The sequence below is a fragment of the Microtus oregoni genome, unplaced genomic scaffold, assembly GCF_018167655.1.
Source record: "Microtus oregoni isolate MIOR12 unplaced genomic scaffold, Mior012 000025F_ref0000491, whole genome shotgun sequence".
NCBI lineage: Eukaryota > Metazoa > Chordata > Mammalia > Rodentia > Cricetidae > Microtus > Microtus oregoni.
The window spans coordinates 27,059,782-27,131,870 of NW_024543084.1; the positions used below are offsets into that span (position 1 = coordinate 27,059,782).

At 39.1% G+C, this 72,089-nt stretch overlaps 1 protein-coding gene across 1 annotated transcript; it reads left to right on the top strand.

Moving 5' to 3' along the window:
* Positions 1–33,717: 33,717 nt before the first annotated feature.
* LOC121462800 (zinc finger protein OZF-like) lies at positions 33,718–54,881 on the top strand. Its single transcript, XM_041674728.1, has 3 exons — positions 33,718–33,775; positions 51,407–51,487; positions 51,695–54,881. The coding sequence occupies exons 2-3, from the start codon at positions 51,454–51,456 to the stop codon at positions 53,146–53,148; spliced, it is 1,488 nt and encodes a 495-aa protein (XP_041530662.1). The 5' UTR covers positions 33,718–33,775; positions 51,407–51,453; the 3' UTR covers positions 53,149–54,881.
* The last annotated feature ends 17,208 nt before the right edge of the window (positions 54,882–72,089 follow it).

Below are 72,089 nucleotides of genomic sequence, written 5' to 3' on the forward strand. Positions count from 1 at the left end.
GTTGCTTTTACCTCTGAACAGGTAGGCTCAGAAGAAGGCTCAATTTAGGATGAGAAGGAGTTCATTTTACCTATCCCTGACTGTTGTTTGTCTCAGTATTGTGACATCACTCTAGACAATTCCATTCTTTCTTTGTTCTAACAAGTTTTTAAAAGTTTTTTTAGGTACAGCACACCTGTAAACTCTAAAGCAAAATGAAGCAGGAAATAATCAAATTGAGGGTTCAAATCAATAAAAAATTCAATGAAACAAAGAGTTGGTTCTTGGAGAAAATCAAGCAAATAGACTAAGCAAATCCTTATTCAAACCAATCAAAAGACAGAGAGAACATCCAAATTAGCAAAATCAGAAATGAAAAGGGAGACATAACAACAGACACCAAGGAAATCAAGAAAATTATGAGGTCTTACTACAAAAAGCTATACTCCACAAAATTGAAAAATGTAAAAGAAATGGACAATTTTCTGGATAGGTACCACATACCAAGTTAAACCAAGACCAGGTGAACAATTTAAATAAATCTATAATCTACAAAGAAATGGAAGCGATCATCAAAAGACACCCAACCAAAACAAAACAAAACAAAAACCCCAGGGCCAGATAGCTTCAGTGCAGAACTCTACCAGAACTTCGTTAAAGAGTTAATACCTATACTCCTCAAATTGTTCTACATAATAGAAGCAGAAGACCTTTGTCAAACACTTTTCATCAGTTATCAAGCTACAGTTACCCTGATACAGTTGCAGTATCAAAACCACACAAAGTCTCAACAAAGAAAGAGAATTACAGACCAATCTCCCTCATGAAGATTGATACAAAAATACTCAATAAATTACTGCAAACCCAATCCAAGAATACATCCAGAAAGGCATTCACCATGATCAAGTAAACATTATCCTAGAGATGCAGGGATGGTTCAACATATGAAAATCTATCCATGTAATTCACCATATAAATAACTTGAAAGAAAAAATGATAATCTCATTAGATGCTGAAAAAGTATTCAACAAAATCCAACACCCCTTCATAAAAAAGGTCTTGGAGAGATCAGGGGTACAAGGGACATATCTAAACATAATAAAAGCAATGAACAGCGAGTCAACAGCCAAATCAAATAAATGGAGAGAAACTCAAAGTGATTCTACTAAAATCAGGAACAAGGCAAGGCTGTCCCACTCTCCATATCTCTTCCACACGTTCTTGAAGTTCTAGCTAGAGCAATAAGACAACAAAAGGCAGTCAAGGGATAAAATTTGAAAAGGAGGAAGTTAAACTTTCACTATTTGTTGATGTTATGATAGTATATGTCAGGAGCCATTTCCCCCAAAAAGTATTGCAGGGACCATTGTCCTGGGGATGTTTGCAGAGAGCCCCACACACCAACTGTATTGAGAACTATTTGTTGGTGGAGCCAACCCCACACCCAACTATCTTGAGAGCTGTCTGTTAGTGGAACCTGCCCCACATTCCAACTATCTAGAGAATTGTTTGTGGTTGGAATCACAAAAGGAACGATTCTGCTTGCATAGAGAACACTAGGTGTGTCGACTCGTGACCACTGCTGCCCTGGCAAGATCCCAAGCCCCTGCCCCCTGCCCCCTGCCCCCATCCCAAGCCAAATTCCTCATCCAAGGGCTATATAAGCCACAACCATTATGCTAATAAAAGGGGGCTTTGATAACATCTTGCTTGGCCTCCTTCCTCTCTCTTGCCCATGTCTTTTTCAGATAGCGCCTCTTCGGGACCCTGGAATAACTGACCTGCCAGGCGGGTTATAACCCCTAGACTAACTGACCCGCTGGGTGGCTACAGGTATATGTAAATAATCCAAAAACTCTACCAGGGAACTCCTACAACTGATAAATACCTTCAGTATGTGGCAGGATACAGGATCAACTCCAAAAATTCAGTAGCCCTCCTATACACAAATGATAAAAAAGCTAAAAGGAAAATCAGAGAAACATCACCATTCACAATAACATAAAGTATCCTGGGTAACACTAACCAATGAAATGAAAGACTTGCTTGACAAAAAAATTAATTCTCTGAAGAAAGAAATTGAAGAATATATCAGAAAATGGAAAGAACTCCCATGCTCTTGGATTGGTAGGATCAACATAATAAAAATGGCAATCCTACCAAAAGCAATCTATAGATTCCATGCAGCCCCCATCAAAATCCCAACATAATCCTTCACAGACCTTGAAAAAACAATACTCAACTTCATATGGGAAAACAAAAACCCCAGGATAACCAAAATAGTCCTGTACAATAAAGGAACTTCTGGAGGAATCCCTGACATCAAGCTCTATTACAGAGCTACAGTAATAAAAACAGCTTGGTATTGGCATAAAAACAGACAGGTTGACCAATGGAATCAAATCAAAGACCTGGATATTAAGTCACACACCTATGAACACCTGCTTTTTGACAATGAAGCTAAAATTATACAATGGAAAAAAGAAAGCATCTTCAACAAATGGTGCTGGCATAATTGAGTGTCAACATGTAGAAGAATGAAAATAGATTCATATCTATTGTCATGCACAAAACTCAAGTCCAAATAGATTAAAGACCTCAATATAAATCCAACCACGCTGAACTTGATAGAAGAGAAAATGGGAAACATCTTTTAATGCATGGGCACAGGAGACCGCTTCCTAAACATAACCCAAGGAGCACAGACACTGAGAGCAACAATAAATAAATGGAACCTCCTGAAACTGAAAAGCTTCTGTAAAACCAAGGACACAGTCAATAAGACAAAAAATGGCAGTCTACTGAATGAGAAAAGATCGTCCCCAACCTCATCTCAAATAGGGAATGATCTCCAAAATATATAAAGAAATCAGATATCAAAATTCTAAATAATCCGATTTAAAAATGGGGTACCGAAGTAAACAGAGAATTTTCAAAAGAATACTGTAGTGGCATTTCAATTGTATTTTAATAAATAAAGATTTCTGAAGATCTGAGAGTAAAATACACCTACTGGTCAGCCTTATAGACCAGATTATGGTAACACACACCTTTAATCCCAATAGCCACAATGATATATACACCTTTAATCCCAGTAGCCATGCTAGTTGCTATAGAAATCAGGTGGCACATACCTTTAACCCCAGTGGTGCACAACTTTGATCTCAGCCCTAGGGGGGACTATAAGACAGGGCAAGACAGCTCTGACACACAGTCTCATTCTGAGATTCCTGGAGGCAGGATAGCCATTTTTGGACTGAGGTCAAGGTAAAAGCCAGTGACTGCCTGTTTTGCTTTTTGGATCTTCAGGTTGAACCATAATTTCTGATCCTGAGCTTTTATTAATTGTGCTTCATTTGGCACCCAATGTCTTGAGGTGTGAATTTACATGGATTCTGACTCCATTCCTACAGGGAGTGGCTCAAAAAGTCCATGGTCAAAGGTCTTTCAATGCTGCCAACCTGGCATGACTTCACCTACAAAGTGGTTTTTTGCCAAAATCCTGCCATAGTGGAGCTACCCCTTTGGTGGCCTACCACATAGCAACTTGACAATTTAACCAGTTCGCACACACTTTACTGCCTAGTCATTTTCTTTGCCCCATGGCAACTAGTGCAGTTCCCGGTTTGTGTTCCTAGATAAAAGTTTACTGAAATTTCCTAACAGAGCTAAGTTCGTTTGATTAATAAATAAATCAATAAATGGGAAAGTTATATAATGTCAGACCATATCACCATCAAGAAATTTAATAAACTTTTATTTATATTATGGATGATATTCTGAAAGGTTTATATGGTTTTTCTGATGCATCCATTTATTTGATATTGTGACTTAACTTTGTTTTCCATATTATACCATTCAAAAATGGTTTGATAATAGATCCAAGGATGAGGCACTTTTAGAAATGATACAGTCTTTACAGACAAATAATGAACAGCTAGCTGGCAAGATTTATACATCAAAAATCAAAAGTTAGCTGAAAAATATTAATACCATTGAAAAGGAGTAACATTAATTTGGCAGAAAAATTCAATCCACGTCAAAGAGTGCTGAAAATTTATCAGAAAGAATTCATACTGTTGAATTTGACAACCAAAATCTGTTTAAAAGTTATGATAAATTAGCAGATAAAATATCTTTTCAGAAAGGCACTCTACGTGGAATCCAAATAATGTCCAAGGATGAGAAGTTAAAATTATGGAAAAATTCATATCTTGGAATCATATGTGAAAAATGAGGTCCAGAGACTTTGTAAATTGATGAAATCACTAGAAATATTCACAGGTCAATAGATTCAAGCTTTTCAAAAAAAGACAGTGTTAAAAAACTTGAAATGATTGAGGAAATTATTGGAACTGATGAGCAGGAGGTGGAGGTACAAGGACAGGATTTAGCCTCGCCAGTATGTGACAAAGTCAGAGATGACTTATCAAGGGTTCTAGTTACCTATTCTGTAATCTCCTCTGACAAACCATTCAGTCCGTACTAAATACCCAAAAGGATTCAAAGAATGTAATGGAAACCTCTAGGTATGAATGGTCTCAGGAAATTAACCAAGCAGTGGTATCATATGGCTTTCATCACCACTTGTTAGGGAGATGATGAAAACATGGACTTCAAGCAATAAGGCTACCCCAGAAAACTGACTTCGATTAGTTTCAGCAGTCCTGGAAGACAGGCCACAACTACTGTGGAAATGCTGCTAGTGAGAAGAGGCAAAAATTTTAGAACAACAGGGAAGAAAAAAATTGAGACTTCGCAAGATCAAATTCTTGGTGAGGGCACTTATGCTGATCCAAATGATCAAGCTCTTTATGATGACCACCACATCTTGTCTTTATGCCACACAGCAGCCTTAAATGCTTAGGACAGGATTCAAGAACTAAGAAAAATAATTGGATTATATACTAGGGTTAAACAAGGCCAAGAGAACCTTTTGGTGACTTTTTACAAAGATTAACTAAGGCTGTACATATAGGAGTAACAGACCCAGAAGCTAGATGAGTACTTATTGAATCTCTGGCTTTTGAAAATGCCAACTTAGAATGTAAAAGGATTCTTGGAACTTTAAAGGTTAGATTAGCACCAATGGATGAATGGATTCTGCATACAATGAACATTGAGATATTTGATTATAATACTGAGGCATGGGTAGGAGAAGCAATTTCCAAAGGTATGAGGAGACATTAAAATACCAAATGTTTTAATTGTGGTAGAATAGGACATCTGAGAAGGGATTGTAGACAAGGCACTCCTAGGAATGATGTGCTCCCCTATCCACCTTTCTTTTATCCCAATTCTCCCGTTTCCCAGGTCCCCCCTCCTTCCCTTCTACCTTTTCTCTCCCCATCTCCCCTTACCCCCATCCCACCGCCCCCCAAGATCCCATTTTCTCCCCGGAAATTTGGTCTACTTCCCTTAGCGAAGAGGACAACTATATGTTTTTCCTTCGGTTCACCTTCTTCCTTAGCTTCTTTAGGTTCACCTATTGTAGACTCCGTGGTCCTTATTTATGGCTAGAAACCAATTATGAGTGAGTACATCCCATATTCATCTTTTTGGGTCTGGGACACCTCACTCAGGATAGTGTTTTCTATTTCCATCCATTTGCATGCAAAATTCGAGAAGTCATTGTTTTTTACCGCAGCGTAGTACTCTAGCGTGTATATATTCCATACTTTCTTCATCCATTCTTCCATTGAAGGGCATCTAGGTTGTTTCCAGGTTCTGGCTATTACAAATAATACTGCTATGAACATAGTTGAACAAATGCTTTTGTCATTTGATAGAGCATCTCTTGGGTATATTCCCAAGAGTGGTATTGCTGGGTCCAGGGGTAAGTTGATCCCGAATTTCCTGAGAAACCGAAACACTGACTTCCACAGTGGTTGCACAAGATTGCATTCCCACCAGCAATGGATGAGGGTACCCGTTCTTCCACAGCCTCTCCAGCAAACAAAACATCACTGAACAAAGAAAGATTGTTTCTTCTCTTGTTAGCTTCTTATGAGAACCACAAGACCTCGGCACAGCAAAGTTTAATGTATTCCTTCCATGACTTTCTAATCAGATATTCTGATAATATAAGTAAAGTTTCCCTGGGTACAGGTCTCAAAATAGCAAAAGAGATAGTCAGTGGTTAAGTTATAAAACTGAGGTTAATACTAAATTTCCAAGAGTTCATGATAACAAAACACAGACTCAACTCCCAAAGCAGTACTCTTTTGCATTATAAACAGTTATAAAATGTAGCAGAGAAAAAGTGGCCACTTAAGATAAAAGTACTGGGAAGATATCAAAGAAGTAGTCTCTTTTTCAGAGGGTCTCAACTTGAGGGTCAAAGGAAGAGTTTGAAGGAGGGTAGTTGCAAGGTTCTAAAGGGAGGGAGTGTTGAATGGTGTTCAAATTTCAAAGTATTTTGGAAATTAATATTATAAATAATATCAGAAATTTTACAAAACAAGCCAGATGTCAAAGCATGATTTAAAAAGAAAGCAGCAAAAACATGGTAAGACATTCCACTGGAGATTAAAAGAAACATCCCCAAATTTGAGGGCTTTACAAGAAAGAAGATATGAATGTCAAACATTAAGTGAAGGTGATGAATCTTGAAAATTGGTCATCAGAATAATACCACAGATGTTCTTGGTAACACTAATTGGATTAACATGTGTGCCTTGATGGGATAAGTACTGTAAAATGACTGTAAATTGCAGAGTAGTCCCTAAAATTGGTCAGTTTCTAAATCCTTTAATCCTTCAAAATTCATGCAATAATGAGAACATTTATATAGAAATGGCACTGTGTTCCTGAGATCATAACAGATGTAATAATCACTTGAGACTTCAAAAATTTGTTTTGGGCTGGAGAGATGGCTCAGAGGTTAAGAGAACTGACTGCTGTTCTGGAGGTCCTGAGTTCAATTCCCAGCAAACACATGACTCACACCCATCTATAATGAGATCTGATGCCCAGAACACTATATACATAATAAATATTTTTTAAAAAAAAATGTGTTTCAGCGAAATAGAGTCATAAAATTCATGCATGGGGAAGTCAGACAGCTTTAAAGACAAGGTAGTAGATAAACATGCTTAGAAGTGAACTCTAGCGTCACAACGGATCATGACTGAAACAACCTGAGAGGCACTGTATTCATAGAAAGAGCATATAAAACCAGAATGCCTATGTCTTTAAAATGACAAAATTTTGTTGACAGTAATAGAGTGTGCTTTCAGCAAACTGTGCCTTACATATGTGTGGAGGGATATAGTACTAAGTAACAGCACAACCATCAAACCATGAAGTTCTTCAGAAAGACTTTCTGCTTAGTAATTACATATGTGTGGAGGGATATAGTACTAAGTAACAGCACAACTATCAAACCATGAAGTTCTTCAGAAAGACTTTCTGCTTAGTGATTACATATGTGTGGAGGGATGTAGTACTGAGTAACAGCACAACCATCAAACCGTGAAGTTCTTCAGAAAGACTTTCTGCTTAGTGATTACATATGTGTGGAGGGATGTAGTACTAAGTAACAGCACAACCATCAAACCGTGAAGTTCTTCAGAAAGACTTTCTGCTTAGTGATTACATATGTGTGGAGGGATATAGTACTAAGTAACAGCACAACCATCAAACCATGAAGTTCTTCAGAAAGACTTTCTGTTTAGTGATTACATATGTGTGGAGGGATATAGTACTAAGTAACAGCACAACTATCAAACCATGAAGTTCTTCAGAAAGACTTTCTGCTTAGTGATTACATATGTGTGGAGGGATGTAGTACTAAGTAACAGCACAACCATCAAACCGTGAAGTTCTTCAGAAAGACTTTCTGCTTAGTGATTACATATGTGTGGAGGGATGTAGTACTAAGTAACAGCACAACCATCAAACCGTGAAGTTCTTCAGAAAGACTTTCTGCTTAGTGATTACATATGTGTGGAAGGATATAGTACTAAGTAACAGCACAACCATCAAACCATGAAGTTCTTCAGAAAGACTTTCTGCTTAGTGATTACATATGTGTGGAGGGATATAGTACTAAGTAACAGCACAACTATCAAACCGTGAAGTTCTTCATAAAGACTTTCTGCTTAATAATTCTGACATAAGTGTAATAAAAACAAAAACCAATGCAATCTTGTGTTGAAAAGTCCTAAGGAAACTCATTATTTTGTAGGCCAGGGTAGACTGATATGAAGACAATAAAAGTTCTAATGATTTACATTATATATCTTAGGTCTCAGAAGTACAAATATTAAGAAATTCAGAGTTGGCCCAGCTTAAACTAAGACTAGATAAAAAGTCAGTATTAGTGAAGAACTTATGATTTCTTCCTATCTGGCAAAAGAAATTATTTTCCTCTTGCCTGTGGCAGAAGGAATATATGGTTCTCCATTGGCGCCTACTTGTGGCACCGTTCTTGCCTCCAGGCTCCCTGATTCTCTATCCACAAGTATTTGTTATACATCTCCAAGCCCACACCTAGCATCTAGTCCCTTCCTTATCTCCTGCTGCACTGTGCTAGATCAGAGAATGTTCAAGAAGAGATCTTGCTTTCTTTAAGAAACTAAGTCCTCTATCATCTGCTCTATTCTAACTTCTCTCGCAGTCTGGACCTGTCTAGTCTGCACTGTTTTCCCTCTGCTTTAAACTCTTTCCGATGCCTTTGGAGTTTTCCTACTCTTATCCACCACAAAAATCAGCCCCATAATTATGGAACTGCCATTTCAGTAGTTTCTTTATTGTGATCTGTGCATTAAGCATATGTATTTAAATTTTATTTATTTCCTTAAAAGAATGTTAGCATGTCCAAGATATATGCTACATCTTTTAAGGAATATGCACAGAGACACCCTAACTTTTTCTTAGGAAGTACTTAAGATCCCTGTGAGGCAAAGAGGCAAAAAGAGACAACAGACAAGTGTTGGCCTCCCATGTGTCCAGCAAAAGTGTGAAGATGACTACTGTGCCAATTCACTTTCATAGTACACAAATATGGAAGTAAATGAGGATGTTTGGGAAGCCATTCATCTCCAATCTGAAGCTAAATGAACTATTGGACAGTAGGTGCTAAAGAACATGATATATGGTGGAAAATTTAACAATTTTTTGAAAACCAGAGCATTCTTAGATTTTGAGCTAGAGTTTGACAATTTCTAAAAAATTTGTGTTCAAAGGAAATTTCTAGCATTATGTAGGAGGAGCTGAAGAGGACGAGAAGGGACAAGAGGGTAGGTGTGAGCTTGGAGATATATAAGAAGCACTTATGCATAAAGAGGAAGCCTGTATGAGACAATTACATAGAGCCAAGAATAGCCCTACTTATAACTTAGACAGATATTTTCATAGAATTAGAGACAGCATACTCCCTTGTTGCATTGAATATAACTCCCCTGACATGTATGAATCTGTATCTTTAGGAAATTGGCACTGAGTATTGTTTATGAGCCATTGCTGAGTTAACGTAGTCTGAAGAATCAAGAGATAATCTTACCTGATAACATTAGTCTATCCTAAGGATCAAAACTAGTTAGTAAAACACACCTTTTCAGCAAAACCTGGAATGGCGAGCCTTTCAATGAATGTGAAGTTCTCTTTTCCTTTCTTGGTAACAAACACCAAAGATGGCTACAGAAGTTGGTACACCAATAACTGATGTCTGAGTATTCTGTAGTAGTCAGGGTGACAGACCACTGTGATGTCAACATTCTCAGACTTATGCAATAACTGACAAAGTGACACAAACATTTCATTTCTTTCTTCCTCTCCCTCTCCCTCTCCCTCTCCCTCTCCCTCTCCCTCTCCCTCTCCCTCTCCCTCTCCCTCCCCCCTCCCCCTCCCCCTCCCCCTCCCCCTCTCCTCCTCCTCCTCCTCCTCCTCCTCCTTCTTCTTCTTCTTCTTCTTCTTCTTCTTTTGGTTTTTTTGAGACAGGGTTTCTCTGTGTAAAAGCCCTAGCTGTACTAGAACTAGCTCTTGTAGATCAGGCTGGCGTTGAACTCACAGAGATCCATCTGCATCTGCCTCCCTAGTGCTGGGATTAAAGGCGTGTACCACCACTGCCAGGCAAGAATTTCATTTCTTAACACAGTTGGCTTTGAAAATAGTATTTGATAAATTTATAAGGAATAACATATACATATATAGATGCACATACACATAGATACATACATATATACACACATATACATATATATGGTGTATATGCAATAACAGATATTTGATGCAAACCAATAGTAGCATGCCTTTTAAACTCCAGTAAACTATCATAATCAAACATATTGGACTTTTTTTTCATGTTAGCTATTTCAAAAGGTCAAAAGAAAGTAGTGCAATCAATTTCTCTTCTGATCACAACAAATTTGTTAGTGGTACATCATAGTAAATGGCCTTATTAGTGGGACATTTAAGAGAGGACTCATGGAGTTGACAAGAAGCCATACAGGATGAAGAGGACGTAGTCTTACTCTGTGAGGATATTGAATAACAGATATTTAAATTGAGATTCATAATTGTTGAAAATTAAAGTTATGGGGTAGTAATAAAATGATTAAATGCTTGGGGGTTCTCACAAACTGAGGGACTGTATTAGAGTATCATGGGATGAGGATGATGAGAACCATTTCTTTGGAGCATAGATTTCAGGCAATTGTGCATTCCCAGACTTGGGTAAAGGGGACCCAACTCAGGTCCTCTGCAAATACACTTCTGTTACCAGAAGTCTCTGCATGGAAAAGGTAATCAAGACTTTTTGAATCTTTCTGAAATATGTTTTCAAAAGCACACATAATTGCAAAGTTTCAAGGAACTGTTAGAAAGTAAACCAACAGTTGAGATCTGATATACTTCCAAAAGGAAGTCTGAGTAAAGTGGATTACGGAATTTACGGGTGTCTTGATTTTTCTTTTTATGAAGGTCAAATGGAGATTCATAGGGGCGGTTTGAATAAGACACTTCTTTTGTTCTAGGTGTCTCAATACTTCCTGTCCTGTTGGTGACACCATCTAACCAGTTTAAAGCCTTTGGCATTCCTGGAGGACTTATGTCATCAGTTGCGACTGGGGGTTTCAAACCATTTCTAGCGCCTTCTTTGCTTCATATTTGCTTTCCAAGAGAGCAGACCTCAGCTCTCAGCTTCTTGTTTTAGTTGCCTGCAGCCATGTTCCTCTGCTGTGAATGTAAAGTCTCTAAACCTTTTAGATCTATAAGCCCCAAATAAACACTCATTTCTATAAGGTGCCTTGGTCATAGTGTTTACCAGAGCAACAGAAAAGGAACAACAACAGAGGGCTTGGCTCCAGGAGCAGCATCTCATTGCCATATCTGAGAAGAATCTCTTATTGAGAAAATGCCTCCAAAACATTGTCTGTAGTGTAGGCAGCTTTCTTGGGTTACATAAAAAGCAGGTTGAGAAAACTGTGAGGTGCAAGGCAGTAAGCAGCGCTCCCACAAGGCTTCTGCTTTAGCTCTTGCCTTCGGGTTCCTGCTTCTCTTCGGGTTAGGCCTTGAAATTACCCAGTAATTGACTGAATACCGAACATACAACATGAAGTTAATCTGTTCTTTCATTAGTTATTTTCAGTCTGTTTTTTGTCACAGTGACAGTAGCAACCTGAGACACTTGGCAAATTGAATGATCCTGGTATTTTTTAAATTGTGTGTGTGCGTGTGTGTGTGTGTGATTGTGTGTGTGTGTGTGAGTGATTGTGTGTTTTCAAGACACGGTTTCTCTGTGTAACAATCATGGATGACCTATAACTTACTTTGTAGATCAGGCTGGCCTCAAACTCATCAAGATCCACCTGCTTCTGCCTCGCAAGTGCTGGGATTAAAGGCATGCACCTCCATACCAGTCTAAACAATCACTTTTTGTTCCCATGGCCTTCTCTCAGTCTGCTTTTCCTTGTAAGATGAATGCTTGTTCTTGCAGGAAGATTCCCAGACCTCATGAAGTATTTCCCACAGGCTCTAAATAGAGAGAGTATATCAATAATCAATTGGAAACAGCAATACCAACAGATGAAAATAAGCATTGTTGTAGAGTACTGGCTCAGAAATTATGATTATTGGCAGCTTCTTCAAAGGAACCAGCTTTTGTTTCCATCACCCAAATAGTGGGTCTCAATCATCTGCAAATGGAAACTACTTTAGTTTCCTGGCCACCCAGACCCAAATAATCACACAAAAACTATATTAACTGCAACACTCTTTAGCCAATGGCTCAGGCAAATTCCTAGCTAGCTTTTACATCTTAAATTGACTCATTTCTATTATTTTGTGTTTTACTACAAGACTTGTGATTTGTTACCTCTTGCTTCTTGCATGGCTACATGGCGTCTCTCTGACTCCGCCTTCTTTCCTCTTCTATCTCTGCTTAGATTTCCTGTTTTGCTATATTCTGTCCTGTCATATGCCAAATCAACTTCTTTATTAGCCAATGGTAATAAAACATATTCACAGCCTACCGAGGGGAATCTCACATCATACACCTATTTTCATGGAAACCAATGTCATCTTCTAGCTTCCTAGGGAACCAGAATGCAAGTGGTATGCAAGCTTACACGCAGACAACATCAAATTAAATTTAAACCAGAAAATAAACATTTCATTCATGATTCATACAAAACAATTGTTTCTAGATGTGATTCTTTTGCTAAGAGCACTATTTGCAGACCAGTGGTAGTGGTGCACACCTTTAATCAGAGAACCTTAGAGGCAGAGGAAGGCAAATTTCTGTGAGGTCTGTAGGCCCTTATTTCTGTATGGTATAGCAGCCAGGCATAAAAGCCATAGGCCTAGTCTGAGTTGATTACATCGCTCTACAGACAAGCTGTCTCTGCAAGGATGTACAGCTCCTTTCTTCTTTTGTTTGAAATATAGATCTCCTGAGAAGAGATGTTGGCTGAAACTGGTCAGGATGTTTGGTGCTTATTTCTTGGTAATTTGGAGGAAGTCTTATAGAGATGCTAATTCATGGCCTATGTGACAGCTAGCATACAGGTAGATGTGGATGTGACTAAAGGCCATTCACCAGGGTTACTTAGGATGTGTTTTCCCGCTCAATTTATGTGATGACATATAAGGTGTTTGGATAATAAAAGAGGAGAGATCTTCGGAGAGATCTAGCCCTTCCATGACGACCATATAAATTGTGTCTGATTATTCCTCGTGACTACGGTCCAGTCCAGTTAGGGAAAAGAATTATTTGTGTTGGACCCACACGGGCTTCAACAGAGGTCCAGCAGTCTGGTCTACTGAGCTAGTTCCAAGAAAACCAGGAATACAAAGAAAAACCATTTATCAAAACAAAAAATAAAACAAACAAACAACAACAAGAAAAACAACTGCAAAAGAATCACATTGCTTGCTAGTCCAGAGGATCCAGATGTGATTCTCAGCACCTCCTGTTGGCTCTCAGTCATATGCAACTTGAGTTCATGAAATCAAGTGTTATCTTTTGGAATTCTCAGACACTATGCTTGTAAAGTTGTAACATACAAATGTATATGCTTGCAGAACACTAACACACAAAATTCACTTTAAATAACTTAATAATATAAATTTTTCATTTTTATTACTGGATTCCTATAGCAATTTTGTTATAGAAATGGAAAGTTGTTAAGGATAGGAGCTGGTAAACAAAATTTTGTTGAATGACCAATAAATTCTAAACAAAAATAAACGGTATACAGACCTTTTTTGCCAGTAAACTCAATACACACTGCAAATGTGCCTGAGGACCAGAGTAGCTGGGAACAACTGTCACTCGCTAGGTTTAGATACGGAAACTGTGAGGCAGAACTATGGCAAGAACGGGTGCAGAGATACATCTTGGAGGAATGAAGCAGAGCTTGAACTCTTCTTATTTTTTCTGGTAAACATATATTCTCCCCTAAATCCAATTAACCTTATTTGCAAGACTGTTACTCTGTTGGGATCCTCGGCTTTGAGCTGATGACTTTCCATCACATTCCTGCACCCCAGTCTTTCAATGAATGGTCTGCTCTTACTATTGCTCTTTGCTGATGTAGGTAGGTCATCTGTTTGGAAAATCCTTCCTGAGTATGTCATAATCAGTTGCAATTGGAAAGATTTTTCTTTCACCAAGCCTAACTTTAGTCTTACTTCCTGCCTACCATAGATTTTTTTTTTTAATCTTAAAATCTGTGTTCTCTAGAAAGGATTTTCTGATTACAGATTGTTTTAGGGAAACTTCCATATCCTTCTGGTGAAAGATGCTGTCATAGTCAAGAACACATGGGAATTTCAATTTTTCTTCTACTGTTTTACTCTAAAAGAACCAAAACTACCATAAATAAACAAGCTACAGATAGCTTTCTAAAATTTCTTTCAGTAAACCAAAGAGTTTGGGTCTTTGCTGAAACAAGCAATACTTTTTTAGAGTTTTTTTTGTTTTGTTTTGTTACATAATTCAAATTTCAGCAGCATTTTATTTTTCTGGGGCACTATTTTGAAAGCATCTTACCATTATTTATAATTTACCCAAATATTCAGCTAACTATAATTGAGTGAAAACACAGGTTCCACAGAAATTATTTGTAGTAGCACAAATGTGCAAATACAAAATGCAGCTCATCAGAATTGGGGCAGGCAGATTTGCACCCTCACAGACAATTAGGAGGGTTCCACAGAGACGACCCTTCAGTCGTGCTTGTGGGGTCTGACTGTTTGCAACAAGGTACTCCTTGTATGGTGCTGCACGTATTATCCTGGTGGGTACTAGGGTTCCTCCAAAACATCTGTTTTATACAAGGAGATTTTTCTAACACTTTTCTGAGCATCTAAGAAAGAAGAAGGGCCATTATATTTGGCATTTGATGTAGCAATTTCTCACTTATCTTTACATGAAATTTTCATTTTATAACATGCCTTCTCCACCACCATGAAAAGAGAAAAAAATAAATTCTCAATATTATAACATTTATGATATTGTGGGATTGCTCCATGATCTCCTTATGTTAACCTAGTCTTCTCTTTGCATGCCTGCACATACAAAGCTGGAGGCAGGCTCTGACTCATGTATGTTCCTTAGTGTAATTCTTAGACACTGTTGTTTACAACACAAGGCAATGTATCATGAAGCACTTGATATATAATCGTTTAAGATTCAAAATTTCATCAGTAAATTCTGGTTTTGTTTTGAAAGCTCTGCATATTAGTATTGGAAATAGTTTTAGTAAACTCTTCCACATCTTCTTGTTCTAACTCATGTGCTGAAGTCCTAAAGGATTCTTTTGTGGTTCTGTCTTACAAATATCAGAATGGCTAAGATCAATAACACTGGTGACAGTTCATGCTGGTGAGAAAGTGCAAGCAAGGGGATTGTAACATGAGGGCCGGGCTGGTTGTTGGAGTTTCTGTCCCGCCCAGTACCCCACAGCTGGCAAGTTCCAAAGAAAATCACACACAGGTCTACATAGGTTATAAACTGATTGGCCCATTAGCTCAGGCTTCTTATTAGCTTTTATCACTGATATTAATCCCATTATTCTGATCTATGTTAGCCATGTGGCTCAGTACCTTTCTCAGTCAGGCAGATTACATATTGCTTCTTCCGTGGTCTGGGCAGGACTGGGAGCGGGAGCTTCCTGCTTCCCAGAATACTCCTGCTCTCTTTTTTCTTCCTCTACTTCCTGTCTGGTTTTCCTGCATATACTTTTTGCCTGACCAATCAACGTTTTATTAAAATACATGATTGACAGAATACAGATAATTCTCCCGCACCAGGAGATCACTCCTCCATTGCAGGTGGAGGTGCAAACCCATATTTCCAGTATGGAAATGAGTACGGATGGTTTGCAGAAAATTGGGAATCAGTCTATGTCAAGACCCAGCTATACATTCTGTGGGTATATACAAAGAACATTCCATTCTACGATAGGGACTCTTGTTCAACTATGTTCATGTGGCATTATTCATAATAGCCAGAAATTAGAAACAAAATAAATGTCTCTTAACTGAAAAATGTATAAAGAAAATGTGGTATAATTACACAATGTAGCATTACTCAGCTATTATAAGAAAATATTGACATCATGACATTTACAGGCAAACAGACAACTAGAAAAATTATCTCGAGTGAGGTAACACAGACCCCAAAAGACAAATACGGTATGTGTTCATTTATAAGTGTAATCAAGCTACAATCCACAGACTCAGAGAGTTAGGGAACAATAGGGAAGAAGCATGCGTATCTCTTGGAAAAGGAAATAGAATAGATTCTGCAAGTTGACTTGGGGTGGGTAGAGACAGAAACAGAAGAGATGAATCAGGCAAGGATGGTGAAGTGAGAGTGTGGGGAGAAACAGCTGAAATCAGGGGCATTTGGAGACCAGTGTTAAAAACAACTTTCTGAATTCTATAAGGATGACCCTAGGGATGACTCCTAGAATCTGAACTGCCAATCTTTGTAGACCGACAGGACTTCCAGGGTTAAGACATGGTTGCATTATTCAGTTGCATTGTTTAGTAAGGAGGTTCTGTGGAGTTCCCTAAATGACTAAGCCTGATGCTAAGACAGAAGGAGGCTCTTCTCTAAAAACTGACAGTGGGGCTTCATTTCCAAGGACAAGCTCCGCATAGCTCAATGAATGTAGACAGGTCAAAAGCATGCACGCTTGGAGCCTTCTCCCATAATTTAGTCTCCTTGGCACATGAAGATACTTCACAGATTCCAGAAAGAGAAACCTGGCTATCAACCGAGCTAAAAACCCTCCACCTGCAGTCTGTCATGCTTCAAGATGTTGCTGTGGCCACGGTAGCACAGAATTTGGGGGTGTATACAATTAGTGTTTGTTTTAACTTGAGGCCCATGGCATAAAAGTTAACCCATGCTTTACACTACATGTATGGCCAGGGACATCACAGAGACTTAAATACCAAGCATGGAGCTTATGTGGGTATGCACCACGGCATTTGCTTATGTAATATCTGTTAGCTTGATGTTTTGTGGGAACTGGTATAGATCTGACTCTTTTGCCTGCTCTTGATACTCCTTTACCCCTGTTAGTTTGCCTTGTCAAGCCTATATATGACAGCTTTCACCTTGTACTTTTGTATCTTGTTTGGCTGTTGTCTCTTGGAGGTCTACTCTTTTTGAAGAGGAGAGAAGGGGTAATGGATCTGAGAAAGAGGGGATGTGATCATGGCATACAAGAAGTGAATAAAGGGGAAACACTAGCTAAGAGGAGAGAAGAATCAATTTTCACTTTAAAACATTAATACTTTTCATGAAAATGCAAAGAAGGGAAGCAATAATGAACAACGAAAAGCAAAATAGTGAAGACAGAAAAAGACAGAAACAGTTTTCATTCTGAGTCTGCAGAGGGTGAGCTTCACATAGGAGCTTATGCCAAGTTCATTCTTGGTCCCTAACTAGACCTATGAAATCAGAAGTTTTGCCCTCTGCAAGATATGTGAAAGATGTATCATGCAAGAAACAAACCCAGGTCATTTTCTTGTGTTATTTTCCACTAGTTTGCTTTGTGGAATTATAAAGGTTCCTGGTCATTCCATTCCAAAAGAATTTTCTTGTTTCCTTTTAAGGAAACTAATGTTTGAGTAACTATTCAATTAATAGAAATAGGTATATAATGTTATGCAGAATTGCAACATTAATTATATAATACAGATAACAAATACAAGCTGTTACATAAACATGTTTAAATAATTTCTCTGAATCAAGAATAAAAATGTTAACAGTTAAGGTGTGTTACTTAATAAAATGAAAAGAAAGAGATGAGCAAATTGTCTAAAGTTGTTAGATTTTTTTAGAACTGTAATAAGTTGTCATTATGTTAATTCAAACAAAGCAAGTCAGTCTGTTTCTTAAACTCAGTTTTACTTTTTCCTGGAGTGCAACTCACTGGCAGAAGCTCTCTTACCATTCATATAAAGCAATTTCTTGCATTTTTACAGTATACTATAATAGCACATCATCTCTATAACAACTCTTGCTACAAAAAGCTTGATATTTATTTTTTCTTTTTCACATCCCAAGTAAACAAACATTAGAAAAACCCTTTGAAGGTGATTGCTTCTACTGGATTACATATTCTTTCAGGCCTTCAGTTTCTATTGCTACCTGAACTATAGACAAGATGGCAGAAACGTTCACATTCATCTGACAAATGAGATTACACGAAAGATTAAAATCAGATGGGAGACAGAAGCAGGTTGACACTGCCTAAAGTGTAGTTCCATGCTAGTTTATGAGCAATACAGCACTGACTTTGAGAGTCTTTAAAGTGTTATTCTCTTCATTCATTTAGCACAGTGCTCTCCTAAAGCACCCAGTTTGTCCTCAACAGGTGGATATTATTTTCATATTTATTCCATGAATGTAACTGCCATGAGTATGAGATTTCTAACACTGCTTAATACTAATATCAAGTACCTGAAAATGTACTGAGAAGGTTTCTGGGATCCATTGCAGCCTTTCACTTAATGAGAACTATATATACTGTAGAAACCCATAAAAACACGAGGAGAAAGAAAACGTCTGGACATAACAACGTATTCTGTATCACTAAAACACACTGCAGTCCCACTTCTATGGCTTTGTACATTGACCATCAGGGTCAGTTTCACCTACTTACCATAGTTTGCTAAACAAATGATTGTGTCGAATAATATCATTAACCCGTTAAAAGTACTGGAAGCCAACACCATTAGCATGTTTTTTTATATAAAAAAAGATGCTGTGTATATTCTTTTTGCAGTATACATTCAGTACAATACAAAGAAAACTCTCAACAACATATAACTGAACACTTGATTACAAAGCTACATGCCATGGAGGAAAGCTCAGAATTTTAAGTAGGGTTATGAAGAAATAGCACACACATTGGCACAATGTGACCTGGGTTATTATTATAAAACTACAAGAAACAAGAATGTTTAAAATAGTTGTGAGAGAACAAGGGGATGGAGAGACAAGTCAAGAACAAAAGCACAAAAATACAGTCAAACTTTCACCAAAATACGAAAGGAAACTCATCCAGAAACACATGATTTTGAACAACGTTAAGCACGTTGGTATGCACACGGAAATTAAATAACCATATACTTCTCAACTCACACAAAATCGCTCAAAATGACAGCTAAACTGTGATATTTCTGACCATTCAGCTACTGATCTCTTTTCTAAATAGAGAGGCCCAATATTCTAGACTTCTCTATGCAAATAAAGGTGATCGGAAAGTTGGATTATGGCTATGCAGCCCCCCATGCCTCCTCATGGTTTCAGCAAACCCAACACTAAACATTGTTGAAGAAAAATTCAATGTCTGCTTCCTGCTGCATGGATTATGGCACAAAATGTGGGCAGCTGCCCTATCCACCTGCCTAATACATGCACACCTAAGAAACTTCTGAAAATCAGAAACTCCTTTTATAACCTAGAATTGAATTTGCCTGACTCACGCCACTCAGTGACTGGTGATCGTGGAAAGTCAAAATCTTTCTCATCAAGTATTAATGAAGGATGATCCCCATCACCTCCTCTCTATCAGTTTCTAAACTACTAGTAAAATTTACCAAACAAACCTGAATATGGAACGCAATGCTCAGAACTTCAAGAGACCAGACTTTCTGTTTTCCAATATCTTCCCACGGCACACCAAAAGCAACTCCTATGTGTGACCACTGGACACTTATATGATGATTATTAGGTTGTAGGAAGCCTACAACCTAAGCTGCAGAGCCTCCTCTCCCACAGGGAATCAACACTGAGTGAGGCTCAGATACAATGGGCTGTTGCCCAGGTCTTCACATTAACCAACAGAGTCACAGTCTGGCTCATGGTCCATCCCAGCCAAAGCAGCTTGGACTCTGATACCTCTGCTAATCTGTCCTTTCCTGTCTGGGGACAGTGACCCCCACACTCACAATGGCATGGTTTGTGGTCTTCTTTACACTCCCTACAGCAGAACCAGAGTAAAATCCTGGAAATAACCTGCAAGTTACCTCCCACTGGTGCTCCTGACTGATAAGCCTCCCCAGAGTTCCCCGTTACCTTGGATCACCCCTGATGCAGACAGCATAGGTTTTCCAAGTTCTGCCCTTCTACTCTGGAGGCAGAAAGAGCCCTAGACTGTGGAATGTGTATTTTAGTAGACTCTTCTGGTGTTCCAGAGCTCTTCCCATTCCTCTTATAAGCCATAGGATCCTTTGTGTACACATTCCATAGCATTTAATGTCAAGTGGAACCATTTCTACCTCATAGCTGGGAAGTCCTGCCAAACTTTAGTCAAATTCAAACAGTAAAATCAATTAAAGCCAAAATGGTAATGAATTTGGTCTTAATGACTGGTAAATGGAAGGTGACTTTTATAAAGACACAAGAAGGGAAACACATGACTTCTTGTAGGTTTGCTGGGGTCGAAAGCTTATTTAGATAAAACAGCAAGCATAGTGAGAGGCACAGAAAACTGAGAGAGTCCACAGTGGATATGACCATGAACCAAGTAAGAAGAGAGAGGAGCAAAGACAGGATGGCCAGACCAAATGCCAGCAGGATAAATAATAGCTGGAAAAGACCAGGTAACCAAAATGGTTTGATTACATAAGGAAGGTTATTTTGGAGAAGGGTAAGAAATCTACTAAAGTAATTCATAGTGTTGAATGATGCTATAGTGTTTGCAAGACCGTCCATTATATCCATTCCTATGATATCAGGTAACTTTTTTTTGAAAAAGTTTCTTTAATTTCTTTCTGTATGTAAATCATAAACAATTTGAGAAGAATTGGGATGACCCAAAATGCATCTGAACCATATCCCAATCATGTTTTCTTTCATTAAATCTTAAGGGAATAATACAATAAGAAGAGACATTCTAATCATATTTTAATTTTATCTGCTTCTTCAAAATTTCTATTGGATCCCCTAACAATATATTATTAGGTTACCTTAGCTCAGTTAATTCATTCACTATCTCATTATCAATTTTATTTTGCTTAGTCCAAAGTTCTGTTGAATTTTATGCCAGTCTCTAAAAAATTATGCAATTTGGATTACTTTTTGAAATGCCATCCCATCTGTTGCTGCTTTAGCTGTCAATGGAATAAGTCCAATTACCAATCTAACCATTTGATGTGTTCTTCTCAATATTCTTTCAGCAAGCTAGACAACCTCTCTTTTATCCAGATTGCTCGCCTTGCTCTAAGACTATATAAACATTAAAAGGTCAAATTTAAAAATGTACTAGAATTAACACAGGGATGAAAAATACAGCATTAACGAGTGATGCTGTAATTATTAGGTTGCAATTGTACAGGCTATTTTAGTAGCAAGTAAGGTAATCTTACACATGCCATAAAAGGATGGCTTTGATTTAGGCTATAAAGCAAAGTATGCTAATCATCCTTAATGTTTAATTTTCCTTCCCATGCCCTAAGAGGTGGAAAGCACTGGCCAGTTTCCACAAGTTAGTCTGAATTGAATTTCCAAAATGCACGAGAGGATTTGACATTCCAATTCCATGCCATCAGATAGGTTCCTTAACAAAAGCACTAATTTCTACAGTTTCTTTCAAACTATACCTCTTCCATCTTAACTTGGAGTGAGAATATTGTTCTTGAGGTGAGCCAAAAGAGCTCCACTGTATGATGTCTCCTTGGGAGACATTAATTAGCACACAAGGTCTCTCATTCTGATATTGTTGCCAATGCATTAAGTCACATCCTTGTTGGCAAGCCACATCTCACAGCATGGTAGATTTTTAAACTAGTAGCATTAATCTCCTACCATTTAAAACCAGGTCCTTGAAGCAACATCCTTAGCTGTCAGAGAAATGCGAATCAAAACAACTCTGAGATTCCATCTTACACCTGTAAGAATGGCCAAGATCAAAAACACTGATGACAATTTATGCTGGAGAGGTTGTGGGGTAAAGGGAGCACTCCTGCATTGCTGGTGGGAATGCAAGCTGGTACAGCCCCTTTGGATATCAGTATAGTGATTTCTCAGAAAATTAGGAAACAATCTACCTTAAAACCCAGCAATACCACTTTTGGGTATATATCCAAAGGATGCTCAATCGTACCACAAGGACTTATACTCAATTATGTTCATTGCAGCATTGCTTGTCATAGCCAGAACCTGGAAACAACCTCAATGCCCCTCAACCAAAGAATGGATATGGAAAATGTGGTCCATTTACACAATGGAGTACTACACAGCCGAAAAAATAACAACATCTTGAAATTTGTGGACAAATAGATGATTGTAGAAAACATCATATTAAGTGAGGTAACCCAGACTCAGAAAGACAAATATCATACTCACTCATAAGTGGCTTTTAGACATAAATCAAAAAAATAAATAAATAAAAGAGCCTACAATTCACAATCCCAGAGAACCTAGACAACAAAAAGGACCCTAAGAGAGACATGGATCTAATGTACATGGGAAGTAAAAAAAAAAAAAAAGGACAAGATCTCCTGAGTAAGTTGGAAGCATGGGGACCATGGGAGAGGGTAAGTGAAGAGAGGAGTGGTAGGGAGAGGAGTGGAGAAGAACATATAGTTCAATAAAAACAATAAAATAAATAAATAAATAAAACCCAATGCTTGAAGCATATAAAACTTGTTATGATTATTTTGGGTAGTATTATGTGTGGATAGTCTTACTTGTGAGGTTATATTTAGACTTTGAGTTTCGTTTCTCATGCCAAAAAGAATTCCTTACACTCCACTGATTGAGCAAGATGTCTACTGTCATAAGGACCAGGTAGCCACAAAGATTCATTAACCATTACAGGAATATATCTATTTTCACAACTCATTGCTAAGTTAATTGGAGAATTGGAGAATATATATATAGTTTTACCCTGTATAATTAGAAAAAATTAAGTATAGCAAGGAACAGATATGTAGCATTCAGGTTTGTGAGTCACGCAAAATATTGCCTCTTCTTTGTTACACAAATAATTAAGCTGGCCCCAGGTGGGAGGATTCACTGTCTGCTCCAAAGGCCTTTTATTTCCCAAGGCATCTAAGCAGCTGAAGCATCATAGAGATTCCCCCTTCTCAAGTCAGATTTTATCAGTTTTGATGGGATCCACAATCTTTATCACCTGTTGAAACATAAGCATAACCTCAGCCCTAACTGAATACTTTCCCTGGTTTTACATGGCCTGACCTAATTTATAAGGTTTGTTTTACATAATCCAGTGCTTTCAGCAGCTGTTATCCTATTTATTCATATTTAAATTTTTTAGAATTTCAACTTAGTAAAGCATTATGTAGGTTATCTCTGGAGTCCTCATATCTGCCTTTTGTTCAACAAGCATCTCCTTTGGCATGTGGTTAGCTCTTTCAACACTTGCTTCTCCTGTAGTATGGTACCCCTGCAACATGTGAGATGTGGTAGCACATAAAAAATTGTTTCATTTTACTGGAAATATAAACTGGGGCATTATCAGTCCAAATTTGTGCTGGTATGCCCATTACAGCCATTGTTTCTTTTTAATTTTAATTTATTTTAAAAATAAACTATCTTTTCTCCTTTTACATACCAAATCCATTTCCCACTCCCTACCCTCCTCCTGCTCCCACCACCTTCCCCCCTCCCACTCCCCATCCCACCCTTCTCCCACTCTTCAGAGAGAGTAAGGCTTCCCATGGGGAGACAACAAAGTCTAGCACATTGTTTTGAGGGAGGACCAAGGCCCTCTCCACTATATCTTGGCTGAGCAAGGTATTCCTCCAAAGAGAATGGGTTCTAAAAAGCCAGTACAAGCAGAAGGGATAAATCCTGGTCTCATTGCCAGTGACAATCCCACAGTCTGCCCCAGTCATACAACTGTCATCCACGTTCAGAGGCTCTGATTTGGTCCTATGTTGGTCCCCTTGCTGTCACACCAGGCTGGAAGACTTCCATTAGCTCAGGCAAGCTGTTTCCATGGATATCACCATCCACTTGACCCCTCTGCTCACATTCTCATTCCTCCCTCTCTTCGATGTAGCTGAGCTTCCATTACACGAGTCCATACTGAGACTGTGACCAAAAACAAACATGCTATAGCCCTGGAGCTCCTGATCATTAGTGACAGTCTCCCATGTACCTGTAGAATAGGTCTGGGCCACCAAGAACGGCAGCCACAGAACAGAGAGTCTTAACTGCGTGTCCAGAGACACACAGATAGTAGCTAGATGTGCAGGACAAGATCAGAATGTTAATGTGGTTGGGAATCCAGAACATTCCTGGAGGTGAAATGACATCAGTTCAACATGGAAGAATGGGAAGAGGCCCAAGATCCAATCCTCTTTAGTGTCTAAATGTTCTGAGAGTGTTATGCGGACTGTGGTCACAGATGCTGTGTGAGGCACTGTCTATGAAGAGAGATGCACCTGGTAGTGGTCCAGCTGCAGCTTCAGTGGCCGCATAGAGACGGGGAGTGAGCGTGGCAGCGCCAGAGCTGAGCCGCCCTGGAAAAGGACAAGAAAAATGACAAAGAGGACGATCCTCTCCCGCCCTTTCAACTGAGATTACACAAAATTGAAGAACCTTACATACAGATAACAAAGAGCCTTGGGCACATTGATAAGCATTGGAGAAGCCTGGAAAGATAAGCAGGCAGCTAGCCTCTTCAATGGAATGAATTGGGTAGCTGTTCTTCCTGGAATGCTACAACCTGGTGATCCTTTGCTGTCTGGTGAGACAGCCTCTTCCTGTATCTCCCAGAATCTTTTACTTATCCAAATCCTTTCCCCCTAAATCTTGAGCATTGCTTTTAGACCACAAAACCCACTCTTGTGAGTGAGGTCACTTGTGTTTTACAACAGCCTTAGTGACTTCTGTTATCTTAGGGCCAGGCCAATACTGAAACCCTCAGGCACTACATTTGCCTCCCAAACTCCTTGGAAATGTAATTGTGGCCAATAATACCCATTCTTGTAAAAGAAACCAGGTGTACTTTGTAAGGAATGTCAATGTAAACATTATCTGAAATTGTTATGCACTTGGGCTGATTTCATTGTTATCTGAGTACTTTTTTCTGAACATTTACTGTGCTTAATTGTGACTAAAGTAAAATGATCTGGGCCAGATACAATAAAATTGGGCTGAACCGAGCCCCTTTCTTGTCTCTTCATGGATTGTTTTTTCCTGCCCACTGTAAAGCCTGCGGGGGAATCACCAGACTCCCAGATGGCAAAGTATTGCAAAATCCTCCCACTTCTCACGTGGGAAACCGAAGCACAGAGAAGGAAGAGAGTCTCGGCTAGAACAGTTCTTGGTGTTGACCTCCAACTGGTTATTGCAACCATGGTAACAAGTGTGATGCGCTTACATCTCTCTTGAAAACAGGCACAGGGAAGTGAACTCACTCAAAATCACCAGGCAGAAAACGGGTCACAATAAATCATTTGAAGTCAAGCTTTCCATGTGTGTGCTTATGAAGATTGTAAGACTGGATGTTTTTATTGATGTAGTGGTGAGGGCATGTATGTGTGGAGATCAGAGGACAATTTCCCTGAATCTTTTTTCTCCTTCAACCATAGGGGTCCCAGGCATGGAAGTCAGGCAGAAAGGCAGGCTTAACAGCAAGTGTCTTTACCACAAGAATCAACTTACCGGATCCCAGTTTAACTGTTTGTGTGTGCAATTTGTGTGCATGTGTATATGTGGAGGTCACAGGTCAATGCTGACCATCCCATAAATTTATAATAAAATGCAAATTTACTTTAATGGTTACTGGAAATGGCCAGGCATCTCCAGACTCCGGTGCTCTCTGAGATATGCTAACAAAGACCTTATGAACAAGGGAGGCATTGTGGTTTTTTATGATGGGTCAGATAGACAAAGTATTTGCTGAGCTTTGGCCACATAGTGTCTGGCTTCTGTGTGCTGTGAGTAATCGGGGCCACGAGTCATTAAAACTTTATATTTTTATGTTTATTGATAAACATAAAATGAGATATGGAATCCCTTCAAGGGTACAAAATAATGCTTTCTTTAGATTTGTTTTTCCTTTCTCAAACATTTAAACATAGGGAGAACATTTTCAGCACCTGGAGCATATAAATACAAGTTCTAACTTGGTTCGGTGCCTGTCTTGAATCTGTGACCCTGTATCAAGCTGGCCAGTGAAGAGGTCCCTGGCTGCTCATGAAGCTCCTGCCCCTTTCAGATTACAGAAATTTCCAAAGAAGTTGTTATACAAAAGGAAGCTTTGAAGGTTCAGAAGGCTATCCTGGCCAGCTCAAAGAAGGAGGCACTGTGTGACCAAATGACAGCCTTGCTACTGATAAAGGAAGTACTGGCTTTGAGGCAGGGTTAGGTGATAGAACCTACAGAGAGAACAGCCAGGATACAGGCAGGGATAGTTTGCTGCATCCCCCTGGGCAAGGTACCTAAGAACATGTCCCTGCTTCAGCCATCGGCTGTCACTGAATTGGTTTTGACTCAGGTGCACAGGTGTGGTGTGGCAATTCATTGCTATACATGCAGCTGATGTGATCACCAGGATTCTGAAGTCACAGCTCAGCTGTTCAGTCTCCATCCTTCAATACTGCAATCTCAAGCCTTAGCGACCACTTTCCCTAGGTTGCAGGGAGACCAGCCTGTGACTTTATCAATTGTGCCCAGCTGACTCCATCACACCGTGGCACCCTAGATTTTGGCCCTCTGATTCACATCACTCAGCAAGACCTGATATGTTACAACTTCTGTTATGCCATCTACATCACAACTATCCACCCAGGACTAGAAGCTCTTTGTGAAGGGAAACATAACCAGTGTGGAACACTGGGTGGGGTCAGAGATGGGGCATATGGGCTCAGAAAATAGAACTTCTGCACCCAAAACTCAGTTATGCCCATTAACTCCTGTGCAATGCAATGTTTAAAGAATCCAGAAAAAGAAGTTGTGTCTCAGTAGAAAAGCCCCTTCCTAGAAATTCCAGTGAAGTTCTTGTGGCACTTCTTAGGAGTGAAGTCTATCTGCAATCCCAAATGAGGCACTTGGAGCATGCCTTAGTCATTGAGCCCTGTGTAGAATACTCAGTGATGTGTAGGGCGTGGTCAGGGGTGGAACGCTGTCACAGCTCCAAAGGAAGTGACAACTGGGACAATGGAGGTGATATTCTTGATGGATTAAGGTCTAAACAACAATTGACTTCATTTGCAGGAACATGGAGCATATACTCTTAATAAAGAAATGTCACATGAGTAAAGTTCTCATTAATTCAAGCTGTGTACAATCAAGGACAAGCCTCAAGCGGCAAAACCAGGTTTTTTCATAGAGGCATAAACATTTGACTGAATAAGAGCAGCCAGTAATAAAAATAAAAATTGAAATTCCCTCCTGTGCTACACTTGACTGGAGTATAAAATCACATTCAAGAACGTGTTTTGTCGAATCAAAAGTCCCAAGATTCTTGTCTTGTGTTTCTGGGCATTGTTTCATAGGCATTCAGAATTTCTACGTGACTTCATGCCTTTACTGTGTTATGACAAAAATGAGCCATCTTCTTATGGAAGATCTTCGAATACCACCCTTTCTATGTGAGTTTCATGTCCTCATTTGTCATCATTCACTATAATGTAACTGAGTCATTATGCTAAGCTTTTTCTGATGTGCTGTTGATGTCTTTATTCTTTCCAGAGTACAGTCGTTATTGTCTGTGTGGGGGGAGGTTTTAAGTCAGTTGCTGTCATTACCTGTGTCATTTATTCAATTTTGTGTGGATTGTTTGTGTTTCATGGTGACCTTTTGTCATCAAATATCTGTCGTTGATGGCATTAACAGTTAGACTTCTGTTGAGTTTGTAACTCAACCCTATGCTGACATATTGCTGAGGCTCCTGTCTACAGTCATAAAATCATAGCCTTTTATCTAATTCCTTGATTCTTTATTTACCAATGTAAAGTTTTGCCTCCAGATATTTGTCCCATTTCTATCATTTCTGACTGTTTTATCTGTGGTGATATATAAGAGATATGAGGAGGTGTGTTTTTAATTTACTGTATTATTTTATTTCAGCTGTGTGAGTATTTTGCTTACATGTATGTTTGTTCACCATGTGGGCCCACTCCCTGCAAAGCCTTCTGTGGGGGCTCCGTCACATGGGCAGGTCTACTTACTAAGGCACTTGCACCTCCTCAGCTGATTTCTCCCCTATCCATTCTAACCACTTGTCTGTCCCCTTCTACTGGACAAGTATCAAAAATGAGTTCCCTTCTTTGTCTACTTTTACTATGAAAGCCACACTTGTGTGACAGAAACCACCTTCTCACCCTACCAGGCCCCTACCACATGGAAAGTGGAATCTGTGTTTCTAGATTTTTCTGTGATAATTCTTTCAGTCTGCATCAGGATTAAATATTTTGTTTTTTAATTGTTTTTATTCAATGCTTTACTGTAAGTAATTTTTTTTTTTTCGAGACAGGGTTTCTCTGTGGTTTTGGAGCCTGTCCTGGGACTAGCTCTTGTAGACCAGGCTGGTCTCGAACTCACAGAGATCCGCCTGCCTCTAAAATTTCCACCTCCTCCTCTCCTCCCATTTCCCTCCCCCTCCCCCATTCCCCCTTCCCTTCCATCTCCAGTCCAAAGAGCAGTCCGGGTTCCCTGCCCTGTGGGAAGTCCAAGGTCCTCCCCCCTCCATCCAGGTCTAGGAAGGTAAGCATCCAAACAGACTAGGCTCCCACAAAGCTAGTACATGCAGTAGAATCAAAACCCAGTGCCATTGTCCTTGGCTTCTCAGCAGCCCTCATCGTCTGCCATGTTCAGAGAGTCCAGTTTTATCCCATGCTTTTTCAGTCCCAGTCCAGCTGGCCTTGGTGAGCTCCCATTAGATCAGCCCCACTGTCACAGCTTGCAGTCCTGACTTCCTTGCTCATGTTCTCCCTCCTTTTGCTCCTCATTTGGACCTTGGGAGCTCAGTCCAGTGCTCCAATGTGGGTCTCTGTCTCTATCTCCATCCATCGCCAGATGAAGGTTCTATGGTGATAAGCAAGATATATTTTGTAACCAAGACAATATGCTGCTTGTTCATGGTTCTTAGTCCCCTTGTCCCTTCTGAGTACCCTGTTCTCTGTCTTTTAACCGACTACCTATCCCTATGACAATGATCTTGTTGTACCCTTCCACCTTCTCTCTTTTGATTCAATTCCTTTTGCAGACTCAGGGGTTTTTTTAAAGCCTCGCTGTCTATCTGAACATTGCATGCCCTAAGTATAGCTTGCTGATTAAAGATGGTACAGTCGAGTTTCCAAACTCTCACAGATATCAACTTCTGCCATTGCACAGGCAAATGACCCCAAATTCTCCTATCTCTATCTACATCACCCCTCCCTTAAACCTTTCATCTATGTGATTTCTCTGGAGTTTTTCTCAAAAAGCCATTAAAGAGTCTTATGAAAAGAGTCTTTCTCTAAAAATTGATTTGTAACTTTTTTGGGTGTGCTTAAAGAATCCAAAAATCAGCAACATGATTTGATTTAAAACTTAGAGCAAAAAGCTCCTAGTTAAAACTTATTATACACAGGGACTTTAATTTGGTACAACATCCTGTATATGTGATTCAACTCTTTTCTAGAATATACTGTATACGTTGCTGAGATTCAACTCTTATACTGGAAAATACATTTTGAATAACAACCATGTGGCTCTCCGTAGCTTTGACTGATGACCTCCTCGGATGTAAGCAGCTAGACGGCTGGCTATCATGTTTACTAAGGGAAAAGGGTCCAGGCCATGTGACTTCACCATCTTAAGATAACCACATGGTATAAAGTGGTAAATGTAAAATTTCTTTATCCTAGTGAGTCTCTGCTAATACTTGTATTTCCTTTTAGACTAAGGAAGTAACAGCAAATCTCAAATATTTTTGATTAATATGGGTTTTTATCTGATGATAAAAATTTTAGGTGATTCAACTCTGGTTTAGAATATACTCTGTATGGTGGTAAGCTTTTAAAGTTATAAAGGTCTATTCATGTTAATAAAAACTGATTTAAGATTTAGTCTAACTACTGCGGTCTAATTTCAGGTTGCTAGGAAATTTAGATAAGTAACATATGTTTGACAATTAAGGTATATTTAATAATCAAGATTTATAATTTCCTAAGGTATTTTAAGGTTCACAGAAGTATATGCCTAGGTTTGTCTTGGCTTGCTTTAAGCTTTAGCTTTTTGGATAAACTTGTCTTACAAAAAACTGAAATATTCTGTAATGCTGTATCTGTTCTCCAAGAAAGACCCTTTTCCACGGTCAGTCAATTATGCAAACACCCACAACTACCTCAAGGGTTTGAAGAAAACTCTTTAAAGTTCTCAGAACTATACTTAAATTCACACTATGTACAAATGTAATTAATCACAAGACTAAACCTTCCTTATCCTGCTGTATATGTTTCCAAATTTAAGCCTAAAACAAGTGATTAAAAGCAAATGAAGTTCGTATTTTCAGATATACCTAATAGTGTAAAACTTTAAGACAATTCTGAACCCTTTCAGCCTCCCTGCCTTAGTGCTTCCCCTCCTCCCCTGGGAACCAAGGACCTAACAGCTACACATGCACGTATGTTCTACAGAAATTGGGGCAAGATAACCTTTAAGATGTTGACTCAGTTCCTGAACAATTACCCATACATGTATCTTTTGATTTAGTCCCCTGGGAAACAGGGTCAAAATGACCTCTTACCTCATCTGATCTGGCAACAGCTCTCCAGCCAATTATGAGTAATAGCCCTTTCGAATAAGCCAATCATAATAGTCAGAGAACACCCCCCCCCACTTGCTTCTGTGGCCTTCTCCTTTAAAAGTAGCCTGTACCAGCTATTCGAGGTCTCTCGGCTTCCCAAATGCTGAGGGACCCTGTCATGACAGAATTAATAAAATCCTCATGCTTTTGCATCAGCTGTGGTGTGTGAGGTGGTGTCTGGGGGTGACTCCTCCTCGGTGTTTGGATGCTAGGGTCTAGTGAAGGAAAGAGTCATAATCCAACTGTAGAGCCAGCTCTTCAATAAAGAACAGTACAAAACAGTTTTAACATTGTCTACATCAAAAAGTCACCTGAATTTCTGCTAACCCAAATCCAGTAACCAGAGCTCAGATGGGTGGCAGAGACAGCAAAAATATCCAAACCATCTCTGTCTCAGCCCCGTGCTTACAAGAAAACTTACATAGACAAACTTTTCAACAAAACAAGCATATTCAGTATTTGCAGGTATGAGAATCCACAGCAAACATAGTTCACATCCTCTTCTGACCTTCTATAATCTTTTATAAACCTTTAATCCATGCTTCCTCTCTTCATTCTTCCAGTCACCTGCTTTCTCCCTCGCTTTCCAGTCAACATACCAAGGTCTTTCTCACTTTTTACCAATATCCTTCTCTCTTTTCAGATAACATAAAACGCTCACCAAGAACCAGTGGCCAGTGACTCATTGCCTTGGCCCACAGAGCCAAACCTTGGCCAGGTTTGGCCAGAAGTCAAGGCCCACAGGCCCCAGGTCAGACCTTGGGAACCCATCCATCAGCATGGGAAGAGGAGGGTAACTTCTCCAGCCATAGCAATTATCCCCAGATTTCTCTGTTCAGTGTTTGCAATCTTATTGGGACTGTGGCTGCCAGCTTTGCTATATTGTTACAAGACTGCATAACCCAGCCATCCCACCCACACAAGCATGCTGTCCCACAGTCCCTCGCTTGTCTTACATGCCTGGTCCTGCCTGATCATGTTTCCCCCCTCACTACAAGCCAAGGTTGCCTCTTTTCAATGAAAAGTTTAATACCAATAAAGGCTGTTTGCCTTGTCCCTCTTAGGAAAATATACTATGGGGACCTCTGAGTGCCAGCCTCAGTGTCCCCTCAGGGTCCAGAAGGAGACTTACAACAAGAACAGGGCTTAGATCAGAGGACACAAAGAATTCTCCACTATGTACTTTTTTGCATCAGTTTCTTTTTTCAGCCTCCTATTAAGTTTTCCAACACACACACACACACACACACACACACACACACACACTAAAGGCAATTCTCTGATCTTGAATATTTTCACAAAAAAAGGCAGATAAGAGTTGACCGGAGGTATACCATCAGTATCTTTAGGGCGCTGGGGAGGTGTGGCTGGAAAAAAACGCCCAGGTATCCTCTAGGAGGCTTCTAAATTCCTTCCCTTTCTCTACATTCTTTGATTAGAAACTCCTAGTTTAAACAACCACATTTAAGGACGTAGTTTAACACACAAATTCCTCTTCTCCCCCTTTTTAGAATTTTAAGCTCAAGGACACCAAATTATACCATTCAAAATTATCAATTTTGCTCTGCTAGTTTATTTGCTGTGAAAATTAAGCTTAGTTTTAGCATTAGATCAGGAGAAGGGAACATCATCCATACAATGAGTGACAAACACCTCTGGAAATCTGAACGGCATTGGCTTAGTACTTTTAGCCCTGGTTGTTCTTATTCTGTGCCAAAAGTTGGGTTTGTTTTCCTTTTTTCTCCCAAAAAGGGACCATTGATATTATTCCTACTACTAGGAAAAAATAAAAACCCTTTCTTCTCAATGAGGGAAAAACAATAAAAAAAACATTTAAACAAAAGTCAACAAACATACAAGAAGTAAATTTTAAGGTCTGGGCTATCTGGGCTAGCTCACGCTGCAGCGGTGGTTGCCTTCTGGCTCTGTTGGGCCCTGGGTAGGAAGCGGTGACAGGCAGCTCCCAGCCTGAGAGCTCTGGGTTCCAGTCAGACGCTGTGCAAGGACAAGTTCAAGTGCACACGGCTGGCCTGGAAGCCTAAAGCACCTGGAGTTCACTCTGCCTGCCCTGCCAAGATGTGTGCGGCAGAAACTTCTTCTCTCTCCATTTTAAAAAAGCTATTTGACAAGGCTTTTATTGCCAGAGTCCAGCTTGAGTTCAGCCAGGTCCAAAGCGGTGTGGGAAACTAGATTATGTACCCAGAAATCACACAGTGTGCCAGAGTGAACATGCCAGCCAAGTGTTAGTAAGTCTCATAAAGAGGACAGAGGATAAAATTCCTCCACAGAGAAGCGAAGCACAGCGGTATACACAGCTGGACAAGCATTCCTCACGGAACTGCCACTGCTCCTGGCTCTCGCTTCAGCACTACCACAGATTCCAGGCAGGTATGTCAAAAGCAGACTGTGAACTTGGGGCCAAATGCCAGGGTACCATAGTCCCATGTCGACTCCAGAACCAAGACTGACAGTAATGGTCGCAAAGCTGTGGTGGCAGAGGTTGCAATGTTTTGCTATTTGGTTTTTTGGAAATAGTGTCTCACTTAGAAGCCAAGCTTGCCTAAACTCACAGTGATCCTCCTGCTACAGGGCCCTCAGTACAAAGTACAGTTTTGCCACAAAGGAGCCCATGGTAGTAGAACAGACCCAGTCTTCATTCTGGATGCTGTAGGCACTACCTGAGCAGGCCTGAGGTAATATGCGTACCACAGAGACAGATCTTGCTGCATCCTACTAAGGGACTGATTTAACAGACCGTCCCTGAACTCATGATTCTTACTCATTTTACTGCAAACTTCTTTTCCTTCTGTCCTGTCTTGGTTTCTCTTTTCTTTTCCAACTTCCTTGTTTCTGACCTGCCCCTGTCACTCAGGTATCACGAGCCAATCGTCGCCTCCAGCCACAACGTCATCCAGAATAGGGCGGGCACTTCCGGCCCACCGTGTTTCAGACTGACGGACTCCAGCCTCCCTGGGACGGAAGGAGACTCTCGTGATCCGTGTGTGCTGTGCTGTGCTGTGACCTGCTGCCGGGAGCTGTGAGGAGAGTCCAGCGCCATGGTCAGTGAGAGGCTGTCTTCCCCCTGTGGAGAGGAGCTGCACGAGCAGGCAGCGCAGCTCGGTGCCCGGTATCATTTCCTTTGGTCCCCTGAGGTCCCTGAGATTCCCAGGCAGAAACAGGATCACTGAATGACTTCGCTCTGTAGAATGAGCCTGCGCAGACATGAGAGCAGAGCCTTTGAGTGAAAACATCCTAGTCACGCTGCAAGGTTTTTTTTTTTTTTTGTTTAAATCCCAAGGAAAAGACAAATTTTATAACTCACAGAGCTCTCTGGCCACTCTAGTGTCTTCTAGAGGTACTGCACTTGGCCCTGACCATTCAGGTGTAGGATCCCGCTGCTGTTAATTCTGTGCAGGACGTTAATGCATTTGTACGTAGATACCATGGTGGTTCGGCCACTGGTGTCAGTAAGTCCCGACATCCTGGGTTTCCTGGCATCATGTGCCAAAATTGACTCTATATTAGTTATGTTTTTTTTCTGTTTGCTCTCATGTTCTTTTGATGTTCTTATTCTTTCCCAGACAGTACAGCCAGCCTCTCTCTCTCTCTCTCTCTCTCTCTCTCTCTCTCTCTTTGAAACAGGGTTTCTCTGTGTAGCTTGTCCTGAAACTCATTCTGTACATCAGGCTGACCTCAAACTCACAGATTCTCACCTGCCTCTGCTTCCCAAGTGCTGGGTTTAAAGGTGTGTGCCACCACCTCCAAGTTCGGTCCATTCTTTATTACAGTTGCATTCAAAGTTAGAAGACAGAAGGTGTCACTGTGTGAAGTCTTTATTCAGTCATGTGTTGATTGTGTTTTCATTCATGATGACCTTTTCTCATGGGATTTCTGTTGTTGGTAACATAAATGGTTAGATATTTTATTGTCTTTTTGTTGTATCTAGAGCACAAATTCTGTATTGTTATAATATAATATTGGCATAATAGCCAAGATGACGGCTACCACATAGTTCTTTCTACTGTTTGTTAGTCCAGCTCCCTACTATGGTGAGCCCATCCTGCGTTAGGCACAGTTCTCAGTGTGATCCCTACCTCTCCAAGGCTAAATGTGCAGTGTTACAGCAATTCCTTTAAAAGAGCACTTTAGTCAGGTTTGCACAAATCTGGGAGAGGATGGGCAGGGAGGCCCCACACAGCTGGGGAAGCGTGACCGCAGCCAGAGACGGATGAGTCCGCACACGGATTGTTGCTGTGGAAGTCAGTGTTGTCCCCCAGGTCTCTCACCTTCTCTGCAGTCCCCAAACACAAGATGTGCATGGTGCCATCTCAATTGAGTGTGGTCTGGGCTGTGATCAGAAAAATTTGTGACTCCCTATGTTTTCTGGAACTGAAGACTCTTGGGTTTAATTTGTTAAAATAGTTCCATGCTTTTTTTATCTTAGCACTGGAGAGGCAGAGGCATGCAGGTCTCTGAGTTTGAGGCTAGATTGGTCTACAGAGCTTGTTCCGGGGTAGCCGTGGATGCACACAGTATCTATTGGTCTATAGAGCTTGTTCCGGGGTAGCCGTGGATGCACACAGTATCTATTGGTCTATAGAGCTTGTTCCAGGGTAGCCGTGGATGCACACAGTATCTATTGGTCTATAGAGCTTGCTCCAGGGTAGCCGTGGATGCACACAGTATCTATTGGTCTATAGAGCTTGCTCCAGGGTAGCCGTGGATGCACACAGTATACAGTAGTTATTTGTCTCAATCTCCGTCCCAAAACAGTGAAGTAAAATTTTAAACCTTTGCGCCTTGGGTGGCACATCTACCCGGTTAGAAATGCAGCTCCAGACCGCGTCATCTGCAATAGTCACACTTATGCCCAAGGAGACTGACTCCCTCCATCCTTCCAACACACCTGTGCTGAGGTTTCCCGGATTCTCTGAGGGAACTGGATAGGGGAGGATAATGCCGTGCACTCAGAGAAAAGATACAGACTTATACAATGGGTAATGCCATGCACTCAGAGAAAAGATACAGGCTTACACAGGGGTAATGCCATGCACTCAGAGAAAAGATACAGACTTATGCAAGGGATAATGCCGTGCACTCAGAGAAAAGATACAGGCTTGTTTAATCTCTTCTTAGATAGGCTAGGGAAGGTTATGGTAAGGACGTCTGTAACCCAGCTAGGCAAGTTGGCGCTCCTCATTTGAAGGAAATAAATTTTTTCCTTCTGTCCCTTTCTCTGTAACTCTCTTTCTGTGTTTTCCTCTCTCGTTGGCTTAATTTTCTACTCTTTTCCTTTAAAGCTCTTTCTTCTTAGGTTGAATTTCTGTAATGGTGTATATTTGTTGAACACCCCTAGGCTCCTGTCTTTGAATGCTTGGTCCCCAATTAGTGAAATTGTGTAAAATTAGGAGCTATGCCCTTGTGGGGTTAGATGTGTCTTGTTTGTATAGGTGTGTCAGTGTAGTGGGCTCTGAGGATTCACAATCTCTGGGCGAGGCACGTGTTTCCTTCTGCCTGGCTGCTTGTGTATCAGGATGTAACACTCAGCCACGTGCATGCACACTCTGATGCTTCCTTTCATGATGAGAATGAACTAACCTTCTATCACTGTGTTCACTCCTTCAGTTAAAAGAGTTGGTTATACGCCGGGCGGTGGTGGCGCACGCCTTTAATCCCAGCACTCGGGAGGCAGAGGCAGGCGGATCTCTGTGAGTTCGAGACCAGCCTGGTCTACAAGAGCTAGTTCCAGGACAGGCTCCAAAAACCACAGAGAAACCCTGTCTCGAAAAACCAAAAAAAAAAAAAAAAAAAAAAAAAAAGAGTTGGTTATAGTGCTTCACCGCATTACAAGAGTCATATTTTGACACATGATTTCTCTGTGTTTTGTACATGTCCTGGCAAATCAAGTAAAACTAAATGGAAGGTAAAGGATGAATCTTGTGGGTGTCATAGTTTTAGAAATAATTTTTTAAGGTTCTTTATTTATGTATATTAGTGCTCTGTCTGTTTGTATGCCTTTATTTCCGTTGAGGCATCAGGTCTCACTAGAGATGATTGGGAGCAGCCATGTGATTGCTGGGAATGGAACTCAAGACCTGGAAGAGCAGCCAGTTGGACTGATTTCTTGAGAAAACATTCAGTCTGTGTCATGGCTACTTCTAGAAAGTCTTTCACTTCTCTATATTTACCTTGACCCATTATTCACTTTATTAGAGAGGTGTTCAGGTTCCCTGAGTTTGAAAGCATTCTGATGCTTTCAATGCTATTGATATTCCACTTTTATATGTGGGGGTCTGGTAGGATGCATGGGGCTATTTCAGTTTTCTTACATCTCTTGAGACTTGCTTTGTGTCTGAGTAAGTGTTCAGTTTTGGAGAAAGTTCTGTGATGTGTTTGTTTTGGGATATTCACCAGAGAAGATTGTTGGGGTATGTGTTTAAGCCAATAAAGAGTCCTTATTATCTGGGCTGAACTATACAGGTTGTTCTTGATCCCAGTATATCCCTGAGACTTTTTCAGGATGTGCTTTTAAGCCAGAAAACCTGTTCTGGGTTGACATACTTCAGTTATCAAGAAAAGATAGCCGAAGTGGAACGACAGACTAAAAAGCAAGGTTAGTACATCTTCAAGACTTCCAGCAAGTATGGCCTTTGATGGATTAGACCTTTGTTTTTATTTTTAGCAGGTGATGCTGTCTGCATGATGTTTTACAGCCTGAATGGCACTTCCATCACGGACTCAGTTATCCTAAGTTCTGGGTCTACTGAGGTCTGGGATCTGTTAAATTTCTTACTGGAGTTAGCTAATGGGTCAGCCATTGTCTCATCCTATTCTGGTTAAAGGTGCAGGGCCCCACTGTTAATCCAGTGCGTATGAGAATTAAAGGCCCCGCCAGTGCCGATAACAAGTATAGTTAGCCTGTGAGACAAGGAGAAGGGAGACTGGTATCAACCATTTCCCTAACAATGGCAATATTTTTTTAAATTTCTCCTGATCAGTTATCATAGGCACAACAGGATTTTTTTTCCAAACCGTACATAGTTTACTTTATGTCATGATAAGTCAGTCTAATCTTTTCAGTTTTGTAGGATGATTTTTATAATGGAATTTAACTGTTGATTTAACTCAGAAATGGAAACTTTTGCTACCATCAGATCCTGATCAACCTTTCTTTAGAAAGCATCAGAAGAGGCCCATTCAGTCAAACCATTGCTACATGCTCAACAGTCAGCCCTAGGTTCTTGGTAATATTATTATCCTGATGCCCTAGCCCATGAAGAACAACATTGCTTTGCCCTGTCCCCACTCTCGACTAGTCTTGTCAGCCAATTGGCTGATAGTCTGGTTAATTTTTATCCTTATGAAGTATATGATTTGGGCCTGGTGTCTAGCACAACTAGCAATCTTGGCCTATGTGTGGGTGGAAACAATTAAGACCATCTGCATAGTCCCTTCCTGTGGCATAGAGACTGATTCTGCAGGGATTTCCTGTTTTCTTTAGGCCAGAATCTTTTTAATGAAGTTTTCCAGGAAGCCTCAGTTTTACAGACCTAATCTTTGGAATGGAAACTCCCTTATTCTGACGACCAGAGGCCCAGCCACAATATATACTCTGTATTTCTACCTCAAAAGATAAGCTCTCATATCTTTCCTCTCTTTAATACAATCTGACATTTAAACTGGGCATCAGTAAGCAGAGATAAAAATGAATATGAGTTACTGTTCTGTGGTTGTATTAGGTAATACCTTTCCTGAACCTGTCTTAGTTTCCAAGTCCAGGTCTAAGCACAGCAAGGTTTTATCAGATTCGGGAGGAGGTAGACAAAGAAGTGGAAGAGACTTAGGGATCAAGGAAACCTAATTGTAAGGGGTCTGTAGTCCACAGAAAATGCATTTGGCAGCAAATATGGCATCTGCCTTTTTCACCTGGGTATGGTGGATTCATGGGCTTCTTCTTGCTGTAGCAGTGGAGAGAATCACCCTTTAGGGTTGTTTTTAAGTTAGTTCCAGTGTCACTTTGGTTTCTTGCTTGACCCAGGACTGGCACAGGAGAAAGTGTAGGTGGACTCGGAGGTCAGCTGGGTCTCTAGCATAGTCCAATTAATAGCATAGTGGAGGGCTGGGGGCAGGGGGGGAGCTGTAGTGACCTGAAAAAGCAATGGTTGAACGCTTCTGCCAGCTGTTGTTCTCGGAGCCTTGGAAACAATGGGGGATTTTTCTCAAATATAATCCTTCGTTACATCAGGTACAGCTGGCAAAAGAAAAGCAAAGGAAGGAGGCTGATCACCTACCCCTTATTTGGTAGACTCTAATGAGAGTTTTGTTAAAGTTTTTTTTTTATTTATTTATTTTCTTGTCATGTTTATTCTTTTTAACCTGGCCAGAACTCTGAGGTTTGTATGCACAGTTAAGTTTTTGACCCTTGTCTAAACTTTATCTGTTAATTGCAGGAGTCCCCCAGTCATCCCGATATAATCTATTTTCCCAGGGAACCTTTGAAGGAGGAGCTGGTCTCTGCGTTTAGTGTCTTTAACTCCTGGGGCACCTGGTCCAGGTTTGTTGCCCACTGGGTCAGTCCATTAAAAGAGAAGATGGGTTGTCTCACCACTGCCAATGAAGCTGAAGAATGCACCTTGCAGGTCCAAGACAGTGTAGACCTCTTTCTCTGGAAGAACCAGACACATGAGAATTAGAGGTCCCAGGTTTTTTCACAGGCAGGAGAGGCACATTCCAGGGTGATTGGCAGAGCAACAGGATTCTTGGCAGTTTGAGCCATGCAATTCAATTTCCCCTTCTGTTTCTAGGGTTATTGGGTACTGTCTATCTTGTCATGAGTAGAAAGAACTAAGCCTATGAAGTGAAAGCCAATAAAAATTAAATGTTTTCTTTTTTAAAGACTTTCTATGGTCGTGGTACCTCTCCATAGCATGGCAATGCTATCAGAGACACCTAGGGACCTCTGCTATCTCAGGCTGCCCACCTGGTATTTGTCCCCTGACCATTGCACCTCTCTTTCCTCCAAAGGGCTCTGAGAGCCCTGCTGTTCTGAGGTCTCTTCTAAAATCTCTAGAAATGTAGGTATTCACCAGAGAAGACTTCTGAGGTGTGGTTTTACAGTGTAGCCAGCCCTATGCCTCTTTCAGGATGAGCTTTTAAGTATAAAAACCATGTTTTGGGTTGACATACTTCAGTTAACGGGAACAGTTAGCCAAAAGCAGAACTGCGGAAGGTAAAAAGTAAAATTAGTTCATTTAGAGTATTTCTCTTAACTATGGACTTGGATGGATTAGTCCTTTGTTTTTAATTTTGGCATGTGGTGCTGTTTATATGCTGAGTTTTACATCCTGAATGGCCCTTCTATTATGGGATCAGTGCTAAGGTTTGGGTCCTCTTACAATGCTGAGATGAATGTGTATTCTTTTGTGTTTTTGTGAAATGCCCTGTAAACATCACTTAGGTACATTTGGTTTTTTTTAACATGTGGTGATTTTAATATTTCTCTACTTAGATTTTGTGGGGCTGGCCTGTCCATGCGTGATAGTGGGGTATTGACATCTTCCACTATCAGTGTCTCCATGTCATTCAACCTATAGGGTTGTTTCTTTTACAAATGATGGTACGCTTGTGTTTAGGAAATAGATGTTGGAAATTGAAACATTATCATGGCAGATAATTTCTTTGATAAATATGTACTGTTCTTACTCATCGCTTTTGGATGTATTTTGTTTGAAGAGCTTCATATTCATTTTATATACTTATGGACATATTGACTGAGCAACAAAGCCACATTGGTTACTTTTTCCCTGTGGGCTTGCAATCGCAACTGAGTGTTTCACACACTATAGACTGTCTGCTGCCACATCAGCTTTTATACAGAATTTTCTTCAGCCGGTCAAGAAGACTCAACACCTGCAATCCAAGAAACTGAAAGGTGGAAGCAGGAGGTCTCTAGCTTGAGGCAAGTCTGCAGCACAGAATGAGACCTTGTTCCAAATACAGGAAACACTATTTCCTCATATAGGACCAAGATCTCACCAGGACATATGCTATGCAAATTCTATAGTGCATTCTTCAGAATTAAAATGTTAAGTTGTCCTATACTAATAGGAGACCAAGTAGTGATTCCTGAGTCACAGTGAGACCTTTCATTGGCAAGAGTTAAAGAATTTTGAAATTAATCTGTCACTTTTATATTACTTTTGCTTTTCTTCAAGAAGTTGCCATTTATCTCTGTATCATATTTTGATTTAACCACTACATTTATTTAGCTTAGCATGAGGACTCAGACCTGTCATCCTACCCATTTGAAAGCAGGTGCAGGAAGTTCAATACTAACCTGATCCAAATCGTGACGAATAACTCAAGCTATGAATAAGTATTAACAAATATATAATTAGTAGAATGCAGCTGAAGTGCTTTTATGTGGCATTCTTTCTCCATTTCTCCCAGAGCTCCTTTTAATCATTTGGCATTTTCATGTGTTACATTGGAGAGACTTTCTATAGGATCTCATGGGACTAAGGCTGGCCTTAAGTTTCTGATTCTCTTACTTCCACTTTCCAGTTAGTAAGATCACAGGTGTCAGGTCTCCATGCCTATCTGACAAAGACCTTTCACTAAAGGGTTAATTTTATTGAGCCCTCAGTTCTACAGGCTGCAGTGTTTAGCCTAATACTCAATACCTCATTTTCAGAGCCAGAATATTATATAGTGATCTGGTGGGTGTAACTCCACAAACCAGCACAGTTTATTTGATCCTACGGACTCTTACTTATGGAGAGTAAATTCCTTATTCCTTTAGGTCCAGCCTTTCCTGGGATGTTCTAAAAGTCTTCTTCCTCCAGGATAAACATGTATCTGTCTTCTGCTGTTAATAACATTCAGAAACTGAAGCTTCATTGTAGCTATACTTAAACAGTTTACGGAGATTGTAAACTCGGCTGTGAATGCGCATATGGAGTCTGCTGAAGACAAGAGTTTAGTACACAAACTGAGGATGCCAATTCTTTTGACTAGAATTAAAATCAAGGCCGGGTGGTGGTGGCGCACGCCTTTAATCCCAGCACTCGGGAGGCAGAGGTAGGCGGATCTCTGTGAGTTCGAGACCAGCCTGGTCTACAAGAGCTAGTTCCAGGACAGGCTCCAAAAACCACAGAGAAACCCTGTCTCGAAAAACCAAAAACAAAACAAAACAAAACAAACAAACAAAAAAATAAAATAAAATCAATACCCATTCCACATATGTGAGCTTTCATAACACTTTTGTGACATGTATCCAAAATGCTTTGCTCTTCTTTATCCTGGGATATATAGTCTTGTGTGATTCTCTTTGTGTTTTTATTTCTTGAGGCAAGATCTCATAGCCCAGATTGACCTCAAACTTTCTGTGTACCCAAGAAGGACCTTGAACTTCTGATCCCTCCAGCTTACCCTCTCAAGTGCTGAGATGACAGGCATCCCTATCCCTCTTAGTTGAGGTTTCTATTGCCGTGAAGAGAAACCATGACCGTGATAACTCTTATAAAGAAAAACATTTACTTGTGGTGGCTTACTTGATGCACAAGTTCTAATGGGTCTTAATAATAAAAATCCAGAGCCAGATATGGGCCCAAGTGCTGAAAGATCATAGAGAAAAAGGAGCAAGCCACAGTTAACTCTTCCTTGCCAGCTCCCAGTCCAAATAATGTCCAACTTCCTATCTCCTCCCACCTGTATTGCTCTCTTCACCCAGCCATATCACTTCCTGTCTACCTATACAGACACCCATGCCTCCGTGATGAAATATTGGCTAGCTCTACCCTCTGACCAGGGAAACTTTATTTGTAGAGTACAAACAAGATATCGCATTTCCCATTTTTTGTGTAAAATGAAAAAAAGGTTATATTATAAGAAAAACTGTATACAATAAGTACAATAACTATGTATAATACAGATAAGAAATATATCAACAATGTCTAGTTCATTAGTAGTTAACAAGTTCAGAGAAAACATTGTTTATCTACCCTCTTTTGATGAGTCCAAAAGGTTGTACATAATTTACTTTCTAATTTGTATTACCAAAACTATCTTTTAATGTCTCTCAACCTTATACACTTTATCACTCTTTAGTGAATTTTTTTTTTTTCTGAATCTGGTAACAAGGAAAACTATAGCTATAAAATCTTCAACTCCATCAGAGACCTAAGATGGATATAATATTACCTGAATAAGCTGGAAGTACAAGCAAGCCACTTCCAAAGAATATGAGAAATGACAGAAACAGATGGTAGCCTAGACAATCATTCATGGTTCCTCTGCAATGTTGGGGCACCCTTCTTTGATCTACAGGCCTAGCACATATAACAGACTTTTCTGTGAGGCAGGATCTTCTGAAGGGCTGTCCTACCTTGTATTGGGAAAGTTCAGCAGTCCTTTATTTTGTGTCCTGCTTGTCCAATTAGTATAGCAAACTGTCAACATTTGAGGCAGGACAACTTTCTTTCCCAGTGGCTACCTTTTGCCACAAAGTAAACTTCATGTGGAGATTCTTCAATGCCCATCATTTTCTCTGAAGTAGACTGGTGCTGCCAGGAAGAGACATGCTTCATTGACATAGAAAAAGAAAAGAACCTATATTTTTAAAACATCTTAAATGTCATATCCTATAGATCTCAGAACTGTTTGAAGATGACCTGTCTATCTAAAATATATCTTGTTTGACCTTGAAATATACCTAATATGACTTCAAGTTTGGTTGTAATAGGTAGCTGGTAACTAACCTGCATATCCTTATCATCCTAAGTAGTTGGTAATAATGACTTTCAAGGGCAAAAAAAAAAAAATTGCATTACATTATTAAATGAGTTGAATAGGTACAATAACTTAAGCAAGATTAGAAATGTGTGTACAGTATGTACTAAAAATAGTCTTTAATTTGTATCAGTATACAAAGATCCATTTCAATGTAAAATATTTAAAACAAGTAGTTGCTTTTTATTTAAAAGTATATTCAATAATCTACCTTTTTATCTTCTTTCTATATCCCCCCTGTCTTTTCAGAGTAAACTTAATAATCTACCCTTATATCCTATGTCTATATCTTTTTTCTTTTCAAAACAAGATCTCTGAATCTAATCTCCTTTGTTCACTTTTTTTTCTGACCATTACCAATAGTAACGTGTAACCAACCCTCCTAAACAATAACAAATATCCATAACCCAATGAAAGACTGAAAACCACCCACCCTACCTCTTGGGAATATTGATGTCATGTTCTTAAAGTTACTTTCTGCTGACTGAGGGCAGCAGCATGTTTAGGTAATTCTCAAAAGAAAAATTTGGGTTAAACATCATGTCCTGGGAGAGGTAGCTATATCATTTGTTGTCCAGTCTCTGCATAATGGGAAAGTGCAGGGTGTTTCAGGTCCTGGCTAAAGTAGTCTGTATGACTGGATCATCTTAGCTAGCCATTTCAAAATTTTCCTGAGCAGTTTGTAGTCCAAAGCCAATCCTTAGTTGATGTATTTCAGCATAGTGTAGTGTTATCATAGTTCTGGTAGAATTGTCATTGTGGAGACGAATCCTCCTTTTGTAGACTTCAATGGTCACTGGTAGACATGCTCTTAGTTCACTATAGAAAACTTGAATATTTTAGATGTCATATATAGCAAATCTCAAAAAGGTTAAAGGACTATACTTAGTTATTTATATACATACACAGTACAAAACCTAAATTCCTAGTTTCTTGATAGAGATTCAAATCCAAAGTTATGTACAGGAAGTTAGATGAAGCCTTTTTCTAGAATTATTTATTTCTCTAATTTCTAATGACTGTTACTACATGAATAAAGTTTAGTGTGTGTGTGTGTGTGCATGTATCTTACAAGTTTTGAGATAATATATATACCCTAAGAAAAGTCAAAGATTATGACATTTTTATTGGCAAGAAAATAATCTCCTAATTTTAGTTTTTCTTTTGTCCCATATCAGTTGGCTTTTCTGACATGAAACAGAGATTTTGAATTTTGCCTTAACAAACACTCTTGAATTTAGAGAAAGAGAGCCACACTCCAAATCCAAAGCCAGCTTTAATGTATTTTATTGGATTAGGCCTACAAAATGACCATTTGCACTAGGTGTCTGTAGAAAACAGCAGATGCATACATTTGGGAACATTTATAAAATTTTGTTCTGTTGGAAATGTGATATAGCAGTAGGCCAATCTGTTCTTTTTCTTGGGACATTATTTTTGGAATATTCATCCTTTGTCTTCAGATGTCTTATTTGTCCAGTAGTCTTCAGATTACTTAACTGGATGCCTTCATTCTCCTGAAAAGACAAAAACAAAACCCTTCCCAGCCCTAATTTTGTGGAGGTTCTTTTTTTTTTATTTATTTATTGTATATACAATATTCTGTCTGTGTGTATGCCTGCAGCCCAGAAGAGGGCACCAGTCCCCATTACAGATGGTTGTGAGCCACCATGTGGTTGCTGGGAATTGAACTCAGGACCTTTGGAAGAGCAAGCAGTGCTCTTGACCTCTGAGCCATCTCTCCAGCCCCCTGGGGAGGTTCTTTTATGACAAATTATGTCTGATCAAAAGGAAAGCATTTGTTAGTGTTCTCTGTTAGTTTTGTTTGAATGGGCATGTTTGATGAACTATTCTCACTTTTAATTAAGAGATCTCTAGAGTTCAAATCAAATCTTTATCAGTTTTCGTGCTATCGATAATTTTTCTTCTGTGGAAACAAAAGCAAAATGTCTTTTCCAATGTAACACATGTCCTGGTTTCTCTTCTGAGGACAACACATGTTTAGAGTATACCAGCTGATTTAATTCTATAGTTTTTTTCTATTATCTGATGTCTCTCCACAACTGATGTTCCTTTCTCATTAGCATTTAGAAAATTCAAAGTTAGTAAAGCATTGTGCAATTTATTTCTGGGGGTCTTTATTACCCCTTTTTCTGTATTTAGCATATCTTTTAGAGTTCCATTCGTGATCTTTCTATAACTGCTTGCCTTATAGGATTGTGTGGTATACCTGTAATATGCTTTATATTATAAAAAGAAAAAAAAATCTGTTTCATTTCTTTAGAATGTTGGAGGATTATCAGTCTTAATTTGTAGAGGTATAACCATGATGCCCATAACTTCCAGAAAAATGTGTGATTAACAAATCAACCTTTTCTGAACTCAAAGCAGTAGTCCATTGAAATTCTGAATAGGTTTCAATGGTGTGGTGAATATATTTTAGTTTTCTAAATTCTACAAACCAAGATATCCATTTGCTGTATGTCATTCCTTTGAGTACTCTTTGGGTTTCTTCCTGTAGGTATTGGAGTTTGGTTTTATAAAGAACAAGAAGGATATTTACTTTTAAGTTTCTTGGTTTGTTGCCAACTGGTAGAAAAATCTTTTTTTTTAAATCTTTGCTATTTATATGATCTTTCTTTATGAAATTCTGAAGCTTTAAGCACATTTCCTATCAATAGTTGATCAATTTCTTAATTACCTTTTGCTAGAGGGCCAGGAAAAACATATGGGATTGGATTTGTGTTATAAAATATGGGGTGATTCCTATTCCTGATTATTTCTTTTAACTGAATAAATAATAAAGTCAATTCTGTATCGTCTGGTATAAATTCAATGTTTTCACTATATAAAACATCTTTCTGCATATTATGTGTCAGTAACTATGTTGAGAGGTTCTCGTTAATACCATGAGAATACCATATAATTGTGACTTTTGGAGAGAATCATAAGGGATTTGAGCAACATATCTGATTTATAACCTGTCTTTTCTGATTTATTTGCATCAGTATAGAATGTAGGGGCACTAGATATTGGTATGCCCTATACAATGTGGGAAAGATCCAACTAGTTCTCTTTATACATTGAATTCTCTTGCATTTGTGATATTTGTTGTTAATCTTGCCTAAAAAATTACACACATTCTTTGCAAGGTTTACTTTCTACTCATAATTTGTCAATTTCATTGTTAGTGAATGGTATTACATTTTCTGCCTTAAATGGCAAGGTCTTTTATTCATATTTTAAATTTTGTTCTTTGTTAATTTATAGAAGTTTGCAAGCATACTCACTTTATGATTTCTCCTTAAATTTTTGTTCTCTGTTCTACAGCTGTTCTATCATCCAGCGCAGTATGCTTTCTTACAGAAGGTATTAGGTTCTTTAATTGATCTGTAAAGTAGTTTCCTCCATGATGACAGGAAATGAATGAACCAAATTTGGTATGGGGGCCTGGTCTCTCCAGTCTTTAGGGATAATCTGTTTTAAGTTGATGACGAGTTTAACACCTGCTTCACAAAGGTGAACTCATGCCATATGAGACTATTGCTTCCTTGAATCTCACAAAGGTGAACTCATGCCATATGAGACTATTGCTTCTGTCTGGATTTAAACATCTCTCTGTTTTAATAAGTTTTTCTAAGGCATGTATCTTGGCACAAATATCAACCAATGTTCTTAAAAATTGACCAAGAATTATCAAAATAATAAATACTATGTCAGTCCCAGCAAGTTGATTATCCCTTTATTTAATTGGTTTAATTGTTCCAGTTTTAAATCATGTATTGTATAATCATGCAGACTTAACTCTCCAGTGTAATTGTGTTTCCATTTTTAATGCTGGAAAAATAACTCTTAAACTAATTCTGCCTTTTAAGAATTCCCAATTTTTTTCAAATCTGCTGATGGAGTGTGAGGCTGCCACTATATAGCCCATCCAATTGGAAAACACAGTGCACAGCCTGGCTGAGGACAGCTGCAGCTGCTAGCATGTAGCCTGAGAAAGCGTCAAGGCAGCTACCTATTGGGGCAGCAGCTCAAGAAGGTGGTTCATAGAAATCCCACAACCCATGCGGTAGACAGAACTGGCTGTTGGAAAAATATACACAGGATTGTGCAGAAGAAGTGTGCGTGGTGGTAGCTACCCAAAGGCAGTAGAACTGGTCTAGGGTGTTTAAGTTCTGTGAATTAGGAGCCTGGGTGCTTCTGGAGATTGATTGGCAGTTGGAGACTGTTGTAGGAAAATCCCAAACTCATTCAGAAGCTTGGGGAAAAAAACAAAAGAAAACGTAGCCAGTGGGGTCGTGACTCTGGCGGGCGTCCCCACATGTGCCAGTGGGTGCAAAGCCACAGGCGGCAGCTTCTTTTGTGTATTCATGTTGTAAAGTTGGGCACCAATTGCTGCTCAAGTTCTAACTGGTCTTTGTAATTTAGATTCAGAGCCAGATATTGGGGCAAAGATTGAAAGATCAAAGCGAGAAAGGAGCAAGCCACAGCTATCTCTTACCTTGCTAAGTCCTCAGCCAAAACAGCAGCTGACTTCCTGTCTCTTTCTGTCTTATATTCTTCTCTCTGCCCAACTATATATGTCTGTACATACCTCCAGACCTCTATGGTTAACAAGAGGCTCTGATCTTCAGTCAAGGTTTATTTGTAGAATACAAGTAAGACATCACCACACTGACTTACAGTTCAAAGGTTCAGTCCTTTATCATTATGGTAGGACAAAGAGGTATGCAAGCAAGCATTGTGTTGGAGAAGTACCTGAAAGTTGTATATCTTGAAGGGATCAGGAAGTGATCTGATACACTGGGTGACACTTCCTCCAACAAAGTCACCCCTCCAAACAGTGCCACTACATTTGGGGAGCATTTTCTTTTAAGCTACCACAATATCCTTGTCCCCTTTATGTAATATGAATTGGACCGAAGGATTCATGTGTGCTAGGCAAGTATGCTACCAACTGAGTTACATCTTCAGATTCTATAATCATTTTCATTTTAGTAGCAATTTAATTCTCATTTTGCCTCTTTTGCATGGCTTTCCTGCTTATATGCCTGTGTGTAATGTATATGCCTGGTTCCATGGAGATCAAAAAAGAGTAGAATTGTAGTTACAGGTGGTCAGGAGCAGCCACAGGCATAGTGGAAATTAAGCCCAGGTCCATTGGAGGAGCATCAAGTGCTGCTAACCTCTGAAACACTCAGGTGTTATGATTCTAATCACCGACAATATCTCTAGTTCTCCAAATATTCATGTTCTGACTCAGCAGTCAGATTATTTGTGAATTAGTATTTCATGGTTTGTATATGGATGTTTTGCCTTCATGTATGTCCATGTACCATGTGCATGTCTGCAATTGAAAAATCCTGAAAGGCATTGAATCCTTTGGCCCTGGAGTTTCTGATCCTTGAGTGTCCATCAGGTGTCAAGCAATCAGCCTGGATCCTCAGAAACAGCTCTTTAACCACTGAATCACTTAGTGCCAGAGATCTAAATAACAAATTAGTCAAGTTCTTATATACAGTATTTATTCTCAAAACTGAAGGCCTGATAGTAAAGTTCCTTGGAAAACCAACTCCTCCCAGATGCACAGTTTTTCTGAGTGTTGTGTTGGCACTGCTTTAAGCGTGCTTCAGTGCTGTGGTTTGTCAGACATGTTCCCCTTGAAGTCTTTGTACCTGTTATTTCCTTTGTCAAGTGTGTTCAGCTCTCGTGTATCTTTTATTTCCTTTTGTCTGTCACTTAACAAGGAAGCCCTGCTAAACTCTTTAAATGTTTCAGCCCTAAAGCTCACAGTGGTGGATAAAGCCTTTAATCCTAAGACTTGTAAATTAAGGCAGGAAGGTCAAGCTCAGTGCTATCTTGATTACACAAGTTATCTGAGGTCACATAGAGTTAAAGGACACCCTGTATTAATGATAATAATAGCCTGTACCCTTAGTATTGGGTCTAGAGCTTGTGAATTCAAGTGCTGGTACTGTGAGACTTCCTTCCATGAAGTTATGAGATGAAGTCTATGTTGCATTTTGAGGTAATAACATTGTAAGATATGCAAACTTTGAGACACGTGTTATAGAATCTGCATGTAGGAAGTGTCAAAAGACAGAGATGTATGAGAAGTTGCAAGGAAAAATAGTCATCTATGCCCTTTGAAATGGAAGTCCCAGATGTGTGACACAGAGCTGCAGGATTTGGCATTTGCCCTGTCAGGTTTCAACCTTGCCATTCTCCAATCTTTCCTTAGTTCTTAAAAAGGGAAATGTGTAATCTGTGGCATTGTTTGGTGAATAGATTTAATTCATGTTTTCATATTGCAAGATGTCACAGTCAAGATATTGCCTTGAGTGTCAAGAGAAACCTTGGGCGTTTCAACTGTGTAGGGAATGTTACAGACCATGGGGATCTTTCAAATTAGGCTAAATAAATTTTGCATCAAGGTTTGACTGTCAGTATATCATGACCTGTGACACAATATCAAGGGTTGAATGAAAAATCTGGGCATTTGTCTTTGGTGTAGGCTTTCATTAGTGACTGAGGAATAGAAGCATTTTTGGAGAACATAGTCTCTGGGGAAGATTTCTGTGTTTTTCACCACACTTCTTTGTGTGGTAGAAACTGAGCAGCCCCCTTCTCTTGTAGACAACACACCATTACCTCCACTAGAGACTCCATTCCTAAATAATTTAAGGTAAAATTGAAACAATTGTTTTTCCTTGCTAATCCATTTTTCTTTCCTATTTATATTAATATTTTAGGTGCATCTTATCTGATGTGTTTTTGTATGTTACACTCTTGCTGTTGTGCTAAATTATACTCAAATCACGACTTTTGAACTTTGGCAGGGGGTGTCATTTATCAGATATAGTATGAATGCAATCTTGCATCTAATAGTGATCTTTTTTCACTGAATTCCAGGTGTCTAACATTATCCCTAACTTTGTATATGTTTTTACATTTTTAAGTTGTTTTCAAATGTCTGACTCTTTTGACTATATACATACATGGATGTGTTTCGCTGATCTTCCTGGTATTCACTGAAGTCAGATACAAGCATTGGTTTCTCTTGACCTGGAGTTAGGAATAGAGCTTCCAGTGAATGCTGGGAGCTGAGCTAAGACCACTTCAAACCAACAGGTGATTTTACCTGCTGATACATATTTATATACTTCATTACTTTTTGTTGTTTTACTGCTGTAGACTCACATTTACTTTGTCAGTGCTTTTGAGATCTCTTTCATCGATCTCTAACTAACTTTGTAGAAATGTTTTCCTTCCTAGGAATTATTAGTATTACAGTTTAAAAGAGATCACTCTAGGTTATGATAGAAAAGTACAGATTTATAGTGAATGTTTAAGTGTATGGAGAAATTTTGAGTGAGCCACTGAGTGTTTTCTGATTTTATGTTAGAGATGGGCTCTCTGTACCCTTGAATGTCCTGGAAATCTCCATATAGACCAGACTGGTTTTGGAATCAGAGTTTCAGCTGTTTCTGCTTCCTGAGATTTGGTATTAGAGAGTGCACCACCAGGGCCAGATTGTCTATTCTTTTTTGAAGTTAATTATTCTGAAAGATTTTACAGATGGACACTAAATATTGTCATCACTCTGTTTACATGTCTCTCTGTGTATATTATAAGGCATTTCTCCTGTAATGCTATATTCTCTTCAGTGGGCACATATGGAAGGCATCTTCCTGCTTATCCCTTTTCTTTAAATTGAGTTGGTATTTAAGGGCCCATGTCACAAAATATAATGAACATATTGAATTATGTAAATATGTCTTCATTGAAGTATACATTTAGAATGTCTTCAGTGTCAACATTCATTTATTATATCACATATGGGATACTTTAGGATGCAGTGACCTATGAGGATGTGTATGTGAATTTTACTCATGTAGAGTGGGCTTTGCTGGATCCTTCCCAGAGGAATCTCTACAAAGATGTGATGCTAGAAACCTACTGGAACCTCACCGCTATAGGTAAGAATGTGAACTTTTTGTCAATTTTTAACTTAAGAGTACAAGTCTTTCTTGGAGATTAGGTGCTGTTCTGTGATTTCAAATATGAAAGAGGAAGAATCCCATGAATAAATCAGGCATGTTTCTTAGATTCATGAAATATAGTAATTTCAACTGTGCCTGATTTCTAGTAATATGTCACATACATTTTCTGGTACTATATTTTAGGCTATAAATGGGAAGACCATAATATTGAAGAACATGGTCAAATTTCTAGAAGTCATGGAAGGTATCTTCAAGCACACGAAACAACCAATAATAAAGAGGATCTCTTTGAATGTAATCCGTATGATGAAGCCTTTACATCTGATTCCTCTTTTAAAGTCCACCAGAGAAGTCATTTGGAAGGAAAATACTATGAATATAATCAAATTTATAAAACCTTTCCATGTCACAGTCTTCAACAAGTGCATAGTACTCAAACTGGAGAGAAAAGGTATGAATACCATCAGTGTGAAAAAGCCTTTGAATGTCCCACTTACCTTCAAATAGATAAAAGGTGTCATACTGGAGAGAAACTCTATGTTTGTAATCAGTGTGGCAAAGCCTATACACTGAAGAAGACTCTTCTCGCTCACATAAGAAATCATACAGACGAGAAAGCCTATGAATGTAATCAATGTGGTAAAGCCTTTGTATGCAAAAGTTATCTTCGTGCTCATGAAAGAACTCATACTGGAGAGAAACCCTATGAATGTAATCAATGTGGCAAAACCTATACACTAAATAAAAATCTTCTCTGTCATAAGAGGAGTCATACAGGAGAGAAACCCTATGAATGTAATCAGTGTGGTAAAGCCTATGCACTGAAAAAGAATCTTGTCTCTCACCATAGAAGTCATACTGGAGAGAAATCCTATGAATGTAATCAATGTGGTAACACCTTTGCAGAGAAGTATACCCTTCTCAGACATGAAAGAATTCATACTGGTGAGAAACCTTATGAATGTGATCAATGTGGTAAAGCCTTTGCAAGGAAGCTTTTTCTTCTCTGGCATGAAAGAATTCATACTGGAGAGAAACCATATGAATGTAAACAATGTGGTAATGCATTTGCAAGGAGGAGTTATCTTCTCTGTCATGAAAGAAATCATCATACTGGAGAGAAAGCCTATGAATGTAATCAATGTGGTAAAGCCTTTGTAGAGAAGAGACGTCTTCACAGACATGAAAGAATTCATACTGGAGAAAAACCCTATGAATGTAATCAGTGTGGTAAAGCCTTTTTAGAGAAGAGAGGTCTTCAGCGTCATGAAATAATTCATACTGGACAGAAACCCTATGAATGCAGTCAATGTGGTAAAACCTTTGTACAGATGAGTTATCTTCACAGCCATATAAAAATTCATAGTGGAGAGAAACCCTATGGATGTAATCAGTGTGATAAAGCCTTTACAGTGAAGTCTAATCTCCGCAGGCATGAAAGAATTCATAGTGGAGAAAAGCCATATGAATGTAATCATTGTGGTAAAGCCTTTACACAGAAGTGCATGCTTCAGAATCATGAAAGAATTCATACTGGAGAGAAACCATATCGATGTAATCAGTGTGGTACAGCCTTTACAAGGAAGCAGTATCTTCTTCGTCATGGAAGAATTCATGCTGGAGAGAAACCCTGTTAAAGTAATCAATGTGACAAAGCCTTTGTGGAGAAGAGTAGTCTTCACATGCTTGAAAGAAGTCACAGAGGAGAGAAACTCTATGGATGTAATCAGTGTGTTAAACACTTTACGTAGAACTATCATCATCACATTCTAAACATTGTTCTTCTTTCTTGATGGTATGAGGAACAAAAACAATCCATAAGGGACAAAAACCATATTTTTCCATTAAGGCATAAAAAGCATGGTTTAATTGACTAACAAAAGTGGCCAATAATAAGTAATGTGAAGTAAGCCCACTCCTAACTGTTCTATTGTAAGTAACATGAAAACACATCCTGAGAACAAGTCTGTGTATTGATTAATATTTCAGCAAAAGCTAAATGTTTCAATTTCTAATTATGCACTAACCAATCCAGTTAAAATTATAGAAGGAAGGATGGCATTGGACTCTCTTCACAGTTTTACATCAATAATATATTGCCTCACCCTCCCTGTGTCATAAACTAAATTGAAGGGATCTTGATCACCTTTGTCTTCAAAAATATATCACATTGGTGAACTATTTTGATGGCATTATTTTGTTTGGACTACGTGAGCAGGAGGAAGCAACCATTTTGATCTCATTGATAGCACATATGCACATCAGAGGATGGGACAAAATCCAGCCAAACTTCAAGGAACTTCTACCTCATTGAAATTCATTGAAATATTAGGGTTGTGTGTAATTCAGAAGTATTTCTTCTAAGGTGACAGAGAAGTTATTGCACCTGGTCCTTCTACCATCAAGAAAGAAGCCAATGTTTACTGGGCCTGTTTAGATTCTTAAGATAGCACAGTCCTCTCTTGGGTGTGTTAGTTTTGCCCATATACCAAGTGATTGGATGCTGTGGGGTAATGCTCTTGTGCACTGAAAAGATTTGTCACTTGTATTATTTTAACATAACACTGATTGACCAGTAGCCAGGCAGAAAGGATAGGCAGGCCGACTAAACTAAGAGAATTCTATGAAAAAGAAAACAGAGAGTCAGTCACCAGTCAGATAAAGAGAAAGCAAATGAGAATTCCTCACTGACAAAAGGTACCAAGCCACATGGCTAAACATAGACAAGAATTATGGATTAATTTAAGGTGTAAGAGTTTGTTAGTAATAACCTAAACTAACAGGCCAATGAGTTTATAATTAATATAAGCCTCTGTGTGATTTTTTAGAACTGAATGGCTACAGGACTGGACAGGACAGAAATTTCCATCTAAAAATGGCACCCAAAGGTTTGGCAAGAATTCCTACATAAGAATCCACTAAGAAAGCTTTAAAAAAATAATTCTAGACAGATAAGAATAGAGTCAAGTGCAGTTTCTTGGTAACTATTATCTCCTGTAGTCTCCTGCAGCCCCTTTAAGAAACGCTTCCTAACTCAGTGTTAGTGGCAAAAAACCTTGAGGCTCTTTTAAGAAGCAGTGTCACCAAACAATTAAATGATGTTTATGAATAGCTGGCATCAGGCTTCCTGGCTGTAGCATGGACCTACAAACTCCACAAAGTTGTGACAGTAATGTGCCTCCCACCAGTACCTCCACTATGAAGCTAAGAAATGGTGTGGGGCCAGCCAACAAAGCTGGAGTTTTGATCCTAGCCGTATGGCGTAGCAGAATCAAGATTCATGTGGTCAGAAAAATATAAAGATACAGTAAAGACAGATTCAGATAAAAAATTCTAAATGGTTTATAATGTGTTTAAAAATATATGTAGGTTTGAGCAAGAAAAGAAAAAAGATAAAGTCCTAAAAAAAGATAGAATAGTGGGGCATGGTGGTACACATCTTTAATCACAGCACTTGGGAGACAGAGGCAGATCTCTGTGAGTTAGAGTCCAGCCTGATCTACAGAGTAAGTTCCAGGACAGCCAAAGATACACAGAGAAATCCTGTCTCAAAAGAAAAAAAAATATTAAAAAAAAAGAATAAAGTCATGTAAAGATGGAAAATACACAGAGAATCTGGATATTGTATGTTACTGTGTTGTCTTTGAGTTGTTTGACTGCAAAGGAAGAAGCAACAACTGCTAAAAGACAGTTGATTGTAAATGCTGCTAGATTAATCCAACCTATATATTTTGAAAATGCCTTAACTTCAAATTTTAAGTCAAATATATATTACTTTGGAGAAAAAGTTTTGCTTTTGTTTCCACAGGAAATAAGGTTTGATCAAGGGAGACCCCTGAAAATTCTCCAGTGGAAAGGGATTGTCCAGATGTTCCAACATTTTAGAGTACCTCTGTTGCAGTTTCCTCTGAGTTCTATATCCAAAACAGCCTCAAACCTGTTGGCTAGCCTCACAGAATACCCCAGTCAGGATGACCACAATCTTAAATTTTCTTTGGGTTCTCATAAGATTATCAGTGCCCCCAATTAGCTGGAAGTAACTTAGAATACATTCCCCAAAGTAGATTCTATATGTCTGTCATTATTTAGGGTTTTGGTTACAAGTTGTTATGGATAACATGAAAAAGCTAAACAAAGAAGATTAGATTCAGAGTTCTTGTTTTGAAAAGAAAAAAGGGATAATGCCCTTGCACACTGAAAAGAATTTCACTTCTATTAGTTTAATAAAATGTTGATTGGCCAGCAACAAGGCAGGAACTATAGATGGGGTATCCAGACTAAGAGAATTCTGGGGAAAGGAAAGCAGAAAGTCACTCACCAGCCAAATACAGAGAAAGCAAGATGAGAATTCCTTACTAATAAAAGGCAACAAGGCACATGGCTAAACATAGACAAGAATTATGGGTCAATTTAAGTTGTAAGAGCTAGTTAGTGGTAAGCCTGAGCTAATAGGCCAAACAGTTTATAACTAATATCAGCCTCTGTGTGTTTCTTTGGAGCTGAACTGTTACGGAACTGAGTGGGGCAGAAACTTCCACCTACAATTTGGAATTTTGGAATTCTACTAACTTTGGTTCCTGGAAGAGCAGAAGGACTTCAATGGGTCCATGCTGCTGTGTAGTTTTCGCCATCACTTAGATCATATGATTCAGCAGACCTAATGGTACTCGAAATGAGAATGGCAGCTAGGAGCCTTTTGTGGTCCCTTGTAGTTGTATCAAGGAAGAGAACTTGGTGGCATTGGAACAAAACTCTCCACCATTCTGCAGATACCTTTCTTTCAGAGACACATCTTGGCATACTATTTGACCTTATTGGAAAATGAAAATTTGACAATGGCCCTTTTTTGCCAGTCTTACCAGGCAAACTGAACTACTCATCGTGAGCAGGGTGTTATCTGACCAAGCAAGTCATAGATTAGGGCCTTCATAGCAGAAATCTATTATCAAATGAAAGTGACACATTTGTGATTTGGTTGATCATGTTTGGAGGCACAAGCAAGTTACATGAAGAACTTGCACAAATGTCTAAGATTTTTACTACAAGGGTGCTGATCTTGCCTTTAAAGTCCTAGTTATCCTTTTGCATTGAAATTAGCATTTTCAAAGGCCAGAGATTCAATTGTAATGTCTCCTTTTGCATTGAAATTAGCCTTTTCAAAGGCCAGAGATTCAATTGTTATTTGTTCAGCTTCTAAATTTGGTATTCTATTTACAACTAATATCAATCTTTTAAGAAATCATAGAAGGTTTCTTTTGGGCCTTGTATGACATTAGTTAATGGCTGAATTTTCTTTCCTACTTATTTAATTCTGTCCCAAGCATTCAAAGTTATTGCATAGAATAAAGCCAGAATATGGCCATAATATAGGTATTGCATTTCTATGATAGTAGTAGTAGTAGTATAATCCCCTACTCCCATTAATTTGATATAGGGAAATTTCCCTTGCTCTAGTTCTCTTGTTCAATGGTCTTAGCCTCTACTTTCAACCAGGTCCTCCATTGTAATTGTGGACCAGATTCCAAGACTGCTGCAAACAAGTCTCTCCAAACTTGAGGGATAATTCTATTCCAAGTTGCCCACAAGTTTAACATCTGCTTCACAAAAGGTGAATGCATGTCATATGAGATTATTACTTCCTTGAATCTCTTTAAATCTAACATTGCCACAGAAGTCCAACAAGCTCTTACACAGCCTCTATCATTTGGCAATTCCTGTAATGTTACTGGATTTATTAAGGTTGATTATTTGAAAACATTAGTCTGTTCCTCTCAGACCTCATAATGCAATGCTGAAAATGGTTCTGTGTTAAATTCCTCTGTCTGGATTTGAATACCTCTGTGATCTTTATATGATTTTATTAAGTTTTTCTAAGGCCTGTATCTTGGCATTTATACCAAGCAACTTTTTAAGAGATAAACTAAGAATTATCAAAGCAGCATCAAGGCTTATTAAAATGATAATTAGCAGTATATCAATTTGGGGTAAGTTGATTGATTCTTCATTTAATTGGCCATATTTATATCTCATATTTGTAGGAGGAAGGCCACTTGTTTGTCCCAGCTGCCCAGAACCAAAATAACCACACAGAAATTATTAATTAAATCGCTGCTTGGCCCATTAGTTCTAACTTCTCATTCTAACTTTTACATCTTAATTTAACCCATCTCCATTAATCTGTGCATCACCACAAGGTCGTGGCCTACCAGCCAAGTTCCAGCACATTTATCTCCAACAGCAGATCCATGGCATCCCTCTGACTCTGCCTCCTTTCTCCCAGCATGCCATTTAGTTTTCCCCTCCGACCTAAGTTCTGCTGTATCAAGAGGCCAAGGCAGTTTCTTTATTCATTGATGGTATTCAAGCATACAGAGGGAAATCCCACATCACATACAGAAACCCAACTTCATAATTGTGTGTCCCATTTTTTAACATGGATAAAATTTCTCCGTTAACTAATTGCTTGCTTTAAGAATTCCCAATTGAGCTGGGTGGTGATGAGACATGCCTTTAATCCGAACACTCAGAAGGCAGAAGCGTGTGGATCTCTTGAGTTTGAGAGGCCAGCCTAGTCTACAAGAGCTTCTTCCAGGACAGTCTTCAAACTTAAAAAGAATTCCCAATTGTCTTACCAGATCTGCCAATGATGACAATGAAGATGTAAGGCTGACTGCCACTACATAAAACAGTAAATAGATCACCAGATTTCAAGGCAGCAGCCTGAGAAGGGAGATCAGCGAAACTCCACCATGAGACAAGAAAGGAAAACTTCGTCAGCTACACTCTGGCATATTGTAGCTCTGACTTCTGCCTGTAGCTGCAAAGCCACAGGCAAATGGCTTTTTGGTGAATTCAAAGTGGGCTCTAGATATAGCATGAAGTTTAGTTGGTCTTAATAGTAAAAATTCAGAGTCAGATAGGGGGTGGAAGCTGACAGATCAGTGAAGCAGAGTGGTCAGCCAATAGAGAGTTCTCACCTCTACCAATGCTCTGACTGAAAGGGTGATCCTGCCTCTTCAAGACTCAGACTTACTGCCTAGACTGAACTGATTTGTATTCTCCCATCTTATATTCCTCTCTCTGCCCAACCATATAACTTTTATCTCCACCTCCCTAGTGCTGGACTAAAAGGCATCAGATCCTAAGTGCTTGGATAACCTTTGTGTGAGTTCTGGTTCTGTTTTAGACAGATTCAGTCTTAGGTAGCCCAGAGTGGCCTTGAATTAACAGATATCCCTTTACCTCTGTCTCAGTAGTCCTGGGATTAAAGATGTGTGCCACCACAGCCTGACCTCTAGTACTTAGCTCTACGCTCTGATCTTCAGGCAAGCTTTATTTGTTAAACTACAAACAAAATAACACTAATACGTATACACAAACACATACATAAATACATATTTATATATTACATCACTTATCCCCTTCCTTGTCCTTTCTCCATCCCCTCCCAAATTCTTCTGATTTCTTCCTTGTTTAGCATGTGTGATTAGGTATGCATAAATATCTGAATAAAACCTGCTGAGTCCATTTCTGTTGGTTGTGTGTATATGGTTTTATGGCTGAACATGTTGCAGTGAATATGCAATTAGGAGGTTATCCCTGCCTGAGGCTAAGTCTCCCAGCTTGAGAATTCCACTCCTGGCCAAGATTCTGCAACAAGATTCTGGCCAAGAAGTGACCTCGGTGACTTTCAACAGGTAACATCAAGAATTGAAAATTTGGGGTAATAAATACTTCAGCTAACACTTTCTGGTATCATGACCCCAAAGTTCTGGAACAACAGTGAAGACTGTGGACACTGGCTCAAGCAAATCTTTGGTTCTGTGGTCTTCCTGCCTTAACTCATTGACCATTAATCACCTTAGATGGTTTGAAATCCTGAAAGTCCTGCCCCCACTTTTCAAGTACAGTGACTACAGGCCTGTGTCACCATGCCCGCCTTAGTTGACTTCAGCTTCATTTAATGAAGCATTAGAATGACAGGATGAGTAAGATGAGCATTCACACCAACTATATTTTAAAAAAAAAAAAAAAAACACTTATTTCTTGAGTCTAGGCTTCCTCATCTGTGGAATAAGGACAGAACTCTGCCCAGGTCCCTTGATAGGTTATAACAGACTCAATGATAAGGCAAAACAATATTGCTCATGTTTGTAGAACAGTAGACTTTAAGACAGGAGGGCTATATTTGATGGGGGCCTTCTGTTACTAGAGTTAGAACTAGAACCTGTGTCCTGGGTACCCTAATCAACCAGGCTCAACCAGTCATCATTAGTAAGCCAATTAATAGAACCAAGTTATCCAGTTGTGACCTGGAGGCACTCAGGAGGCAAGCTGGGCAGAGCTCTCTGATGTCCTCTATATCCTAGTCTATAGATAATTTACAGGCCAATCCGGGATTTATAGTAAGACCATTCCCCCTCCCCCAAAAAAATTATTGATGAAAATGGAAAATGTTTTTTATTCAATTTGACTTATTTGGAACCATGATATAAATGTAAAATAAAAAGTTCATTCTTTGGGGTCCTATCAGGTTTAGATAGAAAGGAAAATATTTACAAAAGTCACCTAATGGAGCCATATGAATTTTCTAAATGAATGAATTTCTAAAACCTTCCCACATTCTCAGTTCCTGTATTTCCTGCAAGGTCATCATAAAAGAATTAAATGTGCCGGGCAGTGGTGGCGCATGCCTTTAATCCCAGCACTCAGGAGGCAGAGGCAGGTTCTGAGTTCAAGGTCAGCCTTGTCTACAAGAGCTAGTTCCAGGACAGGCTCCAACGCTACAGAGAAACCCTGTCTCAAAAAAACAAAACAAAAAAGGATTAAATGTTTCTTCAGTAGACACATTCTCATCAGGAGGACTCAGTCTTTTTCCAGAATAAGATTCCCAAGGAAATAAGAATTTCATGGGGTCTACTGTTTCACTAGTTGTTAGTCATATGGTAAAATATAAATGTCTCTTTTGAATATCTTTACTCCTGCCAGCCAGGCAGGTTTCTGGGATTGACAGGGTGGGTGCTGAGGAGTTTTAAGGTCTAAGTGGGAACCACAAAGTTGGAACCTGCTGGGTGCTGTCACTGACAGCTACATGTAGTTGTTAATAAAAGGAAAGAGTGAAATGAAGGGTGCTGACCCACAACAGTTGAATGAATATAGAAAGCACAGTAGGAGCCAGCTTGCTCTTGGGGTCATCTGATCCTCTGGCTTTCAAACCCAAAGTTCCCTCCCTAACAATTCCTCCATACTCCACAATTCTGTAAATGCCTGATTTCCCCAGCCTTAGAGTGAGTTCTGTTTAAGTCTCAGGATCTCCTGACAACCTGGATGTCATCTGGAGTCACCATCACTCTGGGATCCTGAGGGTTTTACAGGCTTCATCCTATTCAGTCAATCAGTCTTTATGCCTGCAATTTCCTCTTCTCTCCTTACAGGAGGCATAAACTCCTTTATCGAATGCCTTCCAAGGCTTTCTCTCCAGGATGACTTCTTTCCTACCTGTATGGAGAACTAGCACATGTGAAAGGCTTACCGCATTCACTGCACTGTTGAGACTTTATATTTGTATGAATTAATTTTATGATTTGGTCTAATTGTAAAGAGGAATCAATCTTTTTTTATCAGTTTGTTTACATCCATGGCATCTCCTTTTGATAAGGGTTGTTTTGCATCTTTGAAGATGCCTGTGATGGTAAGAACCTTTATTACATAGTTCACAATTATAGCATCTTTTTTTATATGATATTTTTCACATTTAAAGAAAAGTGGAAGAATTTAGAGCTTTACCACACTTATTCCATTCATAAATTTTCCTATACAGTGAGATACTGTATTTACAGAGTGAACCAGGACAAACAGAAGTGTTTACAAATTCCAATCATCATAGAGTTTTTCGCACTGTGAGTTTATTGATGTATTCTTAATGAATTTGGAAAACTAATTAATTGTAAAATTGTTTCACATTCACCAAGTCTACTCAAAGTGGGAATACTAATATCTTATAGTTCTTGGAGAGAGAGGGGGCATATGTTGTGTCTTTCCATATCCTTAAGTTCACATAGCTTGTATCCAGAGTGACATATGATAGATCTTAGTAAAGGAAGAATAACAAAATGATAGGTTTTCCCATTGCATTCACACAGTTTGACTTTCTGTTGTCCTCAAAGACTGGTGGCATAGGGATTAAAGTTTCTCCGCAACAAACTTCTTGACTCATAAACTTACCCCTCACTAAACTTAGCAAAGTCACTACCAGTAAATGGGTAACAGTAGCTTTACTATGGACTCTTTGCTTATTAGAAGGTTTTGGACGTATACTTACCACCAATTCAACATGTATACCTTTTGCAATGTCTAAATGGTATGAAACTAAACAGACTAGAAGATGTATCATGCAGCTGTGATTCAAATAGTGCTGTTTGTTAAAGCATGATTTCCTTGGCTTAAAGCAATGCCTTGTAAACACATATCTGCTACCTAACATTGAGGTACATGGTTTTATGAGAATATAATAATCATCAATACATTTTAAGCTGTGCTTATTTACACTATTGCTTTGCTTTAACACTTCCACAACAAATTAAAATTGCTTCAGAGGCACATTTGTATCCACTTACACAAGAAAATTACCTTCCATGTCTTCTAGAACTTTGATAATCTTCCTTAATATTATGGCCTTCCCAAATGTGGCCTAAAATATAATACAAGAAAATGTATGATACATTAGTTGAAATTGTACAGAATTTAAGTTACTAACATCAGTAGACCTTAAAAACTATGCCTGAGTTATTTATCTCATTATTCTTTCTCAGTCAAAATTACAGAAGAGTATCAATAACCAAGAACCAGTTGTCCCATTAATTTAAAATATGGAGCAAAGTTCAGAATTACATGAAGTTCCTATAGGTCTCCAGCATCACATCTTTGTAGAGACTCTTCTGGGAGGGATCCATCATGGCACACTTTTCCTGAGCAAATATGCCCACCATCATAGGTCACTGCATTCTAAAATATCCCATACATGTGTACAAAAGAAAGCATGATATTGGCAACATTGTAAATGTATACTTCTTCAACAACATATTCATATAATTCTGGGCTACTCATACTTATTCCATGATACAAAGTTCTAATAAAATCACCAAGTGACTTTAGAAGGGAACCGAATAGAATAGAATCTTGAAAAAGATATGATGATTGACATACATAGACAAGCAAGCAGAACAATGGTACTGAGTACACATGAGAGAAATTGTATGGACTATAAAAGAGGCTCTCTAATCATGCCAATACGCTGGACACACAGAGAATCTGGGAAGTTTAAACTTGAATAATGGCTCTTCACTTTTACATATGAGACTCAGGCCCCATGGTGGTCTCTTGGGGGTCCCCACGATCTGGTTATAGCATTTGGGATCCCACAAGTCCACCGGAAACACTGCCCTGGAGAGCCTTCAGCCGACCAGTAAGTTTTCTGTCTATGTTTTGTCTTCCTGTTGTGGATATTCTTCTGTAAGATGGCCCAGAACCTGTGTGAACCTGTAGACAATCTGAGTGGACGCACATGTGCAAATCCCAGATGGAGTACCTGAGAAAACTCCATTCTGGGGCCCAGCTGGACTGGATCAATTGTCTCTGACTGGGGTTCCAGGACACTTCTATATGAATCAAATTCCTCTGGTTTCTGTAAAAAGACAGACCGGTCACGGGCAGTCGGGCATGGAGCCAGCTTCTTCAGTTCAGTTTTCCCTCCAGTTACCAGGAGGATTCTATATTAGTCTGTGTACTGTTGTGTTTTTGGCTTATGTCCTTCCTCTTTCTGACATACAGTACTGATATAATGGGACATACTCAAAGCATGCCTCTTGAATTTACTATTGGGTCATTTACAGGACTTTAGGGTTGGGGCTGGAGAGCCATCAAAGGCTAGAGGGAGAAGCCACACGAACAGGAGCAAGCATGTGGGTAGCAATGGCAAAGGCAGCAATTGACACGCATACGTGCACACAGAGACACTCCATGTATGCACAACCATGCGTACACACTTAGGGACAGTTCATCTTCCTGCCTGACTTCCTTCCTGTCCACTTCATGCTGGACAGCCCCTTGCTGCAGGCAGGGACTACACTCACCAGGCAGAGTCTGGGCTGGGCTAACAGGCAATGGCAGCGGCTCATGCCCCACCGGTCCCTGTGAGAAGGGACCATAATTTGAATGTGGGCAGGCATGGAGTTCCCACCTTGACTTCTGGCCAAACCTAGTCGATATTTGCCTCTGCAGGCCTGTCGGTGACGGTGAATCCTTGCCTATGGTTGCTAAGCTATGTGACCCTGTTGTAACACCGTAGCCAGCGCTGCAATGGAAGGCCTCTTATAGCTCAGCCACATCTCTTTGCCAGGGCTGCTTTGGTCATTAGGATCCCATGGGTCATGAATATCTGTCATCATTTAAAGGCATTGGTTACAAATTAGTTTTGGTTAGGGTAAGATTAAAAACTACAGCTAGTCTCAGAGCTTCATGCTGGTACAGGTTTTTGTGTGTTAATGGAAATTTATTCGACCATATTAGGTTAATTCTGGTGAGAAAGAATTGTCTTGTTGAAAAGTTTTGTCTATTCTCTTGTGTGTTTACAAGTTTCACTGCAAGAATAGAACTGTAAGCACCCACCACTGTTGTGGTTGCATTTATGGTCAGTGCTTAAGACTTAACTCTGAGCTCCAGTCCCTCAGTTTGGGTCAGCATGAGTTCTGATGTCTTTTTGATACAGGTAATGTTGTAATTGTTTTATGCTGCTCCTTATTTGAAAGCTGACTCCAGAGGTCGATTGTGGCTCTTCCTCTGCTAGATCCAGGCATGCTTATTTAGAAGCCTTCCCTGTGCCCCCCTGTCACTCTGAGTCCCTGACACAAACCAGAACAGTGAAAAACTTTAGACTTGAGCATTCACGACTTTAAAATTTATGTTTGTTTTGATAATATGGTTAAAAATCTGTTAAAATTAAAACTAGTTTAAAAGTTAAACTACTAACACTGAAAATTAAAATATCTCTGCATGGGTAATTTTAAAGGAACCACATGACATAATTCCAGTTTGGATTGCCACCATTTTTTCATCAGTCACATGGCTGGTTGTCACTTTTCTGGAGTTAAAAAATGATGGATGTCGGAGCCACCAACCTGGTCCAGAGACAGCAAACTCCATTGGAACAGGTATAGGGGAGTAACAGCTGAGCAAGTGAGCCAGAGCCAGAGACGGATGAGGGCCTAGATGTGAATCTGGGACCTTCAAGGGAGTAGACCTAAGCCAGGACCCCTGTTGGTCTTGCAGTGAGTCTAGGACCTCCCAGGAATTAGACCTGAGATGGGACCTCTGCCACTCTTGGTATGAATTTGGGACTTTCAAGGGAATAGGCAGGAACCAGAGATGAGTCTGAGAACTCAGAGGGAGTAGACCTGAGCCAGAACCTCTGTGGGTCCAGGCATTGGTATAGGACAGCAAAGGGAATAGGCAGGAACCTGGAACCTCTGCATGTCTGAGCATGAGTCTGGAACATCTGAGGGAGTAAGCCTGAGCCAGGTCCTCTGCTGTACTGGGCTGATCCAAGCCTGGGAACTCTGAGGCAGTAGAACAGAGCCAGAAACTTTTGCAGGACCAACTCTAAGCCAGGGACTTCTGCAGGAGGGGATCCAGACCAGGCTTTACAGAAACAGGTCAAATCCGGTAACTTAGGCCAAAGTAGGCCTGAGACAGCAAACTCCAAAGGAGCAGAACAAAGCACAAGAGTGATGAGCTATTTCCAGGAACACGGAGTAACTGACAAGGTAACTAGAACTGTGGCACTGACTGTACCACGAGGAACAACCATCTGAGCTTTGGATTCACTGGCACCTAGAAGATTAATCAATAGAATCTCAGACAGCCCTAACAATACCTATTAGAGGAAAGGATGAGTAGAAGAGGTAAGAACACACATAACACCACAAAGAGCAACACAACACCAGAAAAACCTAAAGACCCTACAACAACAAGACCTGAACAACCAAATATAGATGAAACTAAAGAAAATGACCTAAAAATAACCTCAAGAGAATGTTTGAAACTCCTAAAGAGAAAATGAGAAATTCCCTTAAAGAAATGGAGGAAAAAAACAAACAAAAAAATTGGAAAATATCAAATCACTTAAAGAAAACAAAGGAAAAAAAATCAAACATATTAAAGAAACTATTCAAGACTTCAAAACTGAAATAGAGACAATAAAGAAAACATAAGATAAGGGAATTATAGAAGCAGAAATCATGAGGAAACAATCAGGAACCACAAATGCAAGCATGAACAGCAGAATACAAGAGATGGAAGAGATAATCTCAAGTGCTGAAGATACAAGAGTGGAAATAAAGTCATCAATTTAAGAAAGCATTAAATCTAACAAAAGTTTAACCCAAAATATGCAGGAAATATGGGACACAATGAAAAGGCCAAATCTAAGAATAATAGCTATAGAAGAAGGAGAAGTTCAACTCAAAAGCACAGAAAATATATTTAACAAAATCATAAAAGAAAACGTCCCCAACCTAAAGAAAGATATGCCTATGAAGATACAAGAAGGTTATAGAACACCAAACAGACTGGATTAAAAAAAAAAGTCCCCTTGCCACATAATAATCAAAACAGTAAACATATAGAGTAAAGAAATAATATTAAGAGCTACAAAGGAAAAAGGCAAATAACATATAAAGAATTACTCCTGACTTCTCATTGGATAAAATAAAAGCCATAAGGTCGTGGTCAAGCATTATTAAAGACCATGGATGACAGGCCAGACTACTATACCCAGCAAAATTTTCAATCACTATAGAAGAACAAAACAAGATATTCCATGACAAAACTAGATTTCACCAATACCTAGCCACAAACCCAGCCCTACATAAAATACCAGAGGAAGTTAGCTACACCAACAAAATAAAAAACAGACAATTGATGGTCTCATAGCAACAAATCCCAAAGAAGGGGAAAATGTACAAATTAACATTACCAACAATGACAACTAAATTAAGAGAAGAGAGCTAACACTGGTCATTAATATCCCTTAATATAAATGGACTCAACTTACCTATAAAAAAGCACAGGCTAACAGACTGGACACAAAAACAGAATCCATTCTTCTTCTTCAGACAAGAAACACATCTCAGCCTCAAAGACATACATCATCTCAGAGTAAAGGGTTGGGGAAAACTATACCAATCAAATGGACCTAAGAAACAAGTTGGTGTAGCTATCCAAATATCTAACAAAATAGACTTCAAGCAAAAATTAATCAAAAGAGACAAAGAAGGTCATTTCATATTCATCACAGGAAAAATCCATCAAGAGGAAATCTCAATACTGAACATCTATGCCCCAAATACAAGGGCACCCTCATATCTCAAAGAAATACTTTTAAAGCTTAAATTATATAGCAAACCCCACACACTAATAGTGGGAGACTTCAACACTCCTCTCTCACCAATGGACATGCCAGTCAGACAAAAAAATGAACAGAGAAATAAGAATACTAACAGATGTTATGACTGTAAAGCAAAGGACATGGTCAACAAGACAAAACAGCAGCCTACAGAATGGGAAAATATCTTCACCAACCCCACATCGTACAGAGAACTGACCTCCAAAATATACAAAGAACTCAAGAAAATGGTCATAAAAAAATGATAATCCAATGAAAAAAAAATGGAGTACAGACCTAAACAGAGAACTCTCAACAGAGGAATCTAAAATGGCTGAAAGACACTTAAGGAAATGATCAACATCTTTAGTCATCAGAGAAATGCAAATCAAAACAACTCTGAGATTCCATCTTACACCTGTAAGAATGGTCAAGATCAAAAACACTGATGACAACTTATGCTGGAGAGGTTGTGGGAAAAGGGAACACTTCTGCATTGCTGGTGGGAATGCAAGCTGGTACAGCATCTTTGGATGTCAGCATGGTGATTTCTCAGAAAATTAGGAAACAACCTTCCTCAAGACCCAGTAAACCATTTTGGGTATATATCCAAAGGATGCTCAATTGTGCCACAAGGACATGTGTTCAACTATGTTCATAGCGGCTTTGTTTGTCATAGTCAGAACCTGGAAACATCCTAAATGTCCCTCAACTGAAGAATCGATAAGGAAAATGTGGTACATTTACACAATGGAGTACTATGCAGCAGAAAAGAATAACGACAGCTTGAATTTTGCAGGAAAATAAACATTATTTTGAGTGAGGTAACCCAGACAAAGAAAGACAATTATCACATGTACTCACTCATAGGTGGTTTTTAAACATAAAGCAAAGAAAGCCAGCCTACAAACCACAATCCCAGAGAACTTAGAGAAAAATGAGGACACTAAGAGAGACTTACATAGATCTAATAATCTATATGGGAAGTAGAAAGTAGAAAAAGACAAGATTTCCTGAGTAAATTGGAAGCATGCAGACCTTGGGGGAGGGGATAGGCATGGAGGGGAACAGAGAAAATGTAGAGCTCAATAAAAATTTAAAAAATTGGCTGTCACAGGATTTCACTGCCATATTGATTAGAGATGACCATGTGAAATGGGCCTGACTAGGAGACAACAACAGATCTCCAAGATAATTTGAATTGGGATAGATTTTTATATAATAATTCATGTCTTGTCCTTAAAACATTTATAAAAAATAAAATTTAAAAAGCTGCACCTTAATGCTTTTATACTCAAGAATGTACTTGCTCTGCCAGCTGTACTTGTTAATTTCAGAGGCACCCGGTGATAATGGTTATAAAGACATAAAGGGAACAGCTGAGGTTTGCAAATGTATGGCAAGGCTAGAGTCCCAAAGAACGTAAGGATGGACCTTAACAGTTTTAGAAACGCCAGTGCCAGAAGCACCACCTCCAGTGAAAGGGAGCAGGCTGAGATCCAAAAGGCAAGCTATGTATATGCTGCCCAGAATGGTGATCCTAAGAGATGAACCAAGCCTCTCACAAAAAAAAAAAAAGACATACTTTATTTTCAATATTGCAGGAAGATATTTTAGATATTTTCATTTTTCAAGAACAGTTTAAAAATATTTAAATTTATAAGGCTATGGACATTTATGATTATAAAATGTTTTATATTATCGATATTTGAACTTAAAATAAAAGACTAAAAATTAGGGTCACAGCCATAAGCACCAAATGCTAACCAGAAACTGGGACATTCATTTCTTGTAATGCAGAAGACAATGACCTAAGCACTCTCACCAAGATCTTGACGCAGTTTCTCAGCCCGCTGTTCTCAACACTTTTGGGACTTTACAAACATTTTTACAGAGGTAGCCTAGGACTACCTACATGTCAAATGTTTGCATTAAGTTTCATAACAATGACAAAATTGCAGTTGTGAAATATAAATAAGAAAATATTATAATGGGAGCCCACCACAACATGGGAAAGTATATTGAAAGGTCAAAACACTGAAAAAGTTAAAAACTATTGTATTAAAAATGTCTCTCTGTAATCAAGGTCTATTCGGGCTTAACAATGTATGTCCAGTCTCCTTGTCTTTGCTAACTTTGCTAAGCTTAGTTTATATGGATACACTGAGTCATATAACTGCTTTGTGTTTCACTAAGAAGATTTTCAAATAAAAATCATTATTTTTAAAGCTAAAATTCGCAAAAATGTAATGTAAAGTCCTAATCCTATAAAAGCTATTAACCTATTGTAGAATGTTACCAAATACAGATTAATATCTATTTTTATAAAGGATTAAGTTTGTTAATTGCTGCCATGGGATTGACTACTGATATAATTAACCACAGGGATAAACCTTACTTAGTTCACTGTACATGTTTTCAAAAGGTGCTCTTAAAACAAGCTATCTATTCAGATATACCTGGGCATCCTTCATATACTTCAGACTTCTGCAGAATTTGACATTTAAAATGTTTATTGAAAAGCTTATTATATCAGAGAGAGACTCCCAGATCCTGGCAGTGACCCAAGGTCTCCAAAGAAGATTACGGGGCACCACAATTCCTCCACCCGGATTTAACACATAACCACTGGGCAACATGCATCAATGCAACACCTGCTGCCAGTACCTGGCCCAGACTCTGAACAAGCAGGAGGACACGGGAGAACAGATTGCACCACTTTAGTCTACACAAAACAAGGTCAGTCTTACTCATGTTCCTCCACAAAGAAGACTCTCGCCTTATGAGCCTGGTGGACTGCTGCTCTGATATTTCTGCCTCCAATGGTGTGGAGACCTGGGAATGGCCAGCAGGATATAAACTGGTCCCTGTCATTTTTATTAGGTTCAGAAGCTGCTTGGTCTAAACTCAGGTATAATTTATCCTTCTTAGATCTCTGATAGTACTGATGGCTGGGCTAGCTACAATTTTGTAAGCTTAGTAGCAGGCAACCAGGTTCTTCCCCAAGTCTGTAGCCAGATTGCTAGCTCGTTTTATATATAAAAATCAAGACTTGATGTGGGTCTGAAAAAAGAGGTCTAATGATATGAGGATATAAAAGCCTATAAGGTTTAAGGGTCTCAGAAAATAACTGTAAATACAAGTTATACAAATATAAATAGATAATTTAAGATATAAAAATGTTTCAGATTGTTTTTCCCTTCTGTGGTACAGAATTTCAGAGTTTAGCATTTAAAAGAGTTCTGAGAAGCTGGGAGAGCAGTGACTACTTACTGCTCAATCACAAATTCAAGATTTTAAATTTATTTTGGTTGTCATCTAAATATAAACATAAAGGTGCTTCCCATCAGGTCGAGATCCCCCTGTCCAATCTGTACCTGACTTTCAGAACAGAGGAAAAATGTATAAACTTCTAACCCAATTCTGTACATTTTGATAGGACTCAGAAGTATGAGTCTATTCCTGCTGTTTTATAGGCACCCATTACCTGCTTCTTCTACAATATAGATTTCAGTATAGGTTGATGACACTAATGTATCTCAAACTTTTATGTCCTTTTATAAAATAAAAATTCATATAGGCTTCAGAAAAAAACTCTATCTACTTCTTCTAGGTCAAAAAGATTTCAGATTAAACTCAGCCTAAGTTTTCCCCATTTGTCTGTTCCTGAGGATGGTATTTTCTCTTCCCTGGTCTTAGGTCCCCTCCCCTTTCTACTTACCAAGACTATAGGCCTGAAAGTTTCCATATTTTTCTTTAAGTTCATAAATTTTAATTTCTGCTCCTAGATTAAACCTGACTCCACAGGTTTCCACTTGACTGACAGACATACCCAAGCATCAGCTGCTGACTACAACCTGCTCCAAATGATTGCCAAAAACTGATGTGTACCAGTCAAACATATGTGAATGCTCCCTGTCTCTTCAGTGTCGTCTAGGAACCAGATCATTCTGATAGAAGCCCCAATGCTCAAATTCTCTCCATACCTTGGACTAGATTTTTAGCCACCTTGGTCCCTGATAACAGTGCCCCAAAGTCAGTTTGAAGTAGAAAAGAACACATTGTCCCATGTTCCCTGCCCAAAATAGTTTGAAATGCTGAGACAAGGGGGGAACTCCCAGGAATGGGGGATAAAATGACTACCTATATTGCCCATTGACATGCCAGAAAAACAGGCTCAGAGTTGTCAAAAGATTAACCAAATGGTTCTACAAAAAGATAAGATACTTTGGTTCTTTATGCAGAACCACAGAACCAAAAAGGACATTCAAGATTATAATTTGGTTGTATTAAAAGATCAGAGTTTTAGTTTATCCTAAAGCAATACCTGGTTCCAAGAAAGATCACCCAGCAATGGATCATCTAAGAGAAATTACCTAACATTCCAAAGTCCAGCACAGAGAACACATTCATCCCCTTTTTTCCAGAACAGCTCTAGATAAATGTCAGCCAATCAGGGGTCCTAAACTTTAGAAATCCTCACCCCTGCTATGATTATGACCTCAACCCAATGGAGCTCAAGATTCTCTGATTGTGCCAATTCATTGGACACATGTAGAGTCTGAGTTTTACCTTGAATGAACTCTCTTTGCTTATGCATTTAAGATTCAGTCTCCATGTTGTTTTTTTTGGGAGTCTCTGTGATCTGGGTATAATGTAAGAAAAAGTCAGAGGTTTCTACTGAAGTTCCTACAGAGAGTTATGCATTCACTCCAGGTCTGTATTCATCTTCCAGAAATCTTAAGTGCCTCAGTCTAAACTGTAACAATAAGATCTTACTAAAAATAATTGCATGTTTAGGCAGTTACAGATGGACAGGTGAAAATATTACCAATGTAAATTTTGATCATAAATAAACAACATAGGGCAGGAGAGATGGCTCAGCAGTTAAGAACTCTTGCTGATTTTGCAGATAGTTGGGCTCAATTGCCAATGATTACATGGGGGCTCACAACTATCTGTTATTTCAAGTTCAGGATTTTTATGACCATCTTCTGAATACTGTGAGAACCAGCCACACAAATGGTGCCTATCCATACATACAGGCAAAAGAATCATATTCGTTCAAGATAATTCAAAACAAATGCAATAGGTAGGAAGAATGTCAATTCCTGCAATACAGTGACTCATAAGGCTCAG

What these genes read in the sequence shown, in the direction of transcription:
- LOC121462800 (XM_041674728.1), top strand. Translation starts at nt 51,454, where the DNA reads ATGCTAGAAACCTACTGGAACCTCACCGCTATAG. An exon ending in CTGGAACCTCACCGCTATAG is followed by an intron (nt 51,488 to 51,694) that starts GTAAGAATGTGA and finishes ACTATATTTTAG; the next exon opens with GCTATAAATGGGAAGACCAT.